A 65,223-nucleotide genomic window follows, 5' to 3' on the forward strand; every position below is an offset into this window, starting at 1 on the left:
CAAAAACTTGGTGCTCAATACCATGGTATAAACACAACTTCGCACAACTAACCAGCAAGTGCACTGGGTCGTCCAAGTAATAAACCTTACGCGAGTAAGGGTCGATCCCACGGAGATTGTTGGTATGAAGCAAGCTATGGTCACCTTGTAAATCTTAGTCAGGCAAACTCAATTGGTTATGAATGATGAATAAAACATAAAGATAAAGATAGAGATACTTATGTAATTCATTGGTGGGAATTTCAGATAAGCGTATGAAGATGCTTGGTCCCTTCCGTCTCTCTGCTTTCCTATTGTCTTCATCCAGTCCTTCTTACTCCTTTCCATGGCAAGCTGTATGTTGGGCATCACCATTGTCAGTGGCTACAGTCTCGTCCTCTCAGTGAAAATGTTCAACGCACCCTGTCACGGCACGGCTATTCATCTGTCGGTTCTCAATCAGGTTGGAATAGAATCCATTGATTCTTTTGCGTCTGTCACTAACGCCCAGCCTTCAGGAGTTTGAAGCTCGTCACAGTCATTCAATCATTAAATCCTACTCAGAATACCACAGACAAGGTTTAGACCTTTCGGATTCTCTTGAATGCAGTCATCAATTCTAGCTTATACCACGAAGATTCCGGTTAAAGAATCCAAGAGATATCCACCCAATCTAAGGTAGAACGGAGGTGATTGACAGTCACACGTTCATAGGTGAGAATGATGATGAGTGTCACGGATCATCACATTCATCAAGTTGAAGAACAAGTGATATCTTAGAACAAGAACAAGCTGAATTGAATAGAAGAACAATAGTAATTGCATTAATACTCGAGGTATAGCAGAGCTCCACACCTTAATCTATGGTGTGTAGAAACTCCACCGTTGAAAATACATAAGAACAAGGTCTAGGCATGGCCGTGAGGCCAGCCTCCCAATGATCTAAGATAGCATAAGACTAAAGATAGCTACCAAGATGAAAATACAATAGCAAAAGGTCTTATTTATAAAGAACTAGTAGCCTAAGGTTTACAAAGATGAGTAAATGACATAAAAATCCACTTCCGGGCCCACTTGGTGTGTGCTTGGGCTGAGCATTGAAGCATTTTCGTGTAGAGACTTCTCTTGGAGTTAAACGCCAGCTTTTGTGCCAGTTTGGGCGTTTAACTCCCATTCTTGTGCCAGTTCCGGCGTTTAACGCCAGTCATTCTTGAGCTGATTTGGAACGCCGGTTTGGGCCATCAAATCTCGGGCAAAGTATGGACTATTATACATTGCTGGAAAGCCCAGGATGTCTACTTTTCAACGCCATTGAGAGCGCGCCAATTGGGCTTCTGTAGCTCCAGAAAATCCACTTCGAGTGCAGGGAGGTCAGAATCCAACAGCATCTGCAGTCCTTTTCAGTTTCTGAATCAGATTTTTGCTCAGGTCCCTCAATTTCAGCCAGAAAATACCTGAAATCACAGAAAAACACACAAACTCATAGTAAAGTCCAAAAAAGTGAATTTTAACTAAAAACTAATAAAAATATAATAAAAACTAACCAAAACATACTAAAAACATACTAAAAACAATGCCAAAAAGCGTACAAATTATCCGCTCATCACAACACCAAACTTAAATTGTTGCTTGTCCCCAAGCAACTGAAAATCAAATAAGATAAAAAAAAAAGAGAATATGCAATGAATTTCAAAAACATCTATGAAGATCAGTATTAATTAGATGAGCGGGTCTTTTAGCTTTTTGCCTCTGAACAGTTTTGGCATCTCACTCTATCCTTTGAAATTCAGAATGATTGGCTTCTATAGGAACTCAGAATCCAGATAGTGTTATTGATTCTCCTAGTTAAGTATGATGATTCTTGAACACAGTTACTTTATGAGTCTTGGCCGTGGCTCAAAGCATTCTGTCTTCCAGTATTACCACCGGATACATACATGCCACAGACACATAATTGGGTGAACCTTTTCAGATTGTGACTCAGCTTTGCTAGAGTCCCCAATTAGAGGTGTCCAGGGTTCTTAAGCACACTCTTTTTGCCTTGGATCACAACTTTATTTCTTTCTTTTTCTTTCTTTTTTTCTCTTTCTCCCTTTTTTCGTTCTTTTTCTTTTTTTTTTCGCTTCTTCTCTTTTTTTTTTGTATTCACTGCTTTTTCTCGCTTCAAGAATCATTTTTATGATTTTTCAGATCCTCAGTAACATGTCTCCTTTTTCATCATTCTTTCAAGAGCCAACATTCATGAACCACAAATTCAAAAGACATATGCACTGTTTAAGCATACATTCAGAAAACAAGAGTATTGCCACCACATCAAAATAATTAATCTGTTATAAAATTTAAAATTCATGCAATTCTTCTCTTTTTCAATTAAGAACATTTTTCATTTAAGAGAGGTGATGGATTCATAGGACATTCATAACTTTAAGGCATAGACACTAAGACACTAATGATCATAAGACACAAACATAGATAAACATAAGCATAATTTTTGAAAAACAGGAAAATAAGGAACAAGGAGATTAAAGAACGGGTCCACCTTAGTGATGGCAGCTTGTTCTTCCTCTTGAAGATCTTATGGAGTGCTTGAGCTCCTCAATGTCTCTTCCTTGCCTTTGTTGCTCCTCTCTCATGATTCTTTGATCTTCTCTAATTTCATGGAGGAGGATGGAATGTTCTTGGTGCTCCACCTTAGTTGTCCCATGTTGGAACTCAATTCTCCTAGGGAGGTGTTCAGTTGCTCCCAATAGTTTTGTGGAGGAAAGTGCATCCCTTGAGGCATCTCAGGGATTTGATGATGAGAGGGGTCTCTTGTTTGCTCCATCCTCTTCTTAGTGATGGGCTTGTCCTCATCAATGGGGATGTCTCCCTCTATGTCAACTCCAACTGAATAACAGAGGTGACAAATGAGATGAGGAAAGGCTAACCTTGCCAAGGTAGAGGACTTGTCCGCCACCTTATAAAGTTCTTGGGATATAACCTCATGAACTTCTACTTCTTCTCCAATCATGATGCTATGAATCATGATGGCCCGGTCTAGAGTAACTTCAGACCGGTTGCTAGTGGGAATGATTGAGCGTTGGATAAACTCCAACCATCCCCTAGCCACGGGCTTGAGGTCATGCCTTCTCAGTTGAACCGGCTTCCCTCTTGAATCTCTCTTCCATTGGACGCCCTCTTCACGAATGACTGTGAGGACTTGGTCCAACCTTTGATCAAAGTTGACCCTTTTTGAATTTGAAAGGGACCTCGGGGGTCACCTTCTTCAAGGCCACAACTTCATAGAAGTGGTCTTGATGCACCCTTGAGATGAATCTCTCCATCTCCCATGACTCGGAGGTGGAAGCTTTTGCCTTCCCTTTCCTCTTTCTAGAGGTTTCTCCGGCCTTGGATGCCATAAATGGTTATGGAAAAACAAAAAGCAATGCTTTTACCACACCAAACTTAAAAGGTTTGCTCATCCTCGAGCAAAGGAAGAAAGAAGATAGTAGAAGAAGAAGAAATGAAGGATATGGAGATGGCTTTGTGGTTCGGCCAAAGGGGGAGAAGTAGTGTTTAGGGTGTGTGAAAAAGAGGGAGTGAAGATGGGTTTATATAGGAGTGGAGAGGGGGTGTATGGTTCGGCTATTTTGAATTTGAATGGTGAGGTAGGTGGGGTTTTATGAAGGATGGATGTGAGTGGTGAAGAGAAAGATGGGATTTGATAGGTGAAGGGCTTTTGGGGAAGAGGTATTGATGTGATTGGTGAATGGGTGAAGAAGAAGAGAGAAGGTGGTGGGGTAGGTGGGGATCCTGTGGGGTCCACAGATCCTGAGGTGTCAAGGAAAAGTCATCCCTGCACCAAGTGGCAAGCAAAATTGCTCTTCATGCCAATTCTGGCGTTAAACGCCGGGCTGGTGCCCATTTCTGGCGTTTAACGCCAACTTCTTGCCCTTTTCTGGCGTTTAACGCCAGTCTGGTGCCCCTTTCTGGCGTTAAACGCCCAGAATGGTGCCAGACTGGGCGTTAAACGCCCATTTGCTAGCTTCACTGGCGTTTAATCGCCAGCAAGTTCTCCTCCAGGGTGTGCTGTTTTTCTTTCTATTTTTCATTCTGTTTTTGCTTTTTCAATTGATTTTGTGACTTCTCATGATCATCAACCTACAGAAAACATAAAATAACAAAGGAAAATAGATAAAATATAACATTGGGTTGCCTCCCAATAAGCGCTTCTTTAATGTTAGTAGCTTGACAGTGAGCTCTCATGGAGCCTCACAGATACTCAGAGCCATGTTGGAACCTCCCAACACCAAACTTAGAGTTTGAATGTGGGGGTTCAACACCAAACTTAGAATTTGGTTGTGGCCTCCCAACACCAAACTTAGAGTTTGACTGTGGGGGCTCTGTTTGACTCTGTTTTGAGAGAAGCTCTTCATGCTTCCTCTCCATGGTGACAGAGGGATAGCCTTGAGCCTTAAACACAAAGGATTCTTCATTCACTTGAATGATCAATTCTCCTCTATCAACATCAATCATGGCCTTTGTTGTGGCTAGGAAGGGTCTGCCAAGGATGATGGATTCATCCATGCACTTCCCAGTCTCTAGGACTATGAAATCAGCAGGGATGTAATGGTCTTCAACTTTTACCAGAACATCCTTTACAAGTCCATAAGCTTGTTTTCTTGAATTGTCTGCCATCTCTAGTGAGATTTTTGCAGCTTGCACCTCAAAGATCCCTAGCTTCTCCATTACAGAGAGAGGCATGAGGTTTACACTTGACCCTAGGTCACACAAGGCCTTCTTGAAGGTCATGGTGCCTATGGCACAAGGTATTGAGAACTTCCCAGGATCTTGTCTCTTTTGAGGTAGTTTCTGCCTAGACAAGTCATCCAATTCTTTGGTGAGCAAAGGGGGTTCATCCTCCAAAGTCTCATTACCAAATAACTTGTCATTTAGCTTCATGATTGCTCCAAGGTATTTAGCAACTTGCTCTTCAGTGACATATTCATCCTCTTCAGAGGAAGAATACTCATCAGAGCTCATGAATGGCAGAAGTAAATCCAATGGGATCTCTATGGTCTCAGTGTGAGCCTCAGATTCCCATGGTTCCTCATTAGGGAACTCATTGGAGGCCAGTGGACGTCCATTGAGGTCTTCCTCAGTGGCGTTCATTGCCTCTTCCTCCTCTCCAAATTCGGCCATATTGATGGCTTTGCACTCTCTTTTTGGATTTTCTTCTGTATTGCTTGGAAGAGTACTAGGAGGGAGTTCAGTAATTTTCTTGCTCAGCTGACCCACTTGTGCCTCCAAATTCCTAATGGAGGACCTTGTTTCAGTCATGAAACTTTGAGTGGTTTTGATTAGATCAGAGACCATGGTTGCTAAGTCAGAGTGGTTCTGCTTAGAATTCTCTGTCTGTTGCTGAGAAGATGATGGAAAAGGCTTGCCATTGCTAAACCTGTTTCTTCCACCATTATTGTTGTTGAAACCTTGTTGAGGTCTCTGTTGATCCTTCCATGAAAAATTTGGATGATTTCTCCATGAAGAATTATAGGTGTTTCCATAGGGTTCTCCCATGTAATTCACCTCTTCCATTGAAGGGTTCTCAGGATCATAAGCTTCTTCTTCAGATGAAGCTTCCATAGTACTGCCTGGTGCATTTTGCATTCCAGACAGACTTTGAGAAATCAAATTGACTTGCTGAGTCAATATTTTGTTCTGAGCCAGTATGGCATTCAAGGTATCAATCTCAAGAACTCCTTTCTTCTGATTTGTCCCATTGTTCACAGGATTCCTTTCAGAAGTGTACATGAATTGGTTATTTACAACCATTTTAATTAGTTCTTGAGCTTCTGTAGGCGTCTTCTTCAGATGAAGAGATCCTCCAGCAGAGCTATCCAAAGACATCTTGGACAGTTCAGACAGACCATCATAGAAAATACCTATGATGCTCCATTCAAAAAGCATATCAAAGGGACACTTTCTGATTAATTGTTTGTATCTTTCCCAAGCTTCATAGAGGGATTCTCCTTCCTTCTGTCTGAAGGTCTGGACTTCCACTCTAAGCTTACTCAATTTTTGAGGTGGAAAGAACTTTGCCAAGAAGGCATTGACTAGCTTTTCCCAAGAGTTCAGGCTTTCTTTAGGTTGTGAGTCCAACCATGTCCTAGCTCTGTCTCTTACAGCAAAAGGGAATAGCATGAGTCTGTAGACCTCAGGGTCAACCCCATTAGTCTTGACAGTGTCACAGATTTGCAAGAACTCAGCTAAGAACTGATGAGGATCTTCCAATGGAAGTCCATGAAACTTGCAATTCTGTTGCATTAGAGAAACTAATTGAGGCTTAAGCTCAAAGTTGTTTGCTCCAATGGCAGGGATAGAGATGCTTCTCCCATAGAAGTCGGGAGTAGGTGCAGTAAAGTCACCCAGCACCTTCCTTGCATTGTTGGCATTGTTGTTGTTTTCGGCTGCCATGTCTTCTTCTTCTTTGAAGATTTCTGTTAGGTCCTCTACAGAGAGTTGTGCCTTAGCTTCTCTTAGCTTTCACTTTAAGGTCCTTTCAGGTTCAGGGTCAGCCTCAACAAGAATGCTTTTGTCTTTGCTCCTGCTCATATGAAAGAGAAGAGAACAAGAAAATATGGAATCATCTATGTCACAGTATAGAGATTCCTTGAGGTGTCAGAGGAAAAGAAAAATAGAAGGAAGAAGTATAGAATTCAAACTTATCAAGAAAGATGAAGTTCAAATTGTGCATTAAGGATGAGTGTTAGTCCATAAATAGAAGGATGTGAGAAGAAGGGAAGAAATTTTCGAAAATATTAAAAAGATTTTAAAAATATTTTGAAAAACTTTAATTGATTTTCGAAAATAAGAGTGGAAAAGAAATCAAGAGATTTTTGAAAAAGATTTTGAAATAAGAAATTAAAAAGATATGATTGAAAACTATTTTAAAAAAGATGTGAGAAAAATATATGATTAAAAAGATATGATTTGAAAATAATTTAAAAAGATTTGATTTTAAAAATTAATAACTTAGCTAACAAGGAAAGATATGATTCAAACATTAAACCTTTCTCAACAGAAAAGGCAACATACTTGAAATGTTGAATCAAATCACTAATTGTTAGCAAGTATTTTTGAAAATAGAAAGAAATTGATTTTGAAAAAGATTTGATTGAAAAGATATGATTTGAAAAAGATTTGATTTTGAAAAATTTTGAAAACCTGAAAAAAATTTGCATTAAAAACAGAATCTTCCCTCTTGTGCCATCCTGGCGTTAAACGCCCAGAATGGTGCACATTCTGGCGTTTAATGCCCAAACTACTACCCTTTTGGGTGTTAAACGCCCAGCCAGGCACCCTGGCTGGCGTTTAAACGCCAGTTTGCCTTCCTCACTGGGCGTTTTGGACGTCCAGCTTTTTCTGTATAATTCCTCTGCTGTATGTTCTGAATCTTCAATTCTCTGTATTATTGACTTGAAAAGACACAAATTAAAAATATTTTTGGATTTTTAATAATGAGGAATAGTCAAAATGCAACTAAAATCAAATAACAATGTATGCAAGACACCAAACTTAGCAGTTTGTATACTACTGACACTAACAAAATGAGAATGCACATGAGAGACATAAAACACTCAAGTCAAGAGAATTTAAAGATCAGAGCAATGAAATCATCAAGAACAACTTGAAGATTAGTGAAGACACATGATAAATGCAAGAAGAACAGAAACATGCAATTGACACCAAACTTAAAATGAGACACTAGACTCAAACAAGAAATATTTTTGGTTTTTATGATTTTGTAAATTTTTTTTTGAATTTTTTGAAAATTGAGTGGAAGAGAAAATAAAAGTATCAAAATTCTTAATGAGAATTCCAGGAATCATGCAATGTTAGTCTAAAGCTTTAGTCTAAAGGAATTAGACATGGCTAGCCAAGCTTCAGCAGGACATTACATTCAAGAGCTAAATTGATGAGAATCAATCAGCCTTGGTGATGATAAGAACATCACCTTGAAACACTAGAATTCATTCTTAAGAACTCTGAAGAAAAAAACCTAATCTAAGCAACAAGATGAACCGTCAGTTGTCCATACACAAACAATCTCCGGCAACGGCGCCAAAAACTTGGTGCACGAAATTGTGATCACTACTTTTCACAACTCAAATAATCCCCGGTAATGAATCCAAAAACTTGGTGCTCAATACCATGGTATAAACACAACTTCGCACAACTAACCAGCAAGTGCACTGGGTCGTCCAAGTAATAAACCTTACGCGAGTAAGGGTCGATCCCACGGAGATTGTTGGTATGAAGCAAGCTATGGTCACCTTGTAAATCTTAGTCAGGCAAACTCAATTGGTTATGAATGATGAATAAAACATAAAGATAAAGATAGAGATACTTATGTAATTCATTGGTGGAAATTTCAGATAAGCGTATGAAGATGCTTGGTCCCTTCCGTCTCTCTGCTTTCCTACTGTCTTCATCCAGTCCTTCTTACTCCTTTCCATGGCAAGCTGTATGTTGGGCATCACCATTGTCAGTGGCTACAGTCCCGTCCTCTCAGTGAAAATGTTCAACGCACCCTGTCACGGCACGGCTATTCATCTGTCGGTTCTCAATCAGATTGGAATAGAATCCATTGATTCTTTTGCGTCTGTCACTAACACCCAGCCTTCAGGAGTTTGAAGCTCGTCACAGTCATTCAATCATTGAATCCTACTCAGAATACCACAGACAAGGTTTAGACCTTCCGGATTCTCTTGAATGCAGTCATCAATTCTAGCTTATACCACGAAGATTCCGGTTAAAGAATCCAAGAGATATCCACCCAATCTAAGGTAGAACAGAGGTGATTGACAGTCACACGTTCATAGGTGAGAATGATGATGAGTGTCACGGATCATCACATTCATCAAGTTGAAGAACAAGTGATATCTTAGAACAAGAACAAGCTGAATTGAATAGAAGAACAATAGTAATTGCATTAATACTCGAGGTACAGCAGAGCTCCACACCTTAATCTATGGTGTGTAGAAACTCCACCGTTGAAAATACATAAGAACAAGGTCTAGGCATGGCCGTGAGGCCAGCCTCCCAATGATCTAAGATAGCATAAGACTAAAGATAGCTACCAAGATGAAAATACAATAGCAAAAGGTCTTATTTATAAAGAACTAGTAGCCTAAGGTTTACAAAGATGAGTAAATGACATAAAAATCCACTTCCGGGCCCACTTGGTGTGTGCTTGGGCTGAGCATTGAAGCATTTTCGTGTAGAGACTTCTCTTGGAGTTAAACGCCAGCTTTTGTGCCAGTTTGGGCGTTTAACTCCCATTCTTGTGCCAGTTCCGGCGTTTAACGCCGGGCATTCTTGAGCTGATTTGGAACGCCAGTTTGGGCCATCAAATCTCGGGCAAAGTATGAACAATTATATATTGCTGGAAAGCCCAGGATGTCTACTTTCCAACGCCGTTGAGAGCGCGCCAATTGGGCTTCTGTAGCTCCAGAAAATCCACTTCGAGTGCAGGGAGGTCAGAATCCAACAGCATCTGCAGTCATTTTCAGTCTCTGAATCAGATTTTTGCTCAGGTCCCTCAATTTCAGCCAGAAAATACCTGAAATCACAGAAAAACACACAAACTCATAGTAGAGTCCAGAAAAGTGAATTTTAACTAAAAACTAATAAAAATATAATAAAAACTAACTAAAACATACTAAAAACATACTAAAAACAATGCCAAAAAGCGTACAAATTATCCGCTCATCAACAATCCTTTAAGGTAATGCAACCATAAAACCCTAGGACAACCCAACACAGTAACAACACAATCATACACCTTGATCATTTATCGATTGATGAAATAAATTCGAAAATTCTTTCAACCAACACATACCTTCAACGACGAAGAAGAGGGAGAAACCACTTGCCTCCAAAGGAACACCAAACTCTTCAAAAGACCTGTGGCAGTGGAGGAGACGGTGAAGACGAACCTAACTCGCTGCCATTGATGAGAGAATGGGAAGACGAAGACTGAGCGTGAAGGAGAGGAGACGAGGTGTGATAGTGTTCAAACAAATATGCTGAAGGCAAACCGTTTTCAAGGGCTCCTTCTGTATGAACGACGTCGTTTACTTCTTCATTGGGCGCCAAATCCATACTACGTCGTTTCAGTTGGCTCCAGCATGGCAAGGGAGGTGCCAGCTCATCCCTCCGTTTACTGACTGTGCGCCGGAAAGGGTTGCAGGGCAACTTTGGGTCCCGGAGCTTAATGTAAGGGACATTTTTAGGTAATTTTGAGGGATTTAGATCCTCTAAAGTTTGAATTTCACTTTAGAGAATAAAGTGTGATCTTTTATCTTTGAATAATTTCTCTTTTATATTTATTTTTAGTCTCATCTATGAGAAATTATTCAAAGATAAAAGATCACACTTTATTCTCTAAAGTGAAATTCAAACTTTAGAGGATCCAAATTCCCAAAATATAACTCTTATTTATATTTGTGACCACATAACCTTTGTGAGTGGACCAACCAATAGCAAAGAAAATGTGAAAAACACAAAACCTGGGGACTGGGGTAGGAAATAGGAAGCAACCGAATCGTTTGAGAGTAACATGCTCAACGCAGATATCTATGTAGGAAGAAATTATCGTTAACTTCGTTTAGTTAATATAATATAATTAAGGATTCAGTTACATTGTAAACAACTATATCAACGTCAAGACACATTTTCTATCGGAAGTTCCTAGATAAACTTGTTATATAAAACTAATTAACAGCAAAGAAAATCTAGTCAACTCATTATCTTAAATGTGTGTCTGAAAATTTACCTATTGACAGATACAATGGCAGAAGAAAGTTCAAAGAGGTAACACCAGTTTCTTCAATTATCATCATGTACTTATGATTCTCTCCATCTGTAAGAAATTTTAATTGGCAACAAAAACTGAAGCGTGATTAGTTTCATAATTTTTCCCCAGTTTTCAATTGTTTTTTTCTTTACAAAATCGTGAAAACAGAAAACGCTGAATAAGAAAATAGAGACTAGTAGTTGTAAAAAGTTCGAATCCCGAATTCTTGATAATTGGTTTTCATGTTATAGGTATGCAGTAGTGACAGGAGCAAACAAAGGGATAGGATTTGGAATATGTAAGCAATTGGCTTCTAATGGGATCACAGTGATCTTAACAGCAAGAGATGAGAAAAGGGGTCTTGAAGCTCTTCAGAATCTCAAAGATTTAGGTCTATCTGGCCATGTTGTTTATCATCAGCTTGATGTCACTGATGCTAACAGCATAGCATCCCTTGCAAATTTCATCAAAACTCAATTTGGAAAACTTGATATCTTGGTATGCTTAAAAACTTTAGGTTCTTGAATTATAGCATTTTATTTTGTGATGTAATGTTAAGTTGGGTTCTGCATATTGATTTGTGAACTTTATGCTTTAATTTCCTAATTTATTATGTTTCTATGTATTGCTTATGCAAAGTCTCATGTCACTTGAAAAGGGAAACGAAACATGTCTTATAAGAGTGTGAATATTTCTTACTTGTGAACACAACCATGAGAAATGTCTTAAATCCTTCTTGTTAAGGGGGGAATGCCTTTGGATTTTTACTTTGCTTCTCTTTGCATGTTCTTTTTTCATAATCTAATTTCATTGTTCTTCACTGCTGAGAAATATTTGTATTCTGTTTAGGTGAATAATGCAGGAGTCCCTGGGACAGTCGTTGATGGCGATGCATTCAAAGCTTTACTTGCTTCTGGGGTATGGCTTTTTCAATACCAATCCATATTAGATAATTTCACTCATTTTGAGTAATGATTACATAAACATTTCTTTGGTTATTTATAAAGAACATTGGCTTTTGTTCTAAAGATTATTCTAGAGCATTGATTCTTGAATCTTTGAATGTAGGAAAGGGCTGATGCTATTGATTGGAGAAAAATTGTATGTCAAGATTATGAATCTGCAGAAGCAGGACTTAGAACTAACTATTACGGTGTCAAAGGAATGTGTGAAGCACTTATTCCCCTTCTACAATTGTCAGTCTCACCAAAGATTGTCAATGTTTCCTCCTCCATGGGACAGTTGAAGGTTTTTGATAATTTGTTTATATTTTAATACAGATATTATCATGTTTTATTTTCTCTTGAATACTACTAATGTATTTGCTGCTATATGGTTTCTTATGCTGATACAGAACCTACCAAATGAATGGGCTAAAGGAATTCTAAGTGATGATGAAAGCTTAACAGAAGAAAAAATTGATGAGGTTTTGAATCAATTTCTAAGTGATTTCAAAGAGGGTTCATTTGAAACCAAAGGATGGCCTTCTGCTTTTTCTGCATACATAGTTTCAAAAGCTGCTTTGAATGCATACACAAGAATTCTTGCAAAGAAGTATCCATCTTTCTGTATCAATTCTGTTTGTCCTGGTTTTGTCAAAACGGATATAAACTTCAACACTGGTAACCTTAGTGTTGACGAAGGTGCCGAGAGCGCTGTAAGGTTGGCTCTGCTATCTAATGGGGGTCAGTCCGGTCTCTTCTTCGTCCGAAGTGAAGTTTCGCCATTTTGATCAGAAGATACCAATTAGTATCAGCATTGTTTGATGAGGATTGATTAGTCTTTGTTGTTGTTCATTTGTTCTGTTTTACATAATTCAAGAGAGTTGATAATAAGCCAGGTTCATTAAAGGAAAATTTGTTATGGTTGAAAGGAACCATGTTAAATGAAGAACCTATTCATGAGAAACGTTACTTTCAGCATGTAACATGAGATTTCAATTGCTTTTAACAATTTATAAAGATGATTAGGATAGAGTGTTGTGCTAAGTAAATTTATTGTTCTTTGGAAACAAGTGTTGAATGAGATTTTGTAAGTGGTAGAATTTTTTCTTTACTTACCAAATAAATTATATTCTCACACTCCTAGCTCTTAGATCCAATAGAAATTAGGGTCCAGACCCTTTTAAAAATTTGTTAGTGCATTTTAAGTTTTAACACTGCTTTCCTTTTAAGTGAAAATTCAAAATTTAAAGGAGCCACATTCTATTCCATGATGCCAACTTCCATTTCTTTCAATTGGTGACCCATCTAGGCCTCCTCTTTAACATGAATCAAGTGCCACCATTTTGGTTCAAAGTGATTAGCAATTCAGAAAAATTTCACCCCCTTTTCTTTTTGGCTTCTAGTAAGGAAAGTTGAAAGTTACTCATTGTTGTAATGGAAATAGGCCAAAATTTAAAGAGACATGTAGTGTGAAGCAAGAAAGTGCAATGAAGGTGCTAAGAAGTTTCCTTCCAAGATTTTAAGTAATGATTATATTGCTTGCTAAGGTGCAAATGTAACTTCTCATCACTCTCATGCATTGGAATTACTCCACCAATTACTAAATTTTAGGTATCCAACTCGCTTCCATTCAATCGGAATAAGTTGGCAACCCGACCTGCAGCAGATAGGATCCGATTCGTCTAACTCGCAGTCTCAATAAAATAATGTGAAGAATAATAATTCACTTAATACAATATTTTATTTTAAAATATAAAAAAATACAAATGAAAAGATACTCAAAATATGTGCTATATTTTGGGAGATCTAGTTTTCATGTATAACTAGATTGTACGGTAGTATACTACTATGCACATGTTTTTCAGTTTTTGTGCGCGCCTTGGTTGATGGTAGGCCCCACTGAAAGCAGTTTCCTGTGTCCAATTCCCTCTCAATCACAGATCTCAAATCGTTTTATATCAACCCCTTTGCTTCCACCATTGTATCACGCTCCCAGCTTCTCTCCGGCGATCTGCGTTCTCCTCCAGACCTCCACTCCTGCTGCTGCGTTGCGTGCAAGGTAGCGTTTTTAATTTCTTTTCTTTTATTATTTATTTTAAAAATTTCATGGAAATTCTGAATTTCTGAGCTGGCTGTTTCTCTTTTTCTTCCGAAATTCTTTACTTGATGAAAAAGCATTTGCAAAACTTGTAAGATTGTGTATTGGCCTAGAGTGTTTTAGAATCTCGTTTAAAATTCTGAACTTTATCAGCTTCAGTTAGAAATTATCTTGCACTATTGATGAAGAAGCGTTTACCAAACAAGTTCAATTATGTATCTACGGAAGGGTATAATGAAGTTTTGGATAATATATTTGCTTAAAACTTGATGAAGAGGTTCAATACTATGCAGGGTTTAGTGCTAATAATAAGAATAAATGGCTGCCCGGAAACCTGGTTTGATTGCATTGTTTGATGTTGATGGGACTCTTACAGCCCCAAGGAAGGTACTTCTTTCTTCTTGAGCCAATGGCATTACTATTGTATAGATTAACAAAATAATATATTTATGGAGCAATTTGATGTGTTCTGAGTCAGATTTATTGTCTACAAGTAGTTTAAGGTTACTAATTAGGGTTTGGATTCGGTAGCCTCTCCAAAGAAAGCTACTAGTAGCCTCTTCAAATTCAATTATAAAATATACCCCATACATATCTTTTAATACTTGAAAGTATTCCTTCTTTATTTTTTTTTTATTTCTTTTTTAACACGCATTATCCCAAACTTGAGATACAACGCAGCTTCATTTCTGCCTTCACTATTGCAACTTCCATGAACACTCTAAAGGTAGTTTCATTTGTTTGGCTTGGAATTGTGTGAATAATTTGTATCTCCATGAGAAGTCCATAAAAGTAAGTTCTGTATTCCAACTGTGCCCACTCTCAACCAAGAAAAAGAAAAACATTCTCACTTCCAACAGCCACAAACGCTGCATAAACTAATTAAAATGAGCTGAATGTGCTGTGGAATTGGGTCATCAATGTTGAATTTGACTGTGGCAATCTTTATGAAACTAGATAATCTTTTAACAAATTAATGAGTTGATTGAATAACCTGGGTTATTCAAAATGTGAAGAGCATACTCATATGAATAAAGACACCAATAATGATCATATATTTCAATAATTAAAGAGCAACGAGAAGGAATAATAATGACAAAAGAGAAACAAGAGGAAGAGGAAGAAGTGAGCCCATGTTGCTCAATCAACACTCCACAGATCGTTCACCAAGATCATCCATCAATCACCACCATTGTCAACGTTTATATTGGACATGATGGAGGTGGATCAAAATTTATTAATGGTGTTGCAGTTCTTAGAAAGGATAAGGCAGCAATGAGATGTGGCAGTACTTTCTTTTCCTCTTATTTGAACAGTGAATATCTGAAAAGAAATAAAAAAAACAAAGCATGAGTACTTTTTAAATATGAGAAAAAGTATGCATTGGGTTATTTTATAATTAAGTATGAAGAGGCTACCAATAGCCTCTCTTTGGAGAAGGCTACTGAATCCAAAGCCTACTAATTATAGCATGCTATAACACCATAATGCTGAAGAAAACTAGAAAATTTTGATTTATTATGATTGTTTAGTCTTGCATCACCTTTATTTATTGTTTCCTACTCGAATTCAAGGTGGTGACTCCAGAGATGTTGGCGTTCATGCAAGATCTAAGGAAGGTAAATGAGCCAGATTTTATTTTTGGAAAAAAAAAAGTTTACATGCATTTGTTTTCTTAATCCATACCTGACAATTCATAGAACCTGCTTTAAAAGTCCTTTCCTCTTTCCTGGTACAGGTTGTAACAGTTGGAGTTGTGGGCGGTTCTGACCTTGTAAAGATATCTGAGCAACTTGGCAGCACAGGTTAGCTACAAGCATCTCTCTGATTTCTGATGCTATAATTTCGTTATGTGAAACCACTTGGAGAAAATTGATTGTAGTGTTCCGTCTCATTGCTTAATGCTAATTAATTCTATTATGTGGTTTCTTTTTCATGTTTGTTTTGTTTCTTCTTTGATATTGGCTGAGGTTGGGAATTATGTTTGCTGATATAAGCTGAGAATTCAATTTTTACTTTTCTCTACTTTTGTCAAATCATGCATCTTTGATAAGCTATTAGAATGAAATCAAAAGGATCTATCTTTTTGAATATACCCCTTATTTGTTGCAGTTACCAATGACTATGATTATGTATTTTCTGAGAATGGTCTTGTGGCTCATAAGGAAGGAAACCTCATTGGAACCCAGGTACACCTCATAAACCTCAATCCTTGATAGAATCAAATTACAATGATCAGATGTAAGTTGAAAAAGTTGTGATGATCCTTTTGTTATCGAAAGAACAAAACTAGTACCATCATGGTGTCGCTTGTAAAACACCCCCCGGCGGGCCTTCTGTTATTGTAGCAATGTAAAATTTTGATCTAATACACCATGACAAGTTGTAATTTCCCTGTTTACAGAGCTTGAAATCATTCCTTGGTGATGAAAAGCTCAAGGTAAGGCCCGAATTTCCATTCAAGCCATATTGTTTGAGACTGAGGCAACCATGCTGATTACCTCCTAACTGCATTTAGAGATAATTTTGTTGTAGGAATTTATTAATTTCACACTTCATTACATTGCTGACTTGGATATCCCTATTAAGAGGTCAGCCATATTCAGAGGTTAATCATATACTGTTCATTTTTATTGCAGAAAACTTATAAATCCTGTTTTTGACATAATCTTTTCAGGGGAACATTCATAGAGTTCCGTAGTGGAATGCTGAATGTGTCGCCAATTGGGCGAAACTGTAGCCAAGAAGAAAGAGATGAATTTGAGAAGTATGACAAGGTGAGACATCTTGGTCATGTGAATATTAATTAGAATTTTCTGTCTCTATAATTTGAAAGGTCCTATATTTCTTTCAAAAGTTTGCAACACATGTTCTCAGATTCACAACATTCGTCCAAAAATGGTTGAGGTGCTTCGTGAAAAGTTTGCTCATTTTAATCTGACATTTTCCATTGGAGGGCAGATAAGCTTTGATGTAAGTGATGATCTTCATCCCCATGTGGCGAATTTCTTAATGGCCAAGTTATAAGTGAGCATGTCTTAATTTGAATCTTCTCTTCAGGTTTTCCCCCAAGGTTGGGATAAAACATACTGCCTTAGATACCTTGAAGATTTTAATGAAATTCACTTCTTTGGTGACAAAACTTACAAGGTTAGTCCTTTAGAGTATCAAACAAATATCTGTAACTCTACCATTATAGATTTTTGAATTCTATAACGCCAGTTGCTACCGGATCCTTTTGATTTATCAATGTGACACATTTTTATGAAAAATCCTTAAAGTGAGTTGGGGCAAAAAATTTCTGTAACAAGCAAATAATTGTCTGTTTTATGGAGACTGCATGAACCTTTTTTCTCCATTTTGAAACTTGTTTTAAATATTCACCAAAATGATCATGCTTTTAGAAATTATATGTTGCAACAGTATATCAGTCCCAAAATTGAAGCTATATGCCTACTTTATGGTGTTACCAAAGGATGAAGATTGATTAATTTCCTACAATAACTTTATTTTGTAATTTTCTTTGAGCAGGGTGGAAATGACCATGAAATCTATGAATCAGAAAGGACTATTGGTCACACAGGTTAGTTGCTTCGTAACTTTAAATCATAATATGTGAAAAAAATGACTCAGTTTTGGTTACAATGGCATGCTGAAACAATTCCATTTTAAATTAAGACCGAATTATCCAAGGTAAATAATTGTTGCTGCAGTGCTTATAATTTGTATTCATTCCTTTTTCAGTTACAAGCCCTGAAGATACCATGAAGCAGTGCACAGCTCTCTTCCTTAAAAATTGAATTTGCTGAAGCAATGTTTCCATTGAGAACCGCCATTGAGGAAGTATAAAATACACGTTTACATATGATCAGAAGACGCAGACATAATCACTGTAATTTTGGTTCCCCTATTTTGTAATTTTGTTGCCATTTTTATATATTGGATTTGATAAATAAGCATGTCATTCAGTTAAATTTTGTCTTAAATTAATCTGTGAGAGTGATGCTGCTAACTCAATGAGTTCATAACATGGCAATGATGCTGCCACTAGAGTAACTTATTTTATATTCAAAACAACTAAAGATCTCTGCTTTTAAAACTTGTTTCTTGTTTTTACTTCTTATTTTTAGGAAATAGAAATTATTATTTTTATTTTGATAATGTCAACTTTTTTTTGACAAAAATCATGTAAATATATAATGCAAAAAAAATGTATGAAATAAGATTATCAAAAATAAAAAGGGTAATATCATTACCAAACACATCTCAATTTCAGGGGAAAAAAGAAAAACAAATGAACATTGCAATTAGTTTTAAAATTAAAATAAAAAATGAAATTATTTTTCTCAAACGAAATGTACTTCCAATTCATATTTTGGCTGAACATCAGTACTCATTCTTTAATCCAAAATTTCGATATCTAAATACTGATAAGGAAGCCACACATGCATAACCAAAATGCAGAAGGACCAAATCAAGAAACTTGATCAATTATTCTCATCTGAGGTATAATTTATTCATGAAGTTAAAGACTCATAATGAAAACAAGAGCTTTCTTTTCACCTGCTTGTATCCTATACTACTAGATTTGACATTTCAACCAAGTTTCTTGAGAGTAATGAATTGATTGCTGGGTGATTTCCCTTTCTTCACATTATGCAACTACATGGAAGGGAATCCTTTATGCTACCATCCTAAGAAACACTTTAATTCCACCCTTTTTTTTTTTTCAATGTACAACTAAACCATAAAGGTAAGACAAAATCCAAAATCGCCTAAACAAATAATTGATGGAATAAATGATATTACATGCTTTCACTTGTTTATTCAAAATTATGCATCCTCTTTGCAGAGATGAGTGTATTCTGGAGAAGCATTGCTATGGTCATTGGACCAACTCCTCCAGGAACAGGAGTAACAGCCGAGGCAACTTCTACGGCTTCTTCATAACAAACATCTCCAACCAGTCTATAACCTCGAGGGCTACTCGGATCCTGTCTCAAACACCCAAATACACATGAATTGGTTAAATAACCTTGATTCTAAATTTAACCATTTAATTGTTTTTTATTTTATTATTCATAAAAACACAACCAAGATAAAGGACTTAAATTAAATCTACGAACCTCTACTGGGTTGATTCCAACATCGATAATTACTGCACCAGGTTTTATCCAGCTTCCCTTAACCATGTTTGGTTGCCCAACAGCAGAAATGATAATATCTGCCTGCTTTGTGATCTCTTCAGGATTATTGGTTCTTGAATGGACAACAGTAACAGTAGCATCTTCTCTCTAGGAAAATTAAATAAAAATATATATACAAGTATAAATATACATTTTTTATGTAAAAAAGAAAGGAGCCACAAATCCACAATTATATTTAAATAAAACAAGTTTTGAACTGTTTATAATTTTTAAAGTTTTGACTGATGAGATGTTTACCTGCAGCAGGAGAGCAGCTGGCATTCCTACGATATTGCTCCGACCAATTACAACGGCCCTCTTTCCTTTAATGGAAATGCCGTGTCTGTGAAGTAGCTCTATGCACCCCTTTGGTGTACAGGGAACAAATAGCGGTTCTCTACCACGCATGGCAAGACGACCAATATTTAATGGATGAAAACCATCTACATCTTTCTCAATTCTAACAGCATTCAGGACATTTTGCTCATTCATATGCTGTCATAAGGCCAAGAAAAATTAATAAAGCTTCCAATGATTGAGTCACACTTATACAATAGCGAGCAGCAAACTCATCTATGAGTTATTGAACTTTGTGTATGAAATTCTTGACGTATTTCCAAGAAAATATAGGAAATTTAGTATGATTTAGCAAACTTTTCCCATAATATAAAATAAAGTTAGAGATGTAGAAGCATACAGAAGGTAAAGGTAACTGAACAAGAATGCCATGAACTAAAGGATCATCATTGTAGCCTGAAATATGCTTCAATACTTCCTCTTCTGTGGAATCCTCCGCCAAATGTACTTCCAAAGAACTGATTCCAACAGATTCACAAGCTTTCTTCTTGTTACGCACATAAGTAGCCGAGTCCTTTCTATCTCCAACAAGGATTACGGCTAACCCTGGAATCACACCAATAGCTTCTTTCATCCTGGAGACTTCAACTGTTATCTCATCTCTGATCTGCTTTGCTACCGCTTTTCCATCAATCACCTTAGTATTAGCCTCAGTAGTCAGGGAAGCTGCACACATAATCATATGAAAAAAAATATATATGAACATAACTTGGCGAAACCTTCCTAATACAATAGCAATAGAAAGGATTCATTGTCACGCGCATGTAAGAGAAACACATGCACAATCCAAGTCTAATATCTTGATCAGACATAAGACTTTAAATTCTTCATTGTACAAATTATCATCTAGAACCTGATCAGCAGGTAACTGAGGTAAAATTCATGCTAAATACCAAAGTTTATGCATCTAATTCAACAAAGTCACTAGCAGGCTATGTTGAATCAACACAGGCAGACACAAATACTGGCAATCTCAACCAAACAGCAACTCGAATCCTCCCACCCCCACCAAATAAAAAAAAAAACTAAACCCTAAACCTTATTGGATGTAAAGAAAGTCACTAGCACCATTTCAAGTTGAATGTAAAAAAGACTGCTTTTTTTTTCTTCTTTAATGCCATAACTACACTAGATAGCTAAAAAATAACAAAAGAAGGGTACCCCAGTTGACCCATTAAGCTAAAAACTGAACAGAGGTTTCAAATAGACAAAAAGCAGCAGAAAAGTTGAGTGCTTTGTTTGTACCATGGGGAAGAACAACATGGGGCGGGGAAGGAGGTTCTGCTGCGGAAGAGTGAAAAGTGAGGCATCGGAGATAGGTGGGGCCCATCTGTAAGGGGTGGCAGTGGAGGCGGTGGCGGAGGCATCCCGGTGGGAGAAGGCGGTGGGCGGTGGAAGAAGTAGCACCACAAGAATGAGTTAGGAACATCATGGAAATGGAAGAACATGAAGAAGCAGCAGCAGAAGCCATTCGTATTAGTTGATTCCTCAAACACAACACAACACAGGTTTAGTAATCAAAATATTCAAATGTTTGTGTGCGTGCGTGTGCGTTTTTTTTTCCTCACTTCTTAGAGGAAGATTCTCCATCTTTTTTTATTCTGTTTAACTTTCCGTTTTACGTTTATATATTTATTTCTTATAAAGTATTATTTTCATTACTAATAGGAAAATTTAACTATTTCTTGAAAATAAATGTCAAGTATTTTAACTTTTTTATACAACAAAATGTTTGGAAAAGTTATTCTAGAAAACCATTAAGAAAATTAATTATTTAAAAAATCTTTTGTACTAAAATTCTTAAGAAATATAATATTTAAGAGAAGTTTTATTTTTTTTGGGACAGATAAATATACTTTAGATTACAATTTTCTCTTCTTTTTTTTTTTTTTTTTTGTAGTGTGTTTGAACTTTGAAGGATAACCAAAATGCATAACCGAAAAAATGTCTAAGCAAAAATCTCAAAAGATTAACATGACAACACTAAAAAGATAAATCAGCTGACATTTTATTATATGGAAGGTCATAAATGAATTTATAGCTTGCAATAACAATTCTTTTTGCTATAAATGAAGGTGTATAACAGTATAAGTAAATGTTTGAATATAGTAATAGTAGTCAATTAAAAAGAAAACATTTAAAAGGAAAAAATAAATGAAAAAACAATAATCTAATATATTAGTCTGTACAAAAGATTTGGTCATACCCTTTAAATCTTATATAAATGATTTTTTTTAATGCTAAAATCGACTTTGCCTAAAGATTCTTTAAGTAATTTTTTCAAAAAAAAAAATTTTCATTAATTCATGAACTTATTTTGTGTTTATTCTCAATATCAAAACTTAATACTAAGATTAAACTCTTTTTGACAACTAAAGCAAAAGAAACCAAATTGATGGTATAAACCGTAAATTTTATCTTGCCAAATCAAAATTTACTCAACTCATGAACAACTACTATCGTATATAGATTATCTACCAACGATGTTTGTCATGGAAAAAAAATTGACTTTAAAGAAACATCTTATATGTCTTTCAACTAGGAAAGCCTATGATTAAGGTCAGTTTGAAGTTATCATTTTAGGCATGGTTCCTCTTAACCTTCGGGTCTTCAACAGAACCTGCAACTCAACAGAACCAATTGCCCCACCCTCTTTATAACCTTTTTTTGTGCAACAATTTGTTCAGAAGCTTCTACAATAGAACAGTTATACCTTGTAAGGAATCGATGAGCATTTCTTTTGTGTTAGCACAAATGGGTGTCACCAATGTCATTAACAGATTCCTTCCTTTTTATATTATTCACTACGCTCCTGCTTTTTATCTACTATCACTTCTCATTACATCCTTAATCTAATCATTGTATCTGGATAGAAGGGAATTGAGGTTGTAACATTTAGTCATTTAATGTAACACAAGAAGATCAAATAGTCACCAATTATTAAAATGCAACTAATAAATCGTGACTACTTTGTAATAATCTCCCTCGCATGGGAGTTAAAGGTGTGGTTAAATATCCTGAATTAGAGGGGAAAGATCAAGTTCAATATATAAAATGGCTTACATACAAGTAATGATCAAGCAATCAACCAAACAAACAAAAATGATCATACAATAAAGAAAAAAAGGATGCTTACATACAATTAATCATCAACCAAACAAACACTAGAAGGCAGAATAAGGATTATACAATATCCAATCTTTCTCTTCAGTCTTCACCATATTACACTAACAATCCCTCTTTGTCCTGTAGGCAGGGGATGATGCAACTTGAAAGAGTCACAAATGGCCAAACAATGCCAAACATCTTAAACCAAGCTTTGCTTCATACTCTCAAAATATGAACATGTGAATGCGTGTGTGCAGCTTCATTGCGCAAAATACCAAAATGGTTAATGCTGGATTACCTTCAATCTCAAATGTTCAGGAAAATAAATATGTATACCCAGTATGCTTAACCAGTCTTCTTCGCCTTGAAGGCTGGATGTATAACCGCAGCATTGTATGAATCTAACTTCTCAATTCTTGCAATGCAATCTTTCATCCGTTTCAGGATGACTGGCATGGTGGAACAATTCTGTGTGATTTTCTCATTCAGCAACTTTACTTTCTTGGCTGTCTCTGGATCTTCTGGTGCAGGTGAACCTTCGCTCTGATAAATGTTATGGTCCAATGCACCTGTACAATATAGTTCAGCTCAACTTGTCATACCACAGAATAGAATAAATCTCAGCCATGAGCCATCAGCAAAGAATCAATTCTAGAACTCAGACTCATAGTAGTGATACTACTACCTGTCTTAAGCAGTTAGCTCCAGAACATAAAGGTAAGAGGAAAGACTTAAACGGCAATAACCATCCATATAATACAAAAGATGCTTTATATGATATGATTTTACAAAATATCATTAACCAATATAGAAAACACAATATCACTAACTTCATCCTACATGACACCATTCAAAATGCACTTTGGCCTACTGCATGACAATATTCAAAACTCATTGGAATTCAACAAGTTTCAATCAAGAACTTGGTAGCCAATGATGCCTGAAGGCTCACGTTTTTTGGTATATCTCATCCCTCAAACTTTTGTAGCAGAGTTATTGTAAAATTTGATATTAGCACTTAGATTGGACATGCTTACTAATGCTGACACAAATCCAAAATATTATTCACAATAATACTTTGGATAACCTACAAAGCTTGAAATTTGAACTATGTTCTCAACTTTTTGGCCTCAACATCAAATCCAGTAATTCCAGAAGTAAACAAGTCCCAAACAAAAATCCTAGGTAGTAGATTATGTTTAAATTAAATTTTATTATGTTTATTATATTGTATTATTTTTTCTTAGATTTTTCTTTTTAAAATGTTTCTACTAATATACCCAGATATTCGCCTTTCTCAAGAGAACAAATAAATGAGGATTCACAACGGAAATAAAGAGGGAATAAAGCATTTTCCTTAACAGAGAAGAGGGACGGAAGTGGGGTGCCTGGCTCCATAGAACCCCATTGCTTTCTCCGTTAGTAAACACACTTTATGCGACAATAGTATATATTAAAAAAAAATCCTTGCCAATAATTTGCTAAAAGAATTACAATGTCGTCTTTGACACAAGTCCTATTAAAACCATAGAATACAAATCAAAGCTTGGCCAACAGAAATTGTTACAAAAATAAGTCTTGCTTCATTTCAATTTATCCTCAAGATTGTGTTAATCATTTTATGCATTTACCAGTTCCAGTGATCTTTTCCTTGCAAGCTTCCACCCTCATAAATATTAATTGAGCTTTAGTAATAAGCTGTTTTATCAATCTAACTACCACGTTTTATTTAATGGACATGTTCTCTTGAAAATATTAAATTCAGCTAGGCTTAGTATAACAAGGTAATTCCTCTTCACTTATTTGTTGTGTTCCCTGTCTCATAGTTCAAGAAACTAAGCAAACTGCAGATCTAACATTAGTAAAATTAAAATTTCTAGGGCTTTATCCATTTGATCAATTAGTGCACTCAAGGAAATGCTCTTTAGAATTGCAAATTATTACAAACCATTTGATTAGTGTATACATAACGACCCTAAGATGATAAATGTGTTTCTTGAGAAAGCAAGGGCAACTCTGGTAGTGCAATCAAGACCAGGTTAAATTTTATTTCCCATCACTAAGACTAAATAGATTTAATTAAAAGAAAGGGTAAGCAGAATAATTAATTCAGTTTAGGCATAGAATAAGCACTTTAGACTATAAATTAACAATCACTAGCAAGTCAAAATTCAGGCTTGTCACACCAAACTAGAGATCTTAAACTGAAATACATGAGAAATAATAATCTTAATCATTTAGATTTTAGTGAAACAATGCAAAAGTTCACATCAATACCACTCCACGATTACAGATCATTAGGACAAGAAAGTAAGGCATCCTTATATTATTAACTTCCTAGATATCATCAACCAACTTTCTAGATATAGAAAAAACAATATTTCTAACTTCTACCTACATGACACCATTCAAACTGCACTTTGGCTTACTCCATGACAATATTCAAATGCACTGGATTTTCACACAAGTTTCAGTCATGACCATGGTAGCCATGGTAGCCAATGAAGGCTAACATTTTTTAGTATATCTCATCCCTCAAACTTTTATAGCAAAATCATTGTAAAATTTGATATGCTTGCAATGCTGACACAAATGCAGAAGATTATTCAAAATAATACTTTGGGTAACCTACAAAGCCTGAAATTTGAACTAAGTTCTCAACTTTTAGGCCTCAACATCAAATCCAGTAATTCCAGAAGGAAAAAAGTCGCAAACAAAATCCCTAGGTAGTAGAATCATACATAAATACAATTTTCAGTTCTAAACAATCTCAATTCCCTTCATTTTTTTTCATCCTAAAAGAAGAAACGAAAACCCTAAAAAGTGACCTGGGGGGGTTGAAGCATGGTGAGAGGGATGTGGAAAAAGTGGTCTGTGAGCGTCAAGAATAGAGAGAAGAGTAGGTTTGAGCTGATCCGGTAAGGTTGATCGGTGTTCGAGAATCTTGTGCGCCATTTGCTTCAACTCAGATTCCAATGATTCCAACTCCAAATCATCAGTTTGAGAGCTCCAAGTGGCTTCATGCGTATCCACCACTTCGGAGGTCTTGTTCGGAGCCATCATTAGTTGAAGACAAACCACTAGACCAGAGCTAGATAAGGAGTGAAGCGTCGGAGAAGATGACGGGGCTGGGCCACAGGGACTTTGAATGCAGATTGAAGGGAGTCATGGTTCATGGAGCATAGGAGAGCCTATGGTTCCTGGCTCTGTATGGGTGGCTTCTAATTCATTGGGCCGGGTCAGTTTTTCTAGCCGGGGCCGAGTCCACAAAAAGTTTGTATGTATGGATTTCTTTTACATAAATACGTTATTAGGAGGTGTTTGTTACTTTATATTACTTACTAGTGCATTAGCCCGTGCGTTGCACGGTATCGGTGTAGAAAATCATTCGCGAGTAATTATTTTGAGAATATGACAAATGTATGTTCGTGTCTTACATTTAGCAGTGTTTCACAAAGTATGAGTTATAAATTTTCTCAGTTATTTTGTAGATTGGATTAGCAAGTAGGACAAATTTGAAGGTAGATATTGCCTGTAATAGCATAACAATTCGACGATTTCACTATGACATGAATGTGAATAGTTATCGATTTTACTGTCTAGTGGATATTCTCGAATATTTCCCTGTAGACCACATTGATTGTCGAAGTGGCCACGTTGCATTTGTTATTCTGAATTAACACTCTGAGTCCATTCTTTGACTTTACTCTTGATAGTGCAACATACAGCTGGCCGTGCGAAAAAACTGGCCTTGGCAAGTACAACCCAACCGTGGTCAAAGTTTGTCCCTGTGACTTATTAATCGTCATTGCGAAGGACACAATAATTGGGAATTGTCTTCTCTGAAACCTAAACGGCAGACCTTGGTTGGTAGGAATCATATCCATTCGCGGTATTATGACTACCTGACCAACCTTGTTTCCTGTTAACGTCATGCACTCAACGACATGATTTCCTAGTTTCCGCACTTGTAATCTTGTCCCGTTACATAGACCGTTGGACTGGTCAATATTGCGCAATAGCATGACTGGCACACCTACTTTTAGAGTTAGTTGATGTGGGGGCAAACCAGAGCAGCTAATAGCATTAAGAACATCCGGTGTAATTGTGTCCAAGTCTGACTCCATGTTTCCTTCCTCAACACACAAACTATCACAGCTTAAATATATTTTTTCATCCCCTTCCAAACGATCCATTATGAGCGTATTCACCTCATTGACCACCTCTAATGTAGGACCAAGGATGGATCGATGTTTAAAGTACGATGGCTGAGTAATATTAGCCAAGAGGTTAGGGTATACAAACTCAACCATATCATCAAAGGGACGAATTGAATCATGTATCAATATGTCAGGATGAATATGCACCTCTGACTCCCCATCCATAGAATCCCCAACCAAGCCATCCCCAATATCCAACAGCCATTTTGAGAACTCAGTAACATCATCCACAGCTTTATCTGTTGGTCCAATAGTTAAACGCATGTTCACTGTCAGGGTTAGAACAGTACAGTGTTGCCATAGATACGAAGCATTGATAGCTGAATGAACAATATCCTGACGGGAGCCCATTGGAATGACTGGAAGAATCTGTCTAAAGTCACCTCCTAGTACCACGACCTTACCTCCAAAAGGTAATTCTGCATTATAATATGGTTCTGAGCTCAGGATGTCACGAAAGCACTTGTCGAGTGCTTCGTAGCAAAGTTTGTTGAGCATTGGTGCCTCATCCCATATAATAAGTCTAGCTTTGCATATCAACTTGGCCAAAGATGTACCTTGCTTAACGCAACATACTGAGTCCTCTGTCAACTCCAGCGGTATCTTAAACCTTGAATGAGCTGTTCGTCCATTTGGAAGCAATAAAGAAGCAATCCCACTGGATGCAACATTCAGTACAATGCCCCTTTTGCTTCGAATTGCAGCTGATAGAGTCCTATATAGATACGTCTTACCGGTACCACCGCAGCCATAAACAAAGAAGAATCCTCCGGCGTTACCATTGACTGCCTGTATGATGACATCAAATGCTTTTCTCTGACCTATGTTCATATTAGATAGGTTGTTGTTAAGCTCCTTAGTTAGGGCATCGACATCAAAGTTCAGCTCATCTAGTAGGAGTCGATCCTCTAAGCCATCAATAATGTCCGAACTTGGGTAAGGCATCTTGTCAAACTCTTTAAGAGATCTTCCATTACCCTGAAGCTTGTCCTCAATTTTCGCAAGTGTCATGTTCATAATTTGCTCCGGTGAAAGTTCAAGATCTAATAAAAATAATGAAAAAATGATACCGATCTGTTACAGATAGAGATTTGAACCATCATACAACATATTAACCAAAGAAATCATGTTAATGACGACCATACCTGCACATTGCATATTTTTTCTATGACAGAATAAGATATCCTCGGACAATACATGGTAACACTGCTCCCAAACAACCTCGGGTCTTACAACGTTGTTAGATAGTAAGAGCACCACGAACAGGTCACGCAAGTAGTTTCCAGAGGCCCACGTGCTTGCTTCTATTATAGCATCAATGAATTCCTTATCATCTTGCAATAACCCCAATGCATAGCATGCTTCCTTGAAGGTACCATACACAACCCCGTTGACTGTGCGCAAATGAACATAGCTGAGGCATCCCTTTTGTATGTTGAGCAAAAGTCGCAGGTAATAATCCTCGCCGTTGCCGCGGGGAACATGCGAAAGCCTACCAATGGAGAATCCTTGTTTCCTTGGCATCCACATGGATATGTCATCTTTCCATACAAATTTGTTAGGAAATTGACTGTATGTAAGAGTACGACCATAAGGAAACAACCTATTCGCAAGCATCCAGGCCAATAGCTTTGTTAGCTTGCCATCTACCCTATCTATTACATCAACAATGTTTTCGTAATCCCTGAATATAACAGGGTGTTCATTTGGCAAATGAAAAGGAAGCCTGATGACCGAAGGTTCCTTCTGTTGGATGTCATACCCAAAAATGCGCCAAGCTGCCTCACAGGCTGAGATATACCGACAATCATAATAGTTGCGTATCTCATCTACCACTTGTTCAGACTCACCGTCTACATTGGTTTGGTAGAAAGAAGCAGTTACCCGATCATTGCCCTTGTGAACGTACTTAAACAAATACTTTATTGCGGACTTTTGGCAGGTGTGCTCAACATTTATATGGCAACCGTATTTCAGTAGTAGTGATGGATTGTATGGTACAATATATGAATTATCGAGGGCCGTATTATTCTTTGTGACTATCCGACCATTATCCGTCCTCTTATACTTGGGGAACCCACCATCATCAATCATTGTCCTTGATCTAAAGGGCTTGGGATAATACTTTGAGCACCGACCGTTCAACATGCAGGGGCTTTTACTATTATACTTGCCACACGGGCCATGGACCATGTACTTTTCAACTGCCCCATAAAGTTTTGGCCTCTTGATCTTGTCTGGAATCTCAGCTGAGATTAGTTTGTCAATATCGTCTGGTGACTTAGGCTTGGATAGAGGATGCATGAACAGCAGTATGTGCGCATGTGGGAGTCCCCGCTTTTGGAATTCTACCGTGCATACGTCTGTAGAGACCAACTCATTGTTAGGCTTTAATTTTGATACATGTATAACATAATAGATTTCATTAAACTTACATGCCGTTATCTTGCCAAAGAATTGACCATGCTTGAAGTCAGCTATCAACTGACCGAGCTTTAGGTTAAAAATCCTCGATACAATGTCAGGACGGTCTTGTGCTTTTAACCCTGTGTCTTTTAACGAACGTTTTATCTCATCCCATTCAGGATTGCAAGTAATTGTTATGAAAAAGCTAGGATAACCTGCATATTTGCAAATTGCAAATGCATCCTTGCAATTGTTGAACATGTACCGAGGACCGCCAGTGAAGCTACTCGGTAGTATAATCCTCTGTCCAGTTGCAACAGCACTTGCCTCTCCTCTAACCAATGACTCATGCAGTGCAATATATTTGTCCACCCTTAGTTTGGGTTGGTTATGTCTGATAAAACTAAGCCGTTCAGCCTCAATCATCGTGTACGCATCGACCAGAAATTGTTGGAACAACCTCATAGATTGTAACATGACTGGGGACTCATTGAACCTCATCTGTATACGGTATGAAAAAAACTCTCTCATACTTATCGTCTTACGTTTCTTTATACCATTTAGGTCATATCTAGTAGATGTCTGAATACCTGTCCTGAATCCATCCTCACCGTATGGAAATATCAACGGATATTGAAGAGCCAAGTACAACGGGTGTAGAACATCTATTCTTTGCAACTTATTTGCTGTGGACTGAATAATAATATCTCTATCAAGGATTGAGTCGTCAATGTCACCTACTATCAGGATGGCAACCTCAGACGCAGTGGGTAAGTTGTACACTCTTCCATCCTTTTCCCGCTTCCTAATCAGCCTCATTTTAATTTCTGAAGGCTCGCTATCAGCGAACCTGTCTCGAGCAAAGCGAAAACTCTTGGCAAGAGGATTGCACATGTCCAGCATCTTAGTGAGTTCAGACACGATTTCAGTTTCAAGTTTGTTGATTATTTCACCCGACCTACAATTGTTTCAAGTATTAAGTGTGACATACATTTAAACACTTGGTAAGTATGTACATCTAGACATCTATAAATGTGTTTGCAAGGTATAATCTACGGTGTATGTAACCTTGAATGATGTACCTCACAGCAAGTATCCGATTAGACACTTCATTATCTGTGTCATAGATGTACAGTTGCGCAAATCTCGGCCTTTCATTGTTGTTAGGGATCAGGCTTCCAATTGAATGGTAGTTCTGACCATTAATTGAAAAAGTCGGTGGAGCCGTGCCGTTGTTAATGCCTCGGTTAACCTTTCCAGCCATTGACGTAAACGCAAACATGGAATTAAACTTACGGATATTCTTCCTGAAGTACCTACCTTTGTCATCATGTCCACGATGGAGGTCTTGTAGAATTGCAGGGACCTGTGTAAGTAACGGCAATTGTACCTTTCCATCCATGCAGCAAAGACCAAATCGAGGAATTCTGCTGCTCCTGCTTTTAGCCAACTTTTCCCCTTCCCACATGCATGCATTGCAGAACATGCAACGATGGATTGCATCTCCAGCATCCCAAGTATCTGAAGTACATATAACGCTTGTCATTTTTAACTGAGAAGATGCAGTGCGAAATGAGTTATTTCTAAAACACAGCATGCAGGCTATATAGGAGAGATCAGTTACCTTCCTCCCAAATCGACTCTGCCGACTCGACCAGAGAAAGTTGGTGTGGCCCTATTCAGCAAGAATGGCCAAAGTTTATGTTAGCAAACGAAGTTGATTATTGTTATGAGAGGATTAAGTAATGCATGAATCATAGAGTAGTACCTTCATGCTCATTTGTCCTGGAGTTATGTACGTAGTCAGTGTCTACTCCAGTATCATCAAATGCATGTATAACTGCATTAATTTCCAGTAAGCAATACATTATTAGCAACGTGCATGAGTCGACATGGACAATGTCCATGTTAACAATGGGTAGATTTTCTGTCGTCCATGAAGAATGTACATACATAGTCCATGGTTAAAAATAACAAAATTTTGTATACTGAGTTCAATCAAAGTATTGTTTTTTTTAAATGATTTGTTGGCAATTGCTTCCAATTTTGGTTGCTAGGCGAAACCTAAAAATCAAACAAACAAATTATTGTAACATATATTGAAAAAGTATAAAATAATATGTTATTTAATGGATCTTTAAAACCATGGCTTAATGTTGTCATTATATTTTGTTAGTACAATTTGTAATTGAGAAAATTTCACTCCCATCGCTTGCCTGATGCTAAAATAACACTATCCTCCTCTTTATTTATAAAATATACATTTTCCTCCGTTACAACTTTTAAAAAATATCCTCTTTACTCCATTTTGAATTTTTTGTGTTAACTAATGTTAAATTTATCCATTTTTCAAAAAAAATATATTTTTTCCTATAGAAATATCATTTAGTCAAAATTATATTTTCTGTCATTAAATTATACTCACCAAAATACACTTTAATAAATCATTTTTTATTGATTAAATTGTATTGGTATCGAAATGTTATTAAAAAAATTAATAATTAAATTATCTTTTTAATATATCATTCAATAATCTTTTAATTATTAATTTGTGGTTTTATCAAATTTCTTGTTAACAATTTTTTTATATTTTACTATAAATGTTTTGATATCAATATATATTATTTTAATATTAAAAAAAATCTTAGTAAGATCATTTTTCAATAACAATATATATTAATTGTTATGCATACTAAATTATGGTAATATTTTTTTATATAATGTTAAAATAATATTCATTCATATCAAAAAAGTATGAGTAAAATATAAAAAAATTAATAACCAAAAAGTTTTGGTAAAATTATAATTTAATAATTAGAAATTTATTTAATGATTTTTTTGAAAAAGATAATTTAATTATTAAATTCTTTTTAAATTATTTTCATAAAATTAGATTTTAATCAATAAAAAATAATCTATTAAATGGTATTTTGGTAAGTGAAGTATAATGAAAAAAAAATTAAATTTTCCGTTAAAGAGTATTATTCTAAAAAATATTATTTTTTTTAAAAAGCTAAAGTTAACATTAGTTAACAGAAAAAATTAAAAATGGATTAAAGAGGAGGTTTTTTAAAAGTTATAATGGAGGAGAATGTACATTTATTAAATATAAGAGAGGGTAGTGTCATTTTAGCACATCGCAAGAGAGAGGTGCATTGTTAGCAAAATCGGACTGGACCAGCTTGTTCGACCGAAATACCGGTGAACCGGACCTTAAGTGGGTCCAGTTCGATGATCTGACCGGATGAGGCAACGAACCGGTGCAAACCTGTCAAACCCATAGTGAACCGGTCAAAACCGATCAAACTCAATAAAATCGGTTCGACCGAACCGCTTGAGTTTCAACATTTTTCCAAAATGTTAAAGTTGGGGTTTCAACCCCCCTCGTCAAGAAAAAATATGATACTCACAACCACCAGGCTATTAAGCTTGTTATCAACATATATGCAAATTAATATATGTATATATATATATATATATATATATATATATATATATATATATATATATATATATATATATATATCTTTCAGCAAATAATTTACTTCTATTTAATTTATTTTAATTTTAATTATAAACTCATTCATTCTTAAATTATTATATTTTTATTTAACAATAATTATAAACTCACTTATTTTTTTATAATTACATAATATCTATTAATAATATTCATCAATAAAAACAAAATAAAAATATTTATGATAGAGTAACATTAACAAAATACATATTGTTCCTGTTTCATATTATTTTAGAATAGCTAGATACTTTAAAAATATTATTGAAAATATATATTTTAAATTTTAATTTTAAATTTTGGACTATATTTTTTTTTATTTACATGTGACTGGGTCAATGAGTTCAACCAGTGACTCACCGGTTGAACCAATAACCCAGTGACCCAGTGACTTAACCGGTTCGATCACTGATTCGGTTCTGACAACTGTGGAGGGGAGTGTAATTTGTTCTTTATAATTCCTTATTAATAGTAAACATGTTTTTGTTGTTTTTATTGCGGTTTGATTTGATTTTTAAATCTGACCATGAAATCCCCAACCGAACCGAACCGATCCAGTTAAAATAAAAAAACCCGAAAAACCAAGCCGCCCACCCAACCCAAATTGAACGTCCTCTACCCTACCCGGTAACCTCGAAGCCCCACCCCCAAACGAAGCAGGAAAACCTAGCCGCTCTCTCCCTAGGTCTCACAGCCTCGCTCTATGCACCTCGCAGCTCCGGCGAGGGACCATCCCTCCCACCACCGATCCATGCTGTCTTTCGAATCCATTCATTCAACCCCGTAGTTAGGAGCCTGCAGTTCAGCACCTGCTGCTATCTCCAAACCAAGCCCTCGAAAGAATGTAGTGGTTACAGAATCCTCCAGCGGGGAAGGTAAAATTGACTTGCCCTACTGATTTAAGGGTAGGGGCTATTATTAGCACTTTGTATTGATGCTTTCGCGCACCCACCCAGGCACTGGAGAAGGCTTATGATGACCTTCCTCCTGGCCTCGCCATTCCACTGCTCCCAGTACCTACTCGTGGACAGAGCAGCCCAGCATACAACCAGCCACCGCCAGTGACCAGCGCCCAGCAACCCAGCACCGAACGAAGCAAGTCCCACCCAGAAGTAGCACAGAGGACCCGCCTTCCGGAACCATCCTCGCAACTCGCACCCAGCACCACCCAGTCACCCAGCGGACACAGAGCAACCTTCCAAGTCCGTTAACAGATATGGAGCCCAGCCAGGGAGTCAGGTATGTAACTTGATTGAAATTGTTGTTCTGTTTGTTGTTCATTACTTTATTTCGAATTGGTTCAACTGCTTGTGGTTTGTTGAAATTCTCAAACATAACTATTGTCGTGTTTTGTTTTGCTGTTCGGTTGAGATAATGAATTACCTGTGAAGTGTTTTACTGATTTAGTATGATTTATGGAGTGTTGGAGGTTCAGGATCTTCATAGGGTTAGAGTGAAATCAGTATGGTAATCTGATTCTGGTTTGTTATGTTATGTTGAATGACTGAAACAGCTTCTATTGTGTTTTGTTTTGTGGTTCTGCTGAATTACTGAATTACTTTTGAAGAGATTTACTGATTTAGTATGAATTATGAGGTGTTGGAGGTTCTGGATCTAAATAGGCTTAGATTGGTATCAGTATGGTAAGCTGCTTCTGGTTTATTTTGTTATGTTGAATTACTGAAACTGCTTGTGTTGTGTTTTGTTTTGCTGTTATGTTGAATTCATGAATTCACGAATTAATTTTGAAGTGATTTAGTATGATTTATCAAGTGTTGGAGGTACTGGATCTTGATTGGGTTAGATTGAAATCAGTTAGTTAAGCTGCTTCTGTAAATTGCTGGTTGATTTATCAAGTGTTGTAGGTATGAGTTATCATGTGATTTACTATGATTTGTTGTCAACAGTTGTTGCTGGTTGTTTAATGACTATGTAAAATGCTTTATTTTGTAAAGAGGATCCTGATTTTGTTATTCAAAGTTAAATTTGTTGCTGAAAGTTGAATGTCTTGCTGCAATCTTGTTCCTGATAATCAGGAACATTGAAGTTTAATTTACTTAATGTGTTATGTTTTTCCATATTTATTTAAATTGATACAATATTTTGTATTCGGGACAAATTTTTTATATATTTTTGCAATATTAGTTATTAGTTATGTTTCAGGATTATTACTTAATGCTTGGAATCATTTATGCTGGTTTTAGTGTTTTGCTGTTGTTTGAAACTGAGTTGCTGAGTAGTTGGATTTTGTTTACTGAGTTAATTATGAAGACCCCCAGGTGAAAGATTCACTTGTGAATGTGAAAATGGTTTTATCCCTTACCTCGTAGTTTATAATTAATAAAATACCTTTTTTTCCCTCAAAATCTACCACACTTGTTGAAAAGGTTTCACTTTGCGTTAATCATAACTGATTGAAATGTTTGGATTCTGAATCTTATTTCTGTATAAACAAATTTACACTCGGATTGTTTGTTTATTTTTTTTGGGTTTTGGAAACGGATGGTGTGGATGCTGAGTTTTATGTTTTCTGATTCAATCTTTTATGTTGACTAATTGATTAGAAGTCTTTCTCGAGTCATTCCACATAAGTGATAAGTAACTCATATTTTTTATATATTTTTGCAATATTAGTTATGTTTAAGGATTATTACTTGAAACTTTTAATCAGTTCTGCTGGTTTTAGTGTTTTGCTGTTTGTTTAAAACTCAGTTGCTGAGTAGTTGGGATTTGTTTACTAAGTTAATTATGGTCATGATATTGTCAGGATCTTGGGATTTATGTCTTATATATTATGGGATTTATTAATTTGATTAATATCCTAACATGGTTAGGAATAACTTCCAGTGAGGATAGACGACTAAGATGGCTTTTCAGCAATTTTTTAGGAGGAAACTCCAATCTCACTTTCGTGTAAGCATTATCCCTGCATTTCTGGTTTCTTGTATTATAAGGAGTATTTATTTTTTCGCGTGACTTCAAATGAAGACCCTCAGGTGAAAGATTCACCTGTGAATGGGAAAATGGTTTTGTCCCTTACCTCATAGTTTATAATTAATGAAAGTACCTTTTTTTTAATCCTCAAAATCTAACTTACTTGTTGAAAAGGTTTCACTTTGCGTTAATCATATCTGATTGAAATGTTTGGATTCTGATTCTTATTTGTATATAACAAATTGACAATATACTCATATGGGACTGCCTCAGAAACAAATTTACGCTTGGATTCTGGATCTTATTTCTTTATAAACACTTTTACGCTTGGATTGTTTGTTTATTTTCTTGGTTATTGGATTCGGATGGTGTGGATGCTGAGTTTTTTGTTTTCTGATTCAATATTTTATTGTTGACTAATTGATTAGAAGTCTTTGTCGAGTCATCCCACAGAAGTGATAAGTAACTCAAATTTTTTAAATATTTTTGCAATATTAGTTATCTTTAAGGATTATTACTTAATACTTGGAATCATTTATGCTGGTTTTAGTGTTTTCCTGTTGTTCGAAACTGAGTTGCTGAGTAGTTGGATTTTGTTTACTGAGTTAATTATGTTCATGATTTTTGTCAGGATCGTGGGATTTATGTCTTAGATATTATGGGATTTATTAATTTGATTAATATCCTAACGTGGTTACGAATAATTTTCAGTGAGGATAGACGAATAAGATGGCTTTTCAGGATCTTTTTAGCAGGAAAATCCAACCTCACTTTCGTGTAAGCATTATGACTGCATTTCTGGTTTCTTATATTGTAAGGAGTATTTACTTTCTGGCGTGACTTCAAATGAAGACCTTCAGGTGAAAGATTCACCTGTGAATGGGCAAATGGTTTTGTCCCTTACCTCATAGTTTATAATTAATAAAAGTACCTTTTTTTAATCCTCAAAATCTACCTCACTTGTTGAAAAGGTTTCACTTTGCGTTAATCATATCTGATTGAAATGTTTGGATTCTGAATCTTATTTGTGTATAACAAATTTACAATACATTCATATGGGACTGCCTCAAAAACAAATTTATGCTTGGATTGTGAATCTTATTTCTGTTTAAACATATTTACGGTTGGATTGTTTGTTGATTTTTTTGGTTTTTGGATTCGGATGGTGTGGATGCTGAGTTATATGTTATCTGTTTCAGTCTTTTATTGTTGACTAATTGATTAGAAGTCTTTGTCGAGTCATTCCACATAAGTGATAAGTAACTCAAATTTTTTATATATGTTTGCAATATTAGTTATGTTTTAGTGTTTTGCTGTTTGTTCGAAACAGAGTTGCTGAGTAGTTGGGTTTTGCTTACAGAGTTAATTATGTTCATGATTTTGTCAGGATCTTGGGATTTATGTCTTATATATTATGGGATTTATTAATTTGATTAATATCCTAACGTGGTTACGAATAATTCTCAGTGAGGATAGACGACTAAGATGGCTTTTCAGCAATTTTTGAGGGGAAAACTCCAATCTCACTTTCATGTAAGCATTATCCCTGTATTTCTGGTTTTTTCAATTATAAGGAGTATTTACCTTTTGGCTTTGTTACATGTGACTTCAAATGAAGACCCTCAGGTGAAATATGCGGCAATAGCTTATTGCTGTGCAAGAAGTGTCATATAGAGTGAAAAGGATATTGAGTATTAATCCAAAAACGATCGGCGTGGATTTTAGACATGTACAAATATTTATAGTAAGTGACTGCATTAGTTCCATAGGGTCTACATGTATATTGATTGTATATTGATTTTTTTATAAATTCATTGTATATCTAATCAGACCAGTTCAACAACTGATTAACCTCGGTTGGATATGTTAAGCGACTGACTTGATCGGTTTAACGATTAGTTCGGTTCTCCCAACCTTGGCACTACAAAAGACCTATGAATTTGTTTAAGAAATAATTGAACTAAAGTTCTTAAAATAATCAACTATTTTTTAATTTACATTACACTTAAGTAAAAAAAGTATACAAAATTATTTGCAAAACACGAATTAAATATTCGGCATGAGACGAAATAAATATTTGCAAATCTATTATGCAATCAATCTCTAAATAACATAAATAATTTATCTCCACCTGTATCGCATGAGACCCACCCAAGTTCTATTAGTAGGTAAATAATATAATATCGACTACATTAGTTTATATCATGAATGTACTATCCTACGCATTGCTCGAGTCTCAATTTAGTACTTGTAAAATTAACCAAAAACTGTTATTTATTCTTTAGGTTAGGGAGCTAACCTTCGAAATCTGGCATGGGATCGTGATCTGTTGGATTAACACGGTGCATGTCTGATGACGACTGTTCGCTGGAGAATACAGACTTATGATTATCCACAACTCCAATTCGAAAGGCCAGGTTTGTTTCAATATTTCGACGGCTTTCTCTGTGATCCATTGCCCTAGTTATAGTTTTAGGTGTACAATACTATCATATATTATGTAAGTATTTTTAATCTTAAAAAGTAGAAAATTTAATTGTCTAGCCAGAAAATGATATTATTAAACTCAGCAGTTAGTAACAATCCTTAGTTAGAGAAAAACATTATTACCAGTCAATCTTTGATTAAATAAATCTCCAAATATATAAACAGTAAATATCTATGCTCATTAAAAGGTTAACCTCGTAATTTTCACACGTCCCATCCTATAAAAATAATTTAATGTTTTTAATAACATCAACATATAATTAAACATTTAGAGGGTATAATCTTATCCTTTACAATGTAAAGAGATTAACTTACTCAAACCGTAATAATTACTAAAGTAATCCGAATAAATAAAGGTTATCCTTATTATATCAAATCTTTAAAAAAAAAAGGGTGATGGGAACTCAGGTAACCTTTTAAATAAGAAACAAATGTTAGTATGTTTTAGTCTAAAAACCCCGTTAATCACCGTCATATATTACAGAACATATAATACCCTTAGTTAAATATAGAAGATTTAGAATTTTTCCAACCCTTTTACCGGAATATGTGGATCAGTTTCCCGGGAGTGTGAGATAAATTCAAGTTTTAATCAATCATAAAGACTTACCCATGTCGTGCTCTAGCTGGAGTGGCTGATGATGGTCCACCACTAATCCCTGAAATATTGCTATAGTCTTGGCTTGGTGAGGCATTTTCCTTCATGTCATTACCCGTATAATTGCCACTACTGTTGTTCATGGTTAGCACCATAGGATTGAAGCCAACATTTTGATTATGGTCCACTGAATAGGATAGAATACATATCGAAGAATACGGCAGGTCAAGTTAGACAATGCGGTGATACACTATACTTTTATATACTTGTAATAGGAAAGGATTTTACCATTTGTTAGGTTTGAGAGTGGGTTCCTTTCTGAATAACTCGTAGTTTTAGATTGGGTCCTTCTGAAGCCACGAACTGAGAGCGCCGACACAGGAGAATCGGATGCCCGAAAGTGTTTGGCCATGACACCAGAATCGCTGAGTCTATCTATAGCCTGGGACGACGATGGAGATTGTTCGACCGTGGCAGAACTTCTCTTAAGAGGCAGCAGTGGTATGAAGTTCGGATCTATTTAATATTAGCCATTGACTACGATTAGTATATGGTAAATGAAAAAAGCATGGACCTAACCAATGGACCTTGCATGTTAATATAATGAATTAAGGAAGCTCACCGGGTGGGATTGTCCTTTCAAATGTTGGACCTCGTGGTGGTATTCTTCTCTGATTTAAGAGGGATCTCCGATGCATCCTGGCTAATTTCGGGCTGAGTCTGAAGTCACCGTGGTCCATTATCTCGAAACAGGAGATGCAACACCGGAGATGGAGAAAACTAATGAAATTGATCAGAAGTTGTGATAGTAGTACCCTGAAATGCAGGCAGGAGGAAAAAAGCCTTGCAATGATGGAATGAGAAACGGTACACACCCAGCTAGTATATGCATTGTTTCTTAGCAATCCAATATGAGTAGCGCACATATTTGATCCAATGTTTTGGTATTTTATGTTTTGGTATTTTGTGGAATACGCGGGAACACGGGAAATGAAAAATTTTGGATGGCTGAGGATTGAAATGTGGTGGTGGCGGGATAAGAAATCAAGTAATCCATCTAAGGATAAGACTTAACAGCTGAATTTGGCTAAATCATGTTGTGTACATGAGATCCGCTTAATTTAGGGAATATTTTGTTGTGGTTCATCTTACATGGCTGAAATATTGTTAACAAACACACCGATGACATGTAACGATAGAGATATAGTGCTCACTATTATGGTTAACAACGGGCTATATTAGTCATTAGTCATTGTGAACAACATGGATATGCTGCTCACGTATGTGATTACAACTTCACGCTATGGTAACTAAGTTTCCCTATCCCATGCAGTTGAATTTAAGCCGTCCAGTTATTCCACATAAGTGATAAGTAGTTGGTATTAAATAAAAGGAGAAGATTTTTGCCCACATGATTAGTAACTACAGGGTGATAGATTCTACATGAAGTGATAACATTAACTTGAAGGAACTCTCCCATCACATATACAAAAGGGGGTTCCATGGTGTGCATTGAAAAGTAACTCCATGAACCATGATATACATCTAACAATGTAATAGGATCAGCAAAATGAATGGCGTGTCTTGAAGGCTCGATGTGATCAATGGTTCCCAGAGTGACTCGACAAAATACTTTTTACTCCTTCATTAACATTTATTTACATAAAGTGGAGGTTGTGCTGATTAGATTTTGATAAGCTCCGCGTACATCACCGACTCATTCAAGGATGTGACGGTTAGTCTGATTATACTGCCTGGCCTTAAGAGGTTATGCCTAACAAAGTATCTCCATCCCCTGGTAAGCTGTACTTCGACGAATGAAAGTATATTCGTCCAGCGAAGTCCCATATTGTATTCAATTCCTCCGACATGTCGAAGGCATACACAATCCATCCTAGAAGGGAATGCACGTACTGCAAAATCAGTGGGTATAACCTGGCGATGCAGAGAAGAAAAATGCAGATCAAAAGTTGGAAAAAAACATTTCTAAGCAACAGAAACGTGAGACGATAGTCATTGAAACTTACTATAGAGCAGCTGCGAGCCTGATGGATGGTAATGAAGCAAACGTATGTGTCATAGCTAGAGCCGATTGGACGATTGATGGGTATAAACTGTGTGAAAGTTGGTGAGTTCAGTTGGGCACAGTGCAGCGGATGGTTAGGGAGTTATACAAACTGTTCGTTGGTCGCTGTTGTGAGGAACTGATGAAACCTGATTGGTATGATAGAGTACGTACTGTGGTCGGTCTCATCTCGGTTAGTGCAAGCATTATCTTCCATGATATCTGGCCCACGATTGTCAGAGTCAGCAGGATCATCATCGTCGATATTGGGGAGCTCGTTGAGATCAATATCTAGAGGCTTTGGATGATGAACAGGGGTATGAAGGATTGGTTTCTTCTGAAAGCGTGTTGCATCTGCAGTTATGTGCAGTTGAGAAGTTGAGGCATGCATCATTTTCTTATTCTTCTTCTTCTGTTTGTACGTTGCATGATACAATCTCTCAATCTCATCAAAAAAAGGATCGGGTGGAACCATCTCTTTTCCTTTTCGTGAAATATGATCTGTATACGGGTCCCTTAGAGAAAAGAAGACGATCGGAATGCTAGCCATCTTATCATCCCTCACCTTAATCACATAAAAGATATCATTCAATAGGAACCTCAGCTTCATAGTTCCTCCATTTAGAAGGCGATATACGTGAACCAAATGATCAAACCCTTCCACTATGTACGCCGTCATATACCCTTTGATAATCCGTAGATGGACAATGTTACGATTAGCATCCACTATTTTCATCCAATTGCCTAGGTCATGACAGTACTTTCGATAGAACAGGCTTGGTAAAGCATGCATCTTCTGTTATGGATAAAAGAGGCAGTTGCAAATATCAGCGAAAGGCACATTAAAGATTGAAAGAAATCAAAATAACGTCGTTGAATGCATGTTAAATTAGTGGATATAGATTTGTAAAACTAAATAACATGAGCATCTAGAGGAGCACATGAAATCATACCACCAGTGGATCTACCGTGAGATAAAAAACTCAACATTGTTGGTTAATGCCATGCAAACTCTGAGCAGGTTGCATCGTTGACGGCACAAAGCAAATCTTGGGCTAATGATGTAGGCAGTTTTAACTGAAGGAAGTAGTAATGCTTCATGTGCGAAATCGAATATGTGAGATTAGATGCATGTGGCAAACAAACTTTTGCGCAATAGGGAACAACGGTCCCATTAATGACTCGGGGATAGCTACATGTTTGTATCAGTTAAGCTGGTGGAAGATATAGTTTGTGGCTTGTAAACTACATTATAGAGAAAAAGTACATGATATTTATAATAGAGTACACCTGGGGTGGTATTGCTGACCGAATAGAAGTCTCTCACTCCTTTTATGATATATATGGTATATATGGTATGGTATGTATTATATATCATATCATATAAATATAAAATTAGAATTATTAGTGTTTTTTTAATAAACTTTATAAGCTAATGAGGGTGACCGGGATTTCATCATTGCCTGTCCTCTTATTTAGATGTCCATACCACATAGAGTAAAAAAAGGATAACCCTATAGTATGTAATTGGAATTTGTGCACGAATGCACGTGTTCAGAGTTGAGGGTGTTCCTTAATTGTGCCTCATTTAGATGGCATTATCTTACCCACTAATGGATGACTCTGGAAGGTGATGTAATCTTGCAAAACAAAATCCAAGGCAGCTACGGAAAGGGGTTAGCAAGGCATGGCTGAAGATACGAAGGAACGGTCTGAAATCGGTGGCAGCCTGCTACACAATTCCCACAGGCGGCTTGGAAGAAAAAATAATCATGACTCGAGTTAAGGCTGCAAACTCTGGACATTGTAATTAGAGATTAGAGAAAATAATCATGACTTTTGAGTTAAGGCTGCCAACTGTTGACAATGTAATTAGAGATTAGTACAGCATTCGGTGGAAGGAAAACGACAAACTAATGGCCATGTATGAGATAAAAAAATGTATCTGTATGGTATAAGATAGAAATCTTCACTGGTGTGTAGGTAAACATTGTATGGACTTCTTTTATAGAAGGCTTGAGTTTATAACCATTATTTATTAACATGCTGCAAATATATTTCTAGACTCAATTAGTGCAAGGCAGACACATACATGTCATATTCACTCGGAAAAATAAAATAAATAAATAAATATATGTCTTATCTTGCGCAGGTTGATTGTAGAGATGATGGTTACTAATTAGTTTTCCATATTAACTCCCTGATTGTATGTGAGAATTTCAATGTTGTATTTGTTAAAAACTTAACCCTGAGGGTGCTATTAGACAGCATGATGAGGTAAGATTAGGTTGATGTTAACGTGGAATACTTGCTGAGTTTATCTGTTGGGGTTAATAGGTGGTGAATCACAAATTAATCGAAGGCTGTTTGGCATGCTATCATGTGTACGTCAGTGAAGAATCAGCATGGATTATAAGTTTTTTGACACATTTGGGCAATTACTTAACAAATTCCATTACATTAGAGTTAAGAGAACATAATGCATAAGTTAAGATTTAGAATACAAAATAGCACGAACAAACTACATATTAGGATAGGTAGATGACTAATGATAAAGATACATAGTAGGATAGGTAGATGACTAATGATAAAGATGCTTCATAACTTCAGGACTTGGACATGCATTGTGGTTTCATCTGCGGGTGAGACATGGAATTTCAGGACAGTACCACTCCTAAACCCATTGTTCCTTGCAAGACTCTTCCAACCTCTAGTCAGATATACCTGCCCCTTCCTGGAGTTGTTCCACCTCAATCCCAACCGATAGCAACATCCATTGTGTAGTATAACTTTGACATTGTTATACCTTGAAGGGAATGCATTTTGGGCAAATCGCAAGGGTAGTATCTGTTCATTCATGTATGAATAGATGCATGAGTAGCATGTTAATTAAACTTTTCTTCGTTTATGTAAACTATGATATTTACAGATAAATGGATGGCATACTTACCAGGGAACTGTTATCCACTTGGTTTGAGGTCAGAAGCTTCATGCAGGTGTACATCCGATATGATCTCGTTGTAGGGATGATGGGAGCAGGCATCACAGGTGGTGGAATGTTAGTTTCATCTGCATTCTGAGGTGATGATCTCTGTCTTTTAACCAAGAGGGAAGTAGGATTGTTAAGGATCACATTCTCTTCTAAGGAGACGTATCCAGCTGGCAAAGGTGATGTCTGTGCCTGAGAGAGGTTGTTGAGTATTCTAGTTGGAAGAATGACCGAGTCGTTCCTTAACTCACCGGTTGGTAAAGTTTCATCAGGTAGAGGGGGCTGATTCAAATATCCATGCTTCTGATAGTGGTCAAGACAATATGTTTCATTAGAGCTGGTTTCGATTTCAGAAGGGTAATCAAAAGAAGCAGTTTGAGGAGTTGTTGCAATAGGGTACTGGCATGGTCCTTGTGTATGGCTATTTTGGGTGGGTAGTTTTTTTGTGGCATTTTCTTGGTGGGTTGGGTTGAAAATAATTGGCCGACAAAACTCCAGAGGTACCGCTCTTGATGTAGATTTATGTGTCACATGATAATAGTTGCTAGCTAACTTAGGAGATGGATAAGAAAGTTCCTTGGTAGCCATGAAGCTGTCTTTGACCTTCATCACAACAAAGACATCTTCGCCTACAAACATTATTTTTATCCACCCTCTTGATGAAAGACCAAAGCAATTGACCAGGTTTTCAAAACCATGTACAATATAGCCGGAAGAGTTACCTTTGCATAGAGAAAGCTCTATGGGGGTGTTGTTGAGGTCCATCACAATCATCCTTTCACCAAGGAGGGGTCTATATTTCCTATAGAAGAGGGATGGCAGCTCATGTATGATCTGTGGAGTGAAGAAACAGAATTTAGTCTACAAAACAAAGCAAGATGGACTGATCTCCATGGATTTGTACTAATTGGAGTAAGTAAAGAAGATAGTTGGCGATGACTTACAGCAAGAGGGTCAACGTGTAGATAAAAAATCCGGTCATCATCAAAGTCGGATGGAATGAGCCTCTTCTCTATGGCCATCATGATATTAGAAATGTAATGATCTTGATCAGAGCAAGCAATGGGTACTGAAGATGATGAGATAAGTACTTATAAGACAATGCAATGTGCACTATATAAAGGAAAGGGATGGGACGATAAAGCCAAGTTTGGTGGGGCAGAGTAATTGAGAAGAGTTTGGGGTTCGGTTTCCTATGAAGCTATAGGTATAATGAGAGAGGGGTGTGTGGCGACAAATTATGAGGTTTGATGCCAGTACATGGTTCAATTTTGTTTCATCTAATAATCAAAATTTCACCTCCATCTATTAGAGTAGAAGCATGAAGTAAATGTACACGTGTTTTTTGTATAACTAAGATCCAATCCACATGGCAACTTATCAAGAGTTCTCAACTTAGTAGCATCTTAAAATTTCCCAGCAGTTTATTATCACTAATTTGTCATTTAGATTTTAACTTGCTAAAGGTATGCAAAGTGGTAGGATTAACACAATTTGTGCACGTTTGAAATTGTGACATGTCACCGCCACTCCATTGAATAAGGGATGGAAAGGATAGCCACGTTCGCACACAATGTATTTTGTAATTGATACATTATACCTATAGCATAAGTTGATTATTGTGCCACTGGGGGTGTTTTGAACTTGAAGTGCCCCGTGCGGTGTACGGGTATCATAATTTTAATAAAAATCAGGTAATATTAAGCTATTGTTAGGATAGCTAATTAAAGATAGAATTTTTATTTTAAGTTAGGTCTTAGTAATAAAATTATCTAATTTAATTTTTAAGAAAATTGTAAAAACAGAAAAATTAAGATTAAGATAACGGTTTAATTACAATAAATATATGATATGTGAATTGTAAACTAAAGTGAAAACTTTGCAAAAAATATCTTATACAAAAAATTAACAAATTTATATAAGAATATAAATGCGTAAAATTACATATTAAATTAGTTTTTAAACTAAAATTTTAAAGAAAAATTATCTTCTTAATCTCTTTTCATTATAACTATAGACTAAGCTGATTAGTATACAACTGGGTTTGTATTGAATTAGTAAATTGCATTATGTGATCCAAAATCTGATGTCATGTAGTAAAATAGACTGATTTCATTGAACTTGAAATGAAGACATAAGAAGCAAAACGGTCTCATGGAGATCACGTCTGCTTCGACTACATAGACACACACCAAGCCAACCAAAAACATTAATGGTTGGTATAAGTCAACCATACATTATTCAAGCTAATGACATAGCATAAGACAAACCACAAAGCTGGATACAGAAGATCCAACGACAAAACTTAGGTAATCATTATATATTAGACACACAATCTGGTCCGTCGGTGCAACCGCTAAGACCTAGATTAGTTTATTACATAGCAATGACACTACTCATCATGAATCTCGACAATGGTTGCAGTGGCACCCTCTGTCACTTTCCTGCATTTGGATGATGATGAAGCACCGGCAGAATCGGGGTACACGTCGATCAGCTTCTTAGACCACCCACCAGTGATAATTTTATCATTTGGAGTTGAGAATCCATCATTTGTTCCCTGGGATAAAGTCTCAACAGAGGGAGAGGTTGTACCCTGAAAATCCAAAGGGGTTGCTATAACACATGTTTTAAACACGATGTATGTATAACAGCTGTAGAGAAATATTTGTTCTGCATTTATACCTTTGGGGTGTGAGCAGAGTCAGTGTTCATGCTCAGCAGTTCAGAGTTCTCCATACCCATATTGTGCTGCATGGCATAGGCAAATTAAACAAACAACTCAAATACAAAGACAAACACGGAAGATTAGGAGGATTTTGTAACCTCGTCAAAGCTAGTCTTCACAGTAAATTTTGTGATAACAGAGTTGTCTGCACAGAGCTTAGTGACAATTATCCTACATGGTTGGAATGCATTAAGATCTTCCATTTTCACAGATACTTTGAATAGAAATTTCTTTCCCATCAGTGAGTTAAGCTCTGTTGGATATTCCTCGTTAACTCCACCCTACAGATGCAAAACAGAAATTACAATGGCTTCAAGAAAGTGTGTGATAAAGAAGATTCAAAGCCGGGAAAAATGCATAATACCCTGGTTAGTTGTGTGAGTCTGAGATCGGATGCGGATATACCAAGGAATTTGGACGCCTCCTTATCGTACAGTAGGAAAGAAGCCGTATCGGTCTCATCAGCAACTCGCATGTTTATGCTAAACCTGCATACCATAACATGACTCGTATCCAGATAGAAAGTAGGACATTAATGCAGAACATGTAAACAAATTATGATAAGATATACCTTGGAGTGTGAGACGATGGGTATGTCTCACACCTAGCACAGTGGTATGAGTTCTCGGCTTCTTGTAAAGAATGGAAGCAATGCTTGCAACTCTTGTACCACCACCCATTCTTAGGATCAATGGATATAACCGTGCCAATAGTGACAAAGAGCCCATTCTGCATGTTTGGTTATATTAATCTAGTAATCTAATAATCTAGCAATTCATTACATATATCAATTTATGATATTTATTATATATAACTGAAACCAGGGTCTGGAGACAACAATGATTGAATGCATGTGCACCTCAATTGAATCCTTCAGCTCGGAGATGGGCTTATAAATGGAATGGTTAAGTAGGTCCTCTTCGAGTGAATATGTCGGCTCTCCCGGTATTTGAGAAACTTGAGTTGCAGCAGGTACACCTGATATTATGACACTGGAAGTGTACCAGTATACAATATGTGAAAGTTGTATACATGTCGAGCTACTCACTGGTAAAATAAGGTATGAGTCCGAAATTAAAATACCTCTTGCGAAAATCCTTGACCTCTTGAAAATCACCGTTGATGTGCAGAATGGAATTGTAGTTGGTGTTTGATATACCCATTGTACCTGTGTACAATCAAGTCAGCGAATAAGAACTTCTGCCATCTCAGGACTACATATAATGCATTGAAATTGAGCCTTGAAATATCTCCGGAACAGTGAGATGGCTTTCACTTGAAAGGACCATAACCTATAACAATTAATTTTTTTCTTTAAATTAAGGATGAGAAACCCAACTCCCATGAATGATCCACGGCAAATCCTTCCCCGTATTTGTGCCATGTTCTCTTGTCACATCCACCGGTCTAGGTTCAAGCTGTTGCCATCCGTGGTGATTGACATGGCCTGAGTGTTGTGGCGCCGAGTAGGGTTGCCACTTGCCATGATTTTCTCTAATGGCCGTGCTAGATAATTATGAGGATAAAACATGGTATGGGAATTTTGTCCTTAGAATAAGAAGTGAATCTCGAATAGAGAAACAAATGTGTTGCTCACAGCACGCACAACGCACTGAAGTTCAATTGAATCAATGCAGGTTTGTCTAATACAGCTAGGTTAGGGCAGTTGCATCATTTGGTTTTTTTGGGGTTTGGGTTTCGTCATGTTTTTTAAACAAAAAAATACCACTTGCTTGTTGTTTTGGTAGATAACATCTAGTATTAGAGAATTGAATTGTTGAGGCCCGAGGAAAAAAAAGGCCTTCCATTTTAACTTATATGAAATACATTAAGCAAAAAAAAAATGAAAATATAGTTATGTTAATGCTGATTTCAATTGTTGCCTTTAGAATAAGTTACTTATTCTGCAGGATTATAAATAGAATAGTTAATAAAGAATATATCATAATTAAGATATGATAACCCAGTGCTACATATTTTTATTCTTATGATCTAATTTAATATAAAAAGTTTATATTAAGTACTTAATCTACTAATATTTTAGTAATAAATATTTTTCATTAAATTTATCATATCCGTGAGATGCATTGGGACTTCTCTAGTAGTATATACAAATCCAAAGTAGATAGAAGTGTCCATTAAATTTAGTATAAACCAAAAAAAGGATATAAAATGAGAAACGTTTCATGAAATTAAATATTTTGTTCATTAAATTAAATTAAATTATATAGATTTCATTAAATTTAATTAAATCAGATAGATTTCATTAAATTCATTATTTTATTCATTGTTTACCGTAGTTACATAAAATGAGGAAATTCTGATACATAGTATACTTTGAACTTGTACATTTTCTTCATTGTGATAAAAGATATTAACATCTTTGCTTGTAAATTTTTAATTATGCATTCTTTTTATTTTGTTATGGGTCTCTTGGCTGAACCAAGATTAACTCAATCATATATATACTGTAAATCTAATTAGATGTCCAGGATAGGCTTAAAGTATGTTACTTGACACAGAAGAATTCAGAATCAATACGTGACGAACCTTTGAATAGGTTAAACTTCGCAAATTGTATAATAAGTATATACTCTGAGGTTGGTTGCTCTTCTATATGCTTTACCAATTTAGTTGCAAATTCTTCCCACAAAGTACATCGAATGGTACCATTTTCCCTGTAGACACATTTAACAGTTAATTAGTTCAAAAATCAGTCGATTAGTCAATATACATGAAACAAAGTTGCACAAAATTATATGTTTTTAAAAAAATTGGACAGGTAAGAACGTTCTACTAACCTCAGGTCATCAAGTTCTATGACAATGTAGATGGACTTCTTTCCATTCTTTGTGAATTCAATAATGTCACCCTTAGCAGTGAGGAGCCCAATTACATCTAAAAAATAAATACGTGAGTAATAATTCAGGATTGATTTTGATATAGGAAAAAGGAGACAACATATTAGGAGCTTCATACCAATTAAATGGGACTGAGCATTGGTGTGGTTAAGTATTACTTCATTGGGCACAAAACGAAAAATATGTGTAGGGAATAGAGGATCCTGAACCACCCTAAGTTGGGTATCTCTCTTAAAATATATTCTGCTAACATGATTGGTGGCTTTGTACTTGAGGTCATTCTGAGCAACTGAAAAATTGGAGATAGTGTATATTTTCCCCTCGGTAAGATCGGTCTCAAATAACCTCCTATGAGGGTTTCGAATTGAACATTGGATCCGATCTCCCTATGTGAAAATAGTTGCATGATTATTGTAACACATACACCATATAAATTAATGTTATTGATCACAATTGAGGTCTCAGTGTTGGTAGCTTACCTGATTATCCATGACCACCAGCTCCAGCATTGGCTTTTGAAATTTCTGCTCAGCCGTAGATAGAGTCCAAATCTTAATCACACGCACCTTGATCCTATAGCTCAAGTTGTCATGGGATGCATCAATGTCCTTGACATTGTTGAAGGTGCTAGCCATGATGTTTGTTGCAATTTGCAGGGAGGCCGAAAAGCAAGAGAGATTGGTATAAGTGGGGAAAGGAGGACGTTGATAAAACGAACCGGAGTGGTTAATTTATAGAAGCGAGGAGTGTGACACAAACGGAAGGCACGAACCTTGTTGCAAAAGGAGTCAAACGAAAGAGGACAAAGTTGTGCATGTTACCGTAACCATGCATGCCGCCATTTGAGGAAGAGTTCGTAACATAATAATTGAAACCATGTCAACCATGTAAATCTAAAACAGTGCAGTGTAAATATTAGATTAGAAGAGTATGGTTGAATCAATGTGTGGTTGTAAAGACCCAGAGAGAAGAACTCAGCATTGACGTTTCGTGCCTGATCTGAATGTACATAAAGTTGAGGGCTCTTGTCGTCTATTGTTATTATTTGAGGCGTGCATGGTGTTTTGTCCGCATTAACATGGCACAGGCTTGGTTATCATAAGTTGTTATCTACCTCAGTCCACAAATTCTTCCCGTCTCAACATGGCTATTTAAGAATCATATTATTGCACTTATGACTTAGGTAACCTTCCATGTTTTAATGTCTATACTAATACTAATTGCATTCTGACTCAACATCGTTGGACACCATTGTCATTTCCTTCTATGCTTATGAATATCTCACGTTTGTAAGATATTTATTATTTATCTGCATTTGAAGTTTGAGCACTACATGTATTTCTTCTATGTAGAGTGAATATATAAAGTTTGAAAACTTTATTCTATGTGGTAACTCATATAAGGTTTAAACCTTCACTTTTTCCAAAGTATAGTTAATTAGGCTAACTCCATTAACCATGTATAGAATCTAGATAATTCTAATCATATCTTGACTTAATCATAAGAATTTTTAACATAAAACTTTACTAATTTGACTCCGTACAATTTAATCTAATCATAAGAACTTGATTTAAGGATGGGAAAAATTGCTCATAGAATATCTGATTGCAGTAAATTAACTATCTTGAACAAAAGAATGGTAAATTTAAAGAATACTACTGTAAGATTTTGTAACATTTTGTTTTTTTATTTTATAGTTATATTAGATGATAAATTGAAACTGGAAAATTAATTGATAGAAATTAATACTGGAGATTCAAAACCAAATAACGACGTCCGGTAGGAAATATATTTGGCCAAATGGGTTTGGGACATAACAAAACGCCTTTTTAGAACTGGGATTAATAACTTTCAATTACACCAAAATAACCAGTTTGTTTACAACTAAACCAAAGACATAAACAGCTGTTTGCAAGTGGGAAACTGATCCAAAACAAACATGAACTGAGACACATCCCTAGATACGTAGAATAGTAACGAACATGGTGGTCTCATCTTGCACGGGGACACTGAGACGCAGAACACTGCCGCACCTAAGACCATTGGCAATGGAAAATTTACGCCAACCCCTAGTAACGAATGCCTCAGATGATCTAGGACTCCTCCAACGAAGCTTCATGAGTATAGGTGGCTTATGCAATTGACGAATATGAATGAAGTCAAGCCTGGAAGGAAATGCTTGGGTCGCAAAAGCCGAAGGAATAAGCTGCAGTCAGATAAACTTCCAATTTAGATTTAGTCTCCGTAAGAGAAACATGGAGAACTAAAGAAAATAAATGTTAACATGATGCAGATCTAAAACTTACCAATGAGTAGTGTTTGGACTGGTATTCAGTTATAACCCTCACTATGCTATAGAGCTCTTCCCCAGGGAGAGAATCCGGAGGCGATACGTTGAGGTTCGGATCTGGCGGAGGGGGGCTGTTCAGATTGGGTGAGATGGGTGCAGCACAGTTAAGATCACCAACACTGATATTTGATGTGTCAGGATTAGAGGTTGGTAATATAGATGGAAGGAGGGGCCCATTTATCTGGGGAGGAGCAGGGAAGACCGCCATTGAAAGCACTTGTTTGATTGGATCGTGAGGTGGCTGAGCTACAGCATCATCAGAAGATGAAATCGTTGTGTTATTATATGCAGCCTCCATCCCTGAGTAAGCATTGGGTTCAACAGGATTTGAGACATTGAAAACAGAGTGAGTTATAAAATGACCACTTTGCAGCACAAAATTTGAATTAGGGTGCAAGCTTGCTTCATTATGCACAACTTGGGGTGATTCTCCTAGCTTGGATGAAACCGTATCCTGGTTGAGTGGGCTTGCCGCTGAGGTGTCTTCGGAGAGTGATATAGTTTCATCAATAGCAATGGTAGGTTTGATGTCCACCCTTAGCTTGAGGGGTGGAAAGCAGAGACCTTTGGCCACCATATTGTGGTCTTTTACTTCGATAATGAGAAATTTCTCCCTACCAACGTAGCACACCTTGAGCCAACCACCTTCTTTGAGGCCATAGAGTGTGACTAAGCTGTTGTAACCAGCAACAATAATAGCAGTGCGGTGACACTTCTCAATAACAACATCAACCTCATTTCCAGCAAAATCATAGAAAGTCATGAAGTTTGGAAGCCCGCCCTTGAATCTCCTGAAGAAGATGGAAGGGATCTCACCCATGTCCTGCAAGATGCTTTTTAAATGTTAGAAGACAGATGAACTTTGATGTATGGATAAATAATCAGGCCTATTGATGGGTACGCTATCAACTGAATATCGGGCTAACTATTTCCTTACCAGGTCCGGGTTGATCTCCATATAGAAATAACGCCCTTGGTCGTGGAAGTTGGATGCAGCCATGTCGACCCTCTAATGCGGATTTGTAGTAGCTGCAGAACCGGTGAACCACAACAAAATAGAAGGTATGTAACGGTTTGCTTTAGCTTTGGAGCTCAAGAAATGTAATGTAATGTACTGTAATAGAGATGGAATAAGAGAGACGGCCTGAGATGACCAACTTAATGAGAGACGAAAAAAAGTGGATTGATATTCTTATAACAATGAGCATAGGATAGGATGGAGCCATGGAGGTACCAAGATTGTGAAGTGCCCTTTTATTGACTCATTAAACGACACATATAAGCCTTGGGAGCATGTTCTTCATTTTGGAAATCAACACATCTAGAATGGCGTGAGGAGGACAGGGGGATTCATTTCTCGAGGCATGTATCTCTTCAAAAGATTAAAAGTGAATAAGGACAAAATAACATGATGATTAGGATGGCATGGTTAGTACATGAGGTATGGTGTCATGAATGTAAAGGGGCATAGCCGTTTCAATGAAATAAACAATGTATGTATGGGAAGATTGCATTATAATAATCCATCCATGTATGTATTTATCTATGTATTTTCGTATGTTATAGGATAGAATAGGATGGGAGAAGTAGGAATTAACCAGGAGCAAGCCACGTCGGAAATCCACTATTGAAGAAACCCTCTTTTCAAGGGATGTTATAGGATGAGTTCTCTCATTTACCGTGGAGACAAATATACTTATAAATTACATTTTTTTTTATCTCGAATGCATATAAGATACGTATTAAAGTTTTATCAAACGAGATTTTTTTTTCTCACAAAAAATTTCTACTACTATCTCTGTGATAATAAATACAAGATTAATAAGTCACCAAAAAAAAATACAAGATTAATGAAAGTAATAAATATTTAATATTTTTAAGTATAAATCATAAATTTCGATGAGTTATGAAAACTCATACGATAAGATATGATTTAAGAATAATGTTACATATCCAAATTTTTTTATTAATTACATCTAATTAAATTATCTAATATAACAAAAAATAATTATGGCTAGTGTTATAGGAGTTACCTAAAACGATGATTTGAACCTAAACATGAGGTCCAAACTCCTTTTGAGGTAGCGTCCGACTTGTGCTGCTGTTGAGGTGTCGTCGTCTGAGTTTCTCGTGAGAAGGTGGGAGGTGATACCTACAAGAGACCTGATGTACGAAAACTTGTCTCTCAACAATTTTTCCTTCGACAAGTATATCGAATTGTCGTCAAGTAAAAACTCACAATAGAGTGAGGTCGAATCCCACAGGGATTGATTGGTCAAGCAACTTTAGTTGGAAGAATATGCTAGTTGAGCTAAACATAGTGTAGTTGATGTTGCAGGAATTTAAATGGTGGAAAAGTAAATTCAAGGAAATAAAATGCAAAATCTTAAATGGGAAATCGGGGAGATGAACATAGAAATAAATGGCAGAAAGTAAAGAGAATGTGTATGATTATAGATGGGAAATTCATTGGGCTCAGGAGATGTTGTATTCTCCGGATCAAATTCATTTTCATCTCTTCCTCAATCAAAGCATCTATTGATCTCCTTGACAATCTTAAGTGATTCGGTTCCAATTCCTTGGCAACCCAATCTCTCTAAGCTTGAACAATTGCCCAATTCCTTGATTTAATTGCTCATGGGAAGAGATGAAGTGTGGTCACTGATTATACCACATGTATTTCCAAATCAAAGTGTTGGGAGGATTACATGTCATTATATCCGTCCAGACCCCAATTTGGTCCAACATGAGAAAGCATTTCTAGCATGATCTCATCATTCCTTTTTCAAGGCTCAAAGGAGATCCAATTATGGAGAATTTCTTTTCTAAGACAACTAACCAATTGAATTAAGATCGAAAGCTTTCTAGTAAATCAAAAGAGAAGAAAGAAGAAGAAGAATGAAAACTATAATTGATCCATCAAATTACAATAGAGCTCCCTAACCCAATTAAAGGGGTTTAGTTGTTCATAGCTCTGGAAATGGAAAATGGCAGAAAAGAATACATGCTTAATTAGAAAATACAGAAAAGTAAATATACATTGGGTAGTTCTCCAAAGTGCCAAAAGCTTCTCTATAGTTCAAAACTACTCCTATATATACTACTTTTCTTGATCTTCTAGTGAGTTCTTCAAGTCTTGGATGTGGGCCTTAGATCTTGAGTTGAAGCAGTTACAATCTTTAGTGGGCTCAGCTTGCAGAAAAGTGTGACTTAGGCATGGGCGTTAGTGATGTTAACGTTAAGTGAAATTGTGGGTTCGAGAACGTTAGTGGTAGTCACCTTTTTCACTAACGTTCCAACCCCATATAGTTCACGTTAACTTCAACGTTAGTGGCACTAACGTGACCACTAACGTTGCCTTATGATCCTTCGCAAGCGTTATTGGGAATCACCTTTTTCAATAACATTGCCTTGTGCCCCTCTTTTCCTACGTTAGAGTTCACGTTAGTATAACTAACGTGACTCTTAACGTGGGTATGCCTATCTTCGAGAGCGTTAGTGACACTTACCTTTGTCACTAACGCTCCAAACGCCCATCATCCCCACGTTAGAGTTCACGTTAACTAGGTTAACGTGGCCACTAACGTGGTAGTGAATGTCATCTCCAACGTTAGTGACAAAGGTGAGTGTCACTAACGTTGGCTCATCAATCTTAGCTCCACGTTAACTTTCACGTTAGTGGTCTTAACGTGACCACTAACGTGGGTAATGCTAGCTTGATCCAACGTTAGTGACAAAGGTGATTGTCACTAACGTTGGCATTGTCTACCTTTCCACGATAGAGTTCACATTAACTAAGTTAACGTGACTCTTAACGTGGCCAATTGCCAACTTTTGGAGCGTTAGTGGTGTTCACGTTTACCACTAACGCTGGAGCTCTCTTTATCTCCACGTTAACTACCACGTTAATGTAGTTAACGTGGCAATTAACGTGGGTTTAGATGGCTTCGCAGGCGTTATTGTCGACCACCTTTCTCATTAACATTGCAAGCTTGTCCCCATTCCACGTTAGTGGTCACGTTAATTAAATTAACGTGGCTACTAACGTGGTTCTTTCTTGCTTCCTTTGTCCTGAAATCAAGCAAATAAAGTGCATCAAAGCTCTAGCCCAAGTCATGAGATTATGCATCATCAATTTGTCATTCAATCCTTGCAAAATCCTCATGAAATCATGTAAAATTCACAATAGTTGCTTGAATCAAGGTGTAGGTGTATTTTCATCCAAAACTTACCTTATTCACTAAAAAAATGCATGAAACTACCCTAAAACAGTAAAGAAAAGGTCAGTGAAACTGGCCTAGATGCCCTGGCATCAAGACCCAAATGTTTAAGTTAGCTAGGACTTTAAGCAAATTTTTAGTAGATTGGGTTTTGAATATATTTGAGTGGGTCATTGTATTTATAGTAGAGAAATAACCACCTTTTTAGTATAGTTCCACCTTTGATGGTGGATAACCGTTCCCTTATTTTTGAGAATTTGTTGAGATCTCCCTTTTAAATAAAAGAGAGAAATTGTAAGAGATATTTCAAGAATCAGTTGCTTGTTCAGATAAGTAGGGTAGAACTTCCTTTGTCATGACCGACCTCTAGGAGGTCGGGTAAGTAAAGGAGGCCACCTTTTTGGGTTGGCTTTTTATTCTTTTTGGGCCTGACTTAATGTCTTTGGGTTAAGGTATAAATAGTGTCCCTTATTGAGATCGAGTTTTTATGAGGTCAAGTTCGAGCATTTGTGAACTTAGTTTCCTTACGGGTATACCGCCTTCAAGAGGTCGGGTACTCGACGTGTTTTTTTAAAATTTTTGAAAATGTTGAGTCGCATAATGACACGATGTGCATTACGTCACAATTTTTTTGGGATCCGTGCGCGTCATTAATGAGGGGTGCAAAATGTCACTTTTACTCCTAGTGTCTTATAAATATTTCATTTTCCTCCTTTTTCCTTTTTCTATTTTCATCATACGTTCGTCTCTTTCTCTTCTTCTTTCTCCATTCTTCGTTTGTGTAACTGTTTCCCATTTCAAGATTTCTTTATCTTGAGCTTTTAGAAGGTCTTATTTCATTCTGTTGGAGAGGATTGATCATGTGTTTTCGTATGAAGTGCTCTTTGCTTTTGCGCTCTTTTAAGGTTGGTCCCTTACTCTAACTTTTCTCGAATTCTGTTTTATTTCTACGTTCTTGGTAGTATCCGTGTTTGAATGAATGTTAGTTTTGAAGTTTTGAAATGTTTCTTGTGATTTGCAACTTTGAATTTGGGGTTTCGCATTCTGGGAGCATTTTGGGAATTTGATTTGGGTTGTTGAAAGATTGGAGTTTTGCTTCGCTCTCTTTTACTGTTGCTGTGATTCTGAACGTGGGGTTCTATATTGCCCCCAAATGATGTTGTTTCCGTATAGGAGAGGTCCTCATTTCTATATGTGAGAGGTATAACATAATTGTTTGTGCTCCAGGAAGGTTTTGTGAAATTGACCTGACCTATTTTGAATATGTGAAAGCTTGTGTTGCTTATGTTTTACATTCAAGATGTTGGTGGCGATGTTTTAAATTGACCCGACCTTCTCATTACTTGCCTTGTTTTGTCTAATTTTTAGTGATTGATTTTTGTTTTATTATATTGTAGGTGTAGTTTGTCGTATAAGGTCTCGTCCGAGTTGAAATAGGTAGATTTAACTGTTCTTGTCCCTGTCCCTGTGATTGACAACGAATATGCCGAAGCCGTTTGTAGACATCATAGGTTATGTTTAAGTCTAGAGAATAAGAGGAACTATGAAATTGTTGTTGCTAACGCTGAGGAGAGGGTCTGTTTCCCCTGACTTGATAGGTCAGAATGACATTTCATATATATCTATGATTATTTTTTTATGAAGTTAGGGGTTACCTTTCCTTTTTCTAAGTTTGAATCCGAGATTCTTAAATTTTGCAATGTTGCCTCTACCCAATTGCATCCCAATTCTTGGGGCTTCTTAAAAATATACCAACTTCTTTGTTAGAAATTGGATGTCTGACCTTCTCTTAAAGTCTTCTTTTACCTTTTCGTGCTCACCAAATCTTTTAGCTCTAAAAAACAAGGTTGGCTCTCTTTCCGTGCTATCTAGCATAGGAAAGTTTTCGCTATTTTTTATGAGTCCTTCCATGACTTTAAAAATTATTTCTTTAAGATCCGAGCTGTAGAGGGTGTCCGACCTTTTTTCTGAATGATGAGGATAAGCCCATTTTTTCTTTGTATTGGAAAGAAAACTCTGTGATAGTCAAATATAACTCATATGACTTAGAGGAGGTAGAAGAAGGTGTGGTCGGAGTGTTTTAGGAGTTTTAGGGCCGAACTCTTTATTTGGATACAGAAAGGTATTTAGGGAACCCGAGCCAGCTTCGGTCTGAGATAGGTAATTTTCTTTTCCTTTTATAGATTTTGCTTGTAAAATTATGTTCATGACTAATGTGCCCTCATTTGGGTGTTGCAAAAAAGATGGCTCCCAAGTCGGCTTCCATGAAAACACTCTGAGCTACTAGGAAGAACGTTGTTGCACGGAGTATACAGTTGAAAGAAGCTGGTGAAACCATCGACCTATCCTCGCCCTCGAAGTCGGACTTGGGCACGTCAACCTCTCTAAAGGTTATTCCTGACCCGACCTCTCAGCCGACTCCTCCCCCTCCCAGCTCGGCAAAACCAGTAGCTCGTTCACCACTTTCTACGTCCAAATCGAATCCCAAAAAATGCAAGACCTCTGAATCGGTGAGTATATATATGAGCAGGGTTTTGACGACCTTGCTTGGAGTGAAAAGCACATCATTTCACATAGCTATATCAGCATGGATGATGTAACCATCAGAAGCCACCTTCACCTCTTGGCCCGAGATGGAGTTTGGACGGCTGGCATTTACGCAGCCTTGGCTAGGGAGTTGGAAAAGACTCCTCTTAATGCCACTCAGAGCTCCCTGGCTGCCTCGCAGGCTGAAGTGGCCTCTTTGAAAGAGTCCAAGAAGGAGTTGGAGGGAGAGAGGGAATCGTTACTCTATGACCTTAGTAAAGCCTGAGCTAAAGTAAAACAGACGGAGGCTGCTCTGGCTATGTCAGAGGGTTTGAAGAAGAAGGCCAAAGAGAGTTATACTCGGGTTTCTAGGGAAAAGCTTGATTTGGTGGATGAGGTTACCAAAGCCCGAGTCAAGTATGCAAAGTTTGTGGATGATGGTATGGACGAGATGGTTGCAAACCTGAAGGCTCAGTTCCGAGTTGTTACTCCTGAGGCGGACCTATCCCTCATTAGCCCAGACAATATAGTGGTGGACGGAAAAATCGTTCATGCTACTGATGATGACAAGGAGAACACCCCTGTGCCCGATCCAAAGACCTCGGGGGCACAACTCGGACAGACTTCTCAAGTTCCTGAACTTCAATCTGGTGGCGAGCCCCTTCCTTCTCCAATTCATCCAATTTCCATGGTGTCGGTCTCTGAATATACCCTGACCTCTTCCAATCAAGTCGAGGATGCTGTCACAGGAGAACAACTCAATCCTTTGTAGCTTCTTTCGACTTTTGTAGTTTGAATGGCCCGATCAGTGGTCTTTAATCTTTCTACTAGTTAGGTCTGAACAATTTCTATTTTGCCCTAGTTGTAGTTTTAATAACTTTATGATTCTGTTTAAAAACCTTCCCCCACCATTTTAGTAGTGATTTTTTGGTATAAATGATTGCATCATTTGAAACATATCTTAGTTGAAAAATTTTTATTTTGACAACTTCCGATGCTATTTTTCGCTAAGTTAGAAACGACATCGGCGAGGTAGATCGGTCTTTTCTAGACTTTTGTTCTTTTCCTTTATGAGTTCCGACTTTATATAATCGGGATTTCGCCAAGTTACTTTTACATTTTGTTTTGGTCTGACTTATTTTGAAGGTCGGTTTACGACCTGCTTACATAACTTCTTACATTAATTTGTACCTTGTCACTTCATCTTGCCGAACATATAGGTCGGTCAACGATTTTCACAATTTTTCGAACTTAAAATAATGCATTTGAGAATGGAAAATTTGATAGAAGAAATACTTTATTATTGATAAGGTTTGCATAAGTTTGCTACTAAAGATTTTCTGAAAATCCCTAGCCCTTGTTGTGATGCCTCGTTAAAACCCCCTTTAGGAAAATGCTTTTCGGAAGAAAATCATGAAGTCGGAAAAAGAGTACATCATGGAGCAAGGTATGCTTATCTAACTGTAATACCTTTTTAAGTTACCTGCGTGCCATGACCTCAAAAGCTCGTTCCCTTTTAAGTCAGACACCTTATAGTAACCATTTTCTAAGAACTCAGTGACCTTGTAAGGCCCTTTCTAGTTTGCTGCCAGCTTTCTCTCGCCTGACTTCTGAACTTCGATGTCATTTTGGATTAGTATAAGGTCATTTGTAGTAAAGCTTCTCTTGATTACTTTTTAGTTGTACCTTAAGGCCATCCATTGCTTCAATACTTCTTCTTTGATCCAAGCTTGCTCTCGGACTTTTAGGAGGAGGTCGAGTTCTTCCTTTTGTGCTTGGACATTGATCACTTTATCATAGAATCTAACTCTTGGAGATTCTCCAGTGATCTCTACAAGAATCACGGCTTCTATGACAAAAGCAAGTCAGAAAGGTGACTCCTCTGTTGTTGAATGGGAAGTTATCCGATATGCCTACAAAACTTGAGGAAGCTCGTCTACCCATGCTCCATTTGCATCTTGTAGTCGGCGTTTCAATCCGGCCAATATTGCTTTATTTGCTGCTTCATCTTGTCAATTGGCTTGAGGGTGTTCAACCGATGTTAATTTGGTGCTTGATCTTAAGGCTAGCCACCAAGTTCCTAAAGACTGAGTCGGTAAATTGAGTTTCATTGTCTGTGGTCATGGAATGTGGGACTCCAAACCTTGTGACAGTGTTTTTATAAAGAAATTTTTGACTTCGTTAGGCTATGATGGTCGCTAATGGTTCCATCTCAATCCACTTAGTAAAATAATCAATTCCTACTATGAGATATTTTACTTGTCCTGGAACTTGTAGAAATAGTCCGAGGAGGTCAAGGCTCCATTTTGCGAATGGCCAAGGCGAGGTAACGCTAATAAGCTCCTCCGGAGGTGTCACATGGAAGTTGGCGTGCTTTTGACAAGGCGGATATTTTTTGACAAACTCGGCTGCTTCTCTTTGCAAAGTCAGCCAAAAGAAGCCGGCTCGGATCACTTTCTTTGATAGTGATCATGCTCCAAGTGGTTTCCACATATGCCATTATGAACTTCTTTTAAGACCACTTTGGTGTTAGAATTCGGAACGAACTTAATAGAGGTGTAGATATCCCTCTTTTGTAGAGAACATTGTAGACCAGGGGTATAATTTTGTGCTTTCCTTATGAGTTTTCGTGTCTTCTTTTCATCTTTAGAAACAATATCAAATTTAAGATAGTCAACTATGAGAGTCATCCATCCTAAGCTTTGGTTGGATGTGGTCATTACTTTTGAGTTGTTATCTCCCTTTTATACTGATGGTGCGTAGGAAGTTTCCTAGATGAGGTTTCTATTGTTGCCTCCTGCCTTGGTGCTGACTAATTTGGAGAGGGCAACTACTCGGGTGATGGATTCCCGAGCTATATGTCATACCTCTCTTTCCGAGCACTGTACTAATTCTTCTAGGTATTTCTTCATGTTGGGATGTTTGACTTGATAAGTGTCGTTAACTTCGAAAGTTATCACTTGAGAGTCACTAGACACTATCAACCTTTCTACCCCAACTTCTTTAGCTAGTTTCAAGCTACCAAGCAAGACTTCATATTCTGCTTGATTAATAGAAGTAGGAAGCTCGAACCTTAGTGATAGTTCTATCTGAGTTCCTTGCTCATTTTTTAGGATGACTCTTGCTCTACTTCCAGCTTTGTTGGATGATCCATCTACATACAAGTTCCAGGCCGTTAGATTTCCTTAGCCTTCAATGTATTCGGCCACAAAGTCGGCCAGATACTGGGACTTGATTGTTATCTGAGTTTCATATCTCAAATCGAACTCGGACAATTTCACAGCCAATTGTAGCATCCTTCCTGCAATGTCCATCTTCTATAGAATATGTTTCATGTGTTGATTAGTTTGGACCTTAATAGTGTGGGCTTGAAAGTAAGGTCGGAGTCTTCTAGAAGTGATAATAAGGGAATATGCGAACTTTTCTATCTTTTGATATTTTAGTTATGCCCTCTGTAAGGCTTTACTTAAAAAGTAAATGGATTGTTGCCCGTATTCATCTTCTCGGACCAAGGCTAAGGCTATAACACGACTTACTACTACTAGGTAGAGGACGAGCTCCTCTCCTGAAACAGATCGAGTGAGGATTGGGGGTTAGCTTAGGAATATTTTAAAGTTGTGGAAGGCTTTTGTTCATATTCTTGAGTCCATTCAAATTGGCTCCATTTTTTAAGAATGGAGAACAAGAGTAGAGATTTCAGGGTTGACCTTGCTAGGAACCTGGACAACGCAGAAAATAAGACTCAAAGAAAATTGAGAATTTGTGTGGAATATGATTCTCCTTCTATAGCAAGATATCTTGAGATACAAATAGGAGAAGTGTTTAAAACTCGATTTGCAGATTGCCATTTTGATAAATCAATATTTTTAACATTTGGGGGGGAGAGGGGGGAGGGGAGAGAATAAGCCACTTGAGAAAGAATTTAATTAGAATGCATCATCGTTAATGCATCTAGACTTACGATTAGGACAATGTGAACTAGAAGTTCAAAAGATTATACATTTGCAAAGAGTAACAAATGAATTTTCTGATACAAAGACGATAACCAAATCCTACATACCATCTAAAAATGCCCCAATTCAAATTGATGTTCTAGTTGGACAAATGACTACTGAAACAAGTACACGTCAAAAGCGTGGTAGACCAATTAGTTCCAAAAATAAAAACCCTCGAAAAAGAAGAGAGACATTTGATATTGCCGAGGCAAATGATACTTCTGTTGAAAAAGATAAAAACATAGAAAAGGCACCGAAATTGTCCAAAATTCTGATATAGTTTTGATGCCAGAATATGTTCAGGTACATAAAATTATGAAAATGATAAGATCTTGATAAATTATGTCTTTATAGGAGCAAAATAGAACCGAAATAAAATAATTATCAATAAAATATTTGTATATAATGTGGTATTACCCATCATACATGAAAGTAAGGATCTTGAGCCAAAAATAGTCGAAGAATGTCAACAAATAAATGATTGGTCAAAATGGAAAAAAAACTATGAAAGCTGAATTAGACTCACTTGTAAAATGTGAAGTTTTTAGACCTATAGTCTGTACACCAGGAGATGTAAAATCTATTGGATACAAATGGGTATTTGTGAGAAAACGAAATGAGAAAAATGAAGTTATATGCTATAAAGCTCAACTTGTAGCACAAAATTGTTCACAAAGACCCGGTATAGATTATGAAAAGACATATTTTCCTATAGTAGATGCAATAACATTGTGTTATTTTATCAGTTTATCTGCATATTATAAACTGCATATGCATCTAATGGATGTGGTGATAACTTATTTATACGGATCATTAAATCGTGATATCTATATGAAAATTTCTAAAGGATTAAAGATATCTAAACTATCTAATAAATATTCGAGGAGGTTATACTCAGTCAAATTGTAAAGATCTTTATATAATCTAAAGTAATATGGACGAATGTGGTATAATCGTCTTATTGAGTATCTGGCCAAAAAGGAATTCAAAATAATAATATATGTCTATGTGTTTTTATAAAGAAATTGGCATTTGGATTCATTATAATTAATGTGTACATTGATAATTTAAACATCATTGGGATCCCTGAAGAGATTCCAATGATTATAAAAGCTTTAAGGTTATGTTTGTTTAGTGTATAACATGACATAAATATAAAATACATGTATACATATTTTATGTTTGGCAAAGAACATACATAAAACACACAAAAATTTAAAAAGTCAATAATACCTTCATCATCTACCTTCACTACCATCCATATTTTTTCATCAATCACTACATTGATTTTTTTCTTCCATTTCCATTCATAACAAAAAATTATCTAGATTACAAAAATTTTAATAATTTCAACTACAAATTTAATACATATCTTCCTAATAAAATAGTAAATAATTAATGGGCATGATTCACATTCTGAATCTCTTGTGTCAATTTTAATTTGTTGAAGCTACGATGAACGAACTAAAATATAGCAGTTTTGCAACGGTAAAATTAAAAAATTAATTAGAAGATGAGATATTTCAAAGCATAGATTGATACTATAATTTTTTCTTTTAAAAAAAGCACATATTAATAATAAAAAACAAAAAAATAGAACTTTATTTTTTTTAAAAAAATCCAGAAAAGAAAAAATATAAGGATGAACAGAGATAAAGATGGAGTCACGGTGGGTCGATGGCAGAGGCTCGATGTAGATATGGAGATTTGGAATAAGATAGAGATAGGACGATGAGGAAGCGCCAAAGCAAATCAAAGAGAGGTTGAGGAGGAAGAAAAAAAGGAAGACGACGATGAAGATCCGATGGAATGTGGAGACCCAACGTCAGAGCTAGAAGGTGACGCAGTGGTAGAGACACTTCAGCATCTCTGGCAGCAGAAGAGGTTAGTTGGTGATGAAGAGAGAAAGGACAGAAGTTGAGAAGGGGGAGAAAAATGGAGGGGAGGAGAAGAGAGGGGTTCTAGAAATGGAAGAGAAAAAGAGAGGAGGACAAAAGTAAAATTATGAAAATAGAACAAGAATAAAATTGTCAAAAAATCAGTATCTTAGTACCAATTTTTGTATCTCAACTTATTAGAGATACACTGAATACATGTAATCCGTGTCTATTTATGTACTAACGTGTCCTTCAAAATTTTGTGTCTCAACAACCAAAATAAAAATGTGTGGTACTGTGTCTTTGTCTTATGTAGACACACTCACTAACCAAACACTGTCTAAAAGAAGAGTTTGAGATGAAAGATTTCGAAAAGACTAAATTTTGTCTCGGCCTGCAGATCAAACTTACAAGTAATGTGATCTTTATTCATCAAACAACTTACACAGAAAAGATCTTGAAGAGATTTTATATGGATAAGTCACATCCATTAAGTATTCCAATGATCGTAAGGTCTATGAATGTTAAAAATGATCAATTCCATCCTAAAGAAAAAATGATGATATCCTTGATCTTGAAGTACCATATCTCAGTGCTAATTGGAGCACTACAGTATCTTGCTAATAATATGTAACACCCTAACATTTAGCACGTCATGATCGTACCAAAAGTAGGGCGTTACTAACCTGCTTTCCTTAAACCACATTACTTAAACAAAATCTCCGTCACAATAACAATTTCTCATCCCTAAACAATATTCCTCAATTGTCGCAATATCTAAATAAGTCAACATCGCAAATAATATACCTAAACCCAATCCACAAATATCAGCCCCCACCACATTATTAAGTCCACACAGCACAAGTAGAATGTCTAGTCAGGTACATAAGTAAGTCACCAAGACAACAGCACAATCACAAGTAAACAAGATAAGCAACCTCAAT

General features: G+C 36.6%; 6 protein-coding genes and 1 non-coding gene across 7 annotated transcripts; 3 read left to right on the forward strand and 4 right to left on the reverse strand.

The window, feature by feature from the left end:
* The first annotated feature begins 5,919 nt into the window (after positions 1–5,919).
* Positions 5,920–6,027, forward strand: LOC130977881 (small nucleolar RNA R71). The gene has a single exon (XR_009085554.1). It is a non-coding gene; the product is annotated as a small nucleolar RNA R71 (small nucleolar RNA).
* Positions 6,028–10,540: 4,513 nt separating this feature from the next.
* LOC130974133 ((+)-neomenthol dehydrogenase-like) lies at positions 10,541–12,724 on the forward strand. The gene is made up of 5 exons (XM_057898886.1): positions 10,541–10,833; positions 11,068–11,314; positions 11,666–11,734; positions 11,885–12,064; positions 12,171–12,724. The coding sequence occupies exons 1-5, from the start codon at positions 10,811–10,813 to the stop codon at positions 12,546–12,548; spliced, it is 897 nt and encodes a 298-aa protein (XP_057754869.1). The 5' UTR covers positions 10,541–10,810; the 3' UTR covers positions 12,549–12,724.
* An 832-nt stretch (positions 12,725–13,556) lies between these two features.
* Positions 13,557–17,832, forward strand: LOC130974142 (phosphomannomutase). The gene is made up of 12 exons (XM_057898892.1): positions 13,557–13,819; positions 14,152–14,245; positions 15,433–15,477; positions 15,597–15,663; positions 15,971–16,047; positions 16,263–16,298; positions 16,394–16,449; positions 16,536–16,635; positions 16,736–16,831; positions 16,919–17,008; positions 17,390–17,441; positions 17,603–17,832. Exons 2-12 carry the CDS (start codon positions 14,177–14,179, stop codon positions 17,656–17,658), a joined length of 744 nt encoding a protein of 247 aa, XP_057754875.1. The 5' UTR covers positions 13,557–13,819; positions 14,152–14,176; the 3' UTR covers positions 17,659–17,832.
* A 476-nt stretch (positions 17,833–18,308) lies between these two features.
* Positions 18,309–20,993, reverse strand: LOC130974140 (bifunctional protein FolD 4, chloroplastic-like). The gene is made up of 5 exons (XM_057898891.1): positions 20,647–20,993; positions 19,742–20,067; positions 19,303–19,539; positions 18,985–19,152; positions 18,309–18,852 (listed from the first exon to the last, which is right to left on the reverse strand). The coding sequence occupies exons 1-5, from the start codon at positions 20,870–20,872 to the stop codon at positions 18,682–18,684; spliced, it is 1,128 nt and encodes a 375-aa protein (XP_057754874.1). The 5' UTR covers positions 20,873–20,993; the 3' UTR covers positions 18,309–18,681.
* A 1,386-nt stretch (positions 20,994–22,379) lies between these two features.
* LOC130974143 (uncharacterized) lies at positions 22,380–25,754 on the reverse strand. Its single transcript, XM_057898893.1, has 2 exons — positions 25,338–25,754; positions 22,380–23,078 (listed from the first exon to the last, which is right to left on the reverse strand). Exons 1-2 carry the CDS (start codon positions 25,570–25,572, stop codon positions 22,855–22,857), a joined length of 459 nt encoding a protein of 152 aa, XP_057754876.1. The 5' UTR covers positions 25,573–25,754; the 3' UTR covers positions 22,380–22,854.
* Positions 25,755–26,108: 354 nt separating this feature from the next.
* LOC130975603 (uncharacterized) lies at positions 26,109–39,408 on the reverse strand. The gene is made up of 10 exons (XM_057900372.1): positions 39,291–39,408; positions 38,957–39,184; positions 38,681–38,855; positions 37,883–38,043; positions 32,335–32,403; positions 30,904–30,975; positions 30,760–30,810; positions 30,218–30,656; positions 27,875–30,093; positions 26,109–27,772 (listed from the first exon to the last, which is right to left on the reverse strand). The coding sequence occupies exons 1-10, from the start codon at positions 39,406–39,408 to the stop codon at positions 26,109–26,111; spliced, it is 5,196 nt and encodes a 1,731-aa protein (XP_057756355.1).
* Positions 39,409–46,114: 6,706 nt separating this feature from the next.
* Positions 46,115–49,946, reverse strand: LOC130975604 (uncharacterized). Its single transcript, XM_057900373.1, has 11 exons — positions 49,791–49,946; positions 49,430–49,697; positions 49,252–49,348; positions 49,001–49,128; positions 47,534–47,618; positions 47,310–47,442; positions 47,022–47,179; positions 46,815–46,938; positions 46,549–46,731; positions 46,408–46,473; positions 46,115–46,318 (listed from the first exon to the last, which is right to left on the reverse strand). Exons 1-11 carry the CDS (start codon positions 49,944–49,946, stop codon positions 46,115–46,117), a joined length of 1,602 nt encoding a protein of 533 aa, XP_057756356.1.
* Between the last annotated feature and the right edge of the window lie 15,277 nt (positions 49,947–65,223).

Source organism: Arachis stenosperma, chromosome 4, assembly GCF_014773155.1.
Source record: "Arachis stenosperma cultivar V10309 chromosome 4, arast.V10309.gnm1.PFL2, whole genome shotgun sequence".
In the NCBI taxonomy this organism is placed as follows: domain Eukaryota; kingdom Viridiplantae; phylum Streptophyta; class Magnoliopsida; order Fabales; family Fabaceae; genus Arachis; species Arachis stenosperma.

Bases quoted from the DNA above. Each gene is read 5' to 3' on its own strand.
- LOC130974140 (XM_057898891.1), bottom strand. From the start codon at position 20,872: ATGGCTTCTGCTGCTGCTTCTTCATGTTCTTCCATTTCCATGATGTTC. The intron at 20,068-20,646 runs GTACAAACAAAG...TTATGTGTGCAG, and splicing joins CCATGTTGTTCTTCCCCATG to CTTCCCTGACTACTGAGGCT. The intron at 19,540-19,741 runs GTATGCTTCTAC...GCCTTATGACAG, and splicing joins TTCAGTTACCTTTACCTTCT to CATATGAATGAGCAAAATGT.
- LOC130974142 (XM_057898892.1), top strand. From the start codon at position 14,177: ATGGCTGCCCGGAAACCTGGTTTGATTGCATTGTTTGATGTTGATGGG. The intron at 15,664-15,970 runs GTTAGCTACAAG...TATTTGTTGCAG, and splicing joins TGAGCAACTTGGCAGCACAG to TTACCAATGACTATGATTAT. The intron at 17,009-17,389 runs GTTAGTCCTTTA...TTCTTTGAGCAG, and splicing joins TTGGTGACAAAACTTACAAG to GGTGGAAATGACCATGAAAT.
- LOC130975603 (XM_057900372.1), bottom strand. From the start codon at position 39,408: ATGGACCACGGTGACTTCAGACTCAGCCCGAAATTAGCCAGGATGCAT. The intron at 38,856-38,956 runs GTAAAATCCTTT...TATCCTATTCAG, and splicing joins ACTCTCAAACCTAACAAATG to TGGACCATAATCAAAATGTT. The intron at 30,811-30,903 runs GTACTACTCTAT...CTTGCTGAATAG, and splicing joins CAGGACAAATGAGCATGAAG to GGCCACACCAACTTTCTCTG.
- LOC130974143 (XM_057898893.1), bottom strand. From the start codon at position 25,572: ATGATGGCTCCGAACAAGACCTCCGAAGTGGTGGATACGCATGAAGCC. The intron at 23,079-25,337 runs GTCACTTTTTAG...TATATTGTACAG, and splicing joins CCATGCTTCAACCCCCCCAG to GTGCATTGGACCATAACATT.
- LOC130975604 (XM_057900373.1), bottom strand. From the start codon at position 49,946: ATGGCTAGCACCTTCAACAATGTCAAGGACATTGATGCATCCCATGAC. The intron at 49,349-49,429 runs GTATGAAGCTCC...TTTATTTTTTAG, and splicing joins TGCTCAGTCCCATTTAATTG to ATGTAATTGGGCTCCTCACT. The intron at 49,129-49,251 runs GTTAGTAGAACG...ATGTGTCTACAG, and splicing joins ATAGAACTTGATGACCTGAG to GGAAAATGGTACCATTCGAT.
- LOC130974133 (XM_057898886.1), top strand. From the start codon at position 10,811: ATGGCAGAAGAAAGTTCAAAGAG. The intron at 10,834-11,067 runs GTAACACCAGTT...TTCATGTTATAG, and splicing joins GCAGAAGAAAGTTCAAAGAG to GTATGCAGTAGTGACAGGAG. The intron at 11,315-11,665 runs GTATGCTTAAAA...TATTCTGTTTAG, and splicing joins TTGGAAAACTTGATATCTTG to GTGAATAATGCAGGAGTCCC.